At 38.6% G+C, this 63548-nt stretch overlaps 2 protein-coding genes and 1 non-coding gene across 3 annotated transcripts; all 3 read right to left on the reverse strand.

The window, feature by feature from the left end:
- Positions 1–3518: 3518 nt before the first annotated feature.
- On the reverse strand, positions 3519–3589 carry Trnat-ugu (transfer RNA threonine (anticodon UGU)). Its single transcript has one exon. It is a non-coding gene; the product is annotated as a tRNA-Thr (tRNA).
- Positions 3590–7503: 3914 nt separating this feature from the next.
- LOC128867933 (dynein axonemal assembly factor 4) lies at positions 7504–8509 on the reverse strand. The gene has a single exon (XM_054109560.1). The coding sequence runs from the start codon at positions 8338–8340 to the stop codon at positions 7576–7578; it is 765 nt and encodes a 254-aa protein (XP_053965535.1). The 5' UTR covers positions 8341–8509; the 3' UTR covers positions 7504–7575.
- A 6999-nt stretch (positions 8510–15508) lies between these two features.
- Positions 15509–16119, reverse strand: LOC128868260 (uncharacterized). Its single transcript, XM_054110130.1, has 2 exons — positions 15966–16119; positions 15509–15900 (listed from the first exon to the last, which is right to left on the reverse strand). The coding sequence occupies exons 1-2, from the start codon at positions 16033–16035 to the stop codon at positions 15599–15601; spliced, it is 372 nt and encodes a 123-aa protein (XP_053966105.1). The 5' UTR covers positions 16036–16119; the 3' UTR covers positions 15509–15598.
- Positions 16120–63548: the final 47429 nt, after the last annotated feature.

Genomic DNA, 63548 nt, shown 5'->3' on the forward strand with positions numbered 1-63548 from the left:
TGGCACAGGTCCGCTATATTGGATCAAAAAGAACATGGATGCCAAATTGTACGTAGAAATAATGGAGTCGACTATGCTACCCCACACGCAGAATGGAAGATGCCACTGAAATGGGTCTATCAACAAGACAACGACCCTAAGTATACCAGCAAGTTGGCAAAAAATTGGTTTGTTTCAAATGGAGTTGAGGTCATGGACTGGCCGGCTCAGTCCCCTGATTTTAACCCCATTGAGAATCTTTGGGCAGAGGTCGAGGAAGCAGTAGGGAGAGAAAGTCCTTAAAATACGAAGCAGTTGTGGAGTTTTGTGAAGGAAAAGAAAGCGTGGGAAGTCATTCCTCTTGAGAAATGCAAGCGTTTGGTGGATTCTATGCCGAGGGGATGCGCAGCTGTATTATCCAACAATGGTCATTCGATAAAGTATTAAAAATTTAAGCCTTTAATTGTAACATTGTAATGAATTAATTTTCTATAGTTGTAAATATCTATGTACTTAATACTGCTATTAATTATCACAGCTGAAACTTTTAATTCCATACATTTTTATTAATTTAAAGAAAACATTAATTTTATTAACAGACTTAATCATACTCTTTGCAAGCTGGAATGTGGACAAATCAAATAAAATAAAGAATTAAACTAAAAATTACCTACACTGCTTTTTTTCTTCGATTGAAATCCAGCTTGCATGCCACTGCTATTATTTCACACACAGTTGTACATACATATGTATGTAGATTTGAAGTGGTGCATGAATTTTTCAGCTAGGACAGGGGTTGGCAACTTACAGCTCACGAGCCACATGAGGTTCTTTGGATGTGAACCTGCGGCTCTTTAGCTTTAAGCGCAAATATAATTTAAAAGTTTTAAATTCATACTTTCAGACCTTGGGTGTTAAAAAGCAATAAAATTACATAACAATGCATATCAAAATCTGGCTTAATTTTCATATAAGTGTCAAATACTTCAAATAAATAAAATAATTGAATTTTTTACAGTGTTTACAGCTTTGTCTGAAATTGTGAAGTGCTCAGTATATAATCAGAACATAAATTTCAGTGAGAGTGGTTGTAGAGATGTCGGTTTTAAAATTGTTGTCACGTGTCCATGTGGTGATAGAATGATAAATTCAGGACCTTTTATCAATAACGGATAAGAAATAAATCGAAAATTAGCATTTGTCATGAGACTTTTAGGCGTTGGAGGAGAAGGAATAAATGTCTTTTGTAACCTGAAGGACTTATGCTGTGGTTTGGGTAAACATTGTTACGCTAACATCGTGGCAATTAAATCATCATTTGAATTACATCGCAGAAGGATACCCATACATACATATGTCCAAATTTTATTCCTGAAATGTTGGTATAACTGTCCTCTATAGTGTCACAGAGGTTGAACGTGATCTGTCTATTAGTTTATTTTTGACATTTAATTATATCAGTTAACTGCAGGTGTGCTCTACGATTTTCACTATGGATAAAAATATCGAACAAACAATTTGTCTTCAATTTTGTGTTTTGAACGGGATTTCGTGTGCCGAATCGTTGAAAATGTTGGCGAAAGCTTATGCCGAGTGTGCTGTATCAAAAACACGGGTCTACGAGTGGTAAAAGGCTTTTGCAGAGGGCTGAGAAGTCGAGGAGATTTGCCACGATCTGGGCGCCCATCAACGACTTCAACGGATGAAAACGTAGGTGAAGTCAAGGAAATGGGGCTGGTAAACCATAATTTAAGTTTGAGGGAGATAGCTTGTGACCTGAGCGTGGCTCACGAATCATTTTGCAACATTTTACACCATCCATACACCATTGGGCATGAGACGCGTGGCTGCTCGACTCGTTCCAAGAGAGTTGAATTTCTTTAAAAAAATTCATCGGAAGAAGGTGGCTGAAGACATGCTTGAGCAAGTGAATTCGAACCCAACGTTTATCCAGCGCATCATAACAGATGATGAGACGTGGGTATATGAGTTTGACATGCAAACCAGTCAACCAGTCAAGAGGCGGCATAATGGCGCTATCCACATGAGCCGAAACCCAAAAAACCACGTCAAAGTCGGTCAAAAGTGAAAGTCATGCTACTCGTTTTCTTTGATTATCATGATGCTGTGCACTCGGAACTCATTTCAAATGGTTCTACGGTAAATAAAAAATATTATTTGGAAGTTATACGATGTTTTTGAGAGAATGTGCGTAGGAAACGGCCCAATTTGTGGAAAGAAAACTCATGGATCTTGCACCACGATAACGCACCGTCGCACAAGGCTCATATTGTGAACACTTTTTGAGTAAGAACTCGACATATGTCATCGAACAACCACCGTATTCACCGAATTTAGCCCCCTGTTACTTTTTCTTTTTCCCAAATCTTAAATTGCCACTCCGTAGACGACGCTTTGGGTCGATAGAGGCCATTAAGGAGAATTCGCTGAAGGAGCTAAAGAAGATCTCTTCAAACGCGTTTAAAAGGTACTTTTATGACTGGACTAATCGTTGGCATATGTGTACTGCTTCGAATGGAGGCTATTTTGAAGACGACGAAATAAATTTTGATGATTAAATAATTATTTTGCGTTTTATTAAACAATTCCCGGCACTTTTTTGGCAGAATGTACAGGGCCCGCCATCTATCTTTACGGATTTGAACTAGGTATTATTTGAAGAATGGTAACACTTAGCTGTCATCTGATTTGACAGAAAATTAGTTTTATTCTTCCGCTGAACGAAAATGGTTGTGTATACGCTCAAAGGCCCGACCATCCAATGCGTTTTCGCTTCGCTTCATGGGCTTGGGATCGACTTGAAGAAGATGAAGACTTTTACCGAAAAATCATCTTTTCGGATGAAGCTCATTTCCATCTCGGCGGGTATGTTAACAAGCAAAATTGCCGCATTTGGGGCTCAGAAAACCCGCACGCACTCGAAAAAAAGCCGATGCATTCACAACGAGTCACTGTTTGGTGCGGATTTTAGTCGAGAGGCATCATTCGTCCATTTTTCTTCGAAAAATTGAAGAGGAGGATATTGGTGGCATTTGGTTCCAACAAGATGGCGCTACTTGCCACACAGCGAATGCTACGATCAATCTTTTGCGCACTGTCTTCGAAGATTGCATTATCAGCCGAAATTCTGATATCGTTTGGCCGCCTCGGAGCTGCGATTTGACGCCGTTGGATTATTATCTTTGGAATTCCGTCAAAGACCAGTGTTATGCCAATAAACCAGCAACAATTGATGTACTGAAGACCAACATACGGGATGTCATAGCTGAAATACAGCCGCATACAATCGAAAATGTGTTGAAAAATTGGTACCGATCGTATGGGATGGTGCATGGCTAGCCGAGGCAGCCATATGAATGAAGTTGTGTTCCATCATTAACCGGAAGGATTGTACTTCAAAATAAAAAAAACAGTTTGGAAAAATATTGAGTAGTTTCTTTTTTATAGCATTTTTAATTCCGTAAAGTTATATGGCGGACCCTTTATAAATATTGCCAAAAAAATGGAAGTAACAGTTATGCCTCTGTGAGGATTGAACTCACGACCCCTGGTTTACAAGACCAGTGCTCTGCCACTGAGCTAAAGAGGCGTATATATAAAAAAAGGAAACAATTTCAATAACTCGGCGAAAAAGCAAACTTAATATCTATAAGTGAGGCTTTAAATAGAATTTTAGATACTAAGCGTCTTATTTAATTATTTTAAAAGCATTTTTAAGTTACGATAACGTTTAATGAAATGTTTAAGTAGACGGGATCGATCTTCTGATGTTCGAAGTCTGAAATTCGAAGTCTGAAATTAAATACACATTTTCTCTTATCAACAGCTTCTGCTATAAAAAAATCAAAAAATTAGTTTTACGCTTTCAGTCTTTGTTTTTTGTTCGTGTGAAAACAAAAATTACTACTACCCGACATGTGTTGCAAATTCTCAAAAAATAAAATAGATTAGATTAGATTCTGTATGAGGTTTGCACTTTGACCTTGGTATTTTGTGCCCTCTACTTCTCACAGTACCTCATACAGACCCAGTTCCCTTATAAACTCAGGATAGAGCTGCTTTGGATTGGTACACTCACTGCCTTTCTTCTGACTGCAGTTGGCCAAGATTTCTCAACCTTCTCGGCGCTAAAGTGCTACATTCCAGAAGAAGGTGCAAAAAATAAAGAAACAACAACCTGTTAGAACAACATGCTGGACATTTCTTTTTATTACTTTCTTATATCTAAACCCTGCGGATAAACAAAACTTGTGCCTTTTCGGATACATTTTTCTTATACGTTTTTCATATATATTAAGCTACAGGGTGGGCCATGCAAAATTTGCTTTTTGAATCGGCTATAAAAAAAACAATCAATATTTTTTCACGCCATTTACTGTAACCGCGGCTCCTCGCTCATTTTCGAAAAAAAAAAATGGCCCGATGATGCCGCCAGACCAAAAACCGCACCAAACAGTGACCCGTTGTAGATGCATTTGCTTATCTACAGTAACGAGTGGATTTTCTGAGCCCCAAATACGACAATTTTGCTTATTGACGTAGCCACCGATGTGAAAATGAGCTTCATCAGAAAAGAAGAAGAAGACTCACCACTTTGGAAATAGGTTTTCAATATTTCCCCATTTTGTTCAAGCGTATAGCGTCCCATTTCGTAAATGTCAAACCTTTAAGTAAATTATGAACACATTTGACATGTCATTTGTGTTACCATTCTCAAAAAAATAGGTGGTTCAAAAAGCAAACGCTATATGGCCCACCCTGTATAAATACTTGGCCATAGCAAAAACAAAGATTTTATAAGTTCTACCCAAATTTATTCAAAGACTGTTCTTAAACTTTATTTTTCATAGGTAGTTATAATTGATATACGCGAAATCGGTCCATTTTCTCTATTCCAAAGAGTTAAAAAAATCGTGGTTAAGTTACTTAGGAAGCTAGTTTTGTGTTTCTCTGCTCATAATTCTGAATACAAATTATATAGGAAACTGTGTTCTGCATTCCATTAAATTAATGTATGTTAGAACATCTTAACCACCGGTTATCGTAATTTAAGGGTTAAACTTAGTAATACTAACCTTACGGTCAATTCTTCACTTCTACTTTCCTTCGTAGCTCTCTCTCTCTCTTTTAGCTGTTTTCAACAAATTAGATTTTCGTCTTCCTCGCATAATTAAAATTAAAAACAACCGAAACGGACGCGAATAGTAAAAAAAAAGTTTTGTAAAGACACATAACCGCACAACACAGCTATTTTTTTCTATTAAAGCAGTAACACAAATGTCAATAACACAAATTTAAAAAATCGTGCCACTGGATGCTTAGATTTTATTCAATTTCATTAGCCTCCAGAAAATTTTTTCCCGAAAATCTTTTTTCTAATAGTTGATATGACTCATATATTTATAAAATTCATACATTTTAAACAAATTTCAAAATAAGCCAAGAACCGAAACGAAAGATGCAAAGTCGTCCCAACGATAGTCGGTTCTACGTTACCGGAACGACTCGGACGCAAATATGGATTGAGGACCATGGCCTAGAACTCGCCAAACATAAAACCGAAGTCATCCTTATGACACTCGAGGTCAGCATGCAAATAGGCGACTCGTCCTTAGTGACCCAAAAAGTAGTGAAATACTTAGGTATTCAACTTGACCGCAGGCTTACTTTCTGCGCTCAGATACGGCTTGCAGCTACCAAAGCAGCAAATGTCACGGGTATGCTAAGTAGTGGCAAATATCGGTGGGATAACACGGAGCAATTTCGGATTTATATCCGGCCAAGGATATCAGTCCGGTCGGATTTCCCCTGTACATATCCGCAGAATGTTTTTGCTGTCACAACAATAAAAAACAGCAAAAACGTAAAGTATATTTTTACCTTCAAAAGACGTCTCATGTAAATGAGTTCTGAATACTTTGGAGGCCTGAAGTTTTAGGAAAATGTAAAAAAAAGTAAGAGAAAAAAGGTTAGTTTCACGCAAATGTCTATTAAGAAACATGAGAACTTAATAATTGCTCTATATATGTACATTATTAAAATGGTTTTTTCATGTCATACATGAACAGCTTCAATAGTTTTGGGGTCCTCCGAATAGCACTCATTACTAAGCTCATTTTACCGAATTTAGTTCTTTAACGCAAAAGAAAAAAATATACAACTTTTTCATAATTTTGTTATATGTCTTATTGACAATTAAATGAAGGTATTTCCATCGTGAAAACCAGCATTAACACCGATAATAATGTCAGCCTGGAAATCCAACGTAGAATATCTCTTGCCAATAAGTGCTACTTTGGACTAAGGTGGCAACCCTCTTGAAAGTATTTGAGAAATTAAGTTCCCTTAAGCTGTTAATCATGATTTGACCTCCGCATTGTTACATTTTATTAATTTTATTATATTCACTTCAACTTAATTTTTTAAATAGGTGGCAACCCTATTGAAGATATTTGCGTAATTAAGTGCTCTTAAACTGTTAATCATGAATCGACGTCCGTATTATTATATTTTATTTATTTTATTATTTTTACTTGAACTTAATTTTTCAAATAGGTGGCAACCCTCTTGAAAATATTTGCGAGATTCAGTTCTCTTAAACTGTTTGTCATGATTTGACGCCCGTTGTTTCGAATAGGTGGCAACCCTCTTAAGAATATTTGCGAAATTAAGTGCTCTTAAACTGCTAATCATGAATCGACGTCTGTATCCTTATATTTTATTTATTTTACTATTTTTACTTGATCTTCATGTTTTAAATAGGTGGCAACCCTCTTGAGAATATTTGCAAAATTAAGTTCTCTTATACTGTTTATCATGTTTACCAATTCACGTCCATATTGTTATATGTTATTTATTTTATTATTTTTACTTGAGGTTAACTTTTCAAATAGGTGGTAACCCTCTTCAGAATAATTTCGAAAATAAGATCTCTACTCATGATTTGGCGTGCGTATTGTTATATTTTATTTATTTTATCATATTTACTTGAAGTTAACTTTTCAATTAGGTGGCAACCCTCTGGGAAATATTTGCGAAATCAAGTTCTCTCAAACTGTTTATAATGATTTAACATCCGTATTGTTATATTTTATTTATTTTATTATTTTTACTTGAATTTACTTTTTCAAATAGGTGGCAACCCTCTTGAAAATATTTGCAAAATTACTTTTTATCATTCGGTTCGCGTGTTGTAATACAAGATTGGTCTTATTAATTTAATTTAACTTGTTTAGCAGGTGGCAACTATCTAAAATAAGTTCCCCATATTTCACTTTACATAGATCACAAGCTACTGTGCACAAAATTCCAGATAAATCTGTTCAGCCGTTTTCGCGTCATTGAGTCACAAACATCCAAACTCACGACCCCACAATCATACGAACTTTCACATTTGAAATATTAGTAGGATACTGCATCATCCGATAAGAATTAATTATAAAGTTTCAAATGTTATACACACTTTTGTTTAAGTATTCATTTATTTAAAAATCACAAGCCTACAGTCCAATCAGTTTTTTCTCCTTTCTACATATAAACAAATTTCATTCCAAACTCAAATTTGCTTTGCCCGCATTAATCTGTTGCATTCAAGTCGTTCACATCGCGCTGCTCATGACTTTCCAATGGTGCATCGTAGTTGTCGTTGTTGCTGTTGTGCATGGTAAATGGCCGTTGTATGCCTTCCTGTGACTCTCGCCTCGGTGTACTCCATGTATATTTCGAAAAGCTCACATTTATTTTACCCCCACTCCTAATGCTCGCCCTCGGTCGCACTACCGGCGTACCAATACGTTGGCCCGTCACGTTCGTGTTGTTGATTGCCGCCATTGGTGCTGAAATTTGAGGTGTGACCTGTGATTTTGTATGTGTCTCCTTGCGAACACCTACCATCAACGCTTCGCGACGCGCATTCTCTTGAAATTGTTTGACCCGCTCTCTCATTGCCGTCTCACGTTTTATCTCCTTGTCGATTTCGGAGCGTCGCTTTTGCTCAAAGCGCTCAATTGCATGCTTATCACGCTCTTTATTACGCTCGACTATTAATTCGGAAATCTCTAAACGTTTTTGCTTTAACTCGTCTTTGGAAAGCTTCTGAAATACTTCTGGCCAGATGCCCTTTTGCTTCTTCACAAGTACAAGACGCGCTTCATTCTTGAAAATGCGACAAAAACTGGACAACTCGTCAATTTCATTGACAAGATGACGTTCGAAGAATATTGGCGGATTATTGAATTTTATGTATTGCGGTAAGAGAATGACATCCGGTTTGCGCGTTATTAGGCGATTCAATTCAATGATGATTTTGATATCTTCTTCTGTTTGTGTTACTTGCACCATGGCTGATTGAAGAATGAAGACTGCAAAGTTATTATTATTTGTCTGGCCAATGGTTGACCTCTGTCTTATTTTCTCTTGTCTTGTCTAGTCCTGTCTTGTCTAGGCAACGTGAATTAGTATTGTGTTTCGTATGCTTTTCATTGATTGCTTTCGCCCGATTCGATTTGTTTTTGACTTCCGTGTTTATTTTATACATCAAGAAATATTGTAACAATATTTATTTACATTTCTTTCAATACCTGCCTACTGGTTTCGATAGATTTATCGACCAAACAATTCGGTTGAAAGCATTGCGCCCTGTCTGGCCGTTTGAGCAGTGAAATGGCGGCCACCTCTTTGCATAGAAGTTTATGCATAAGCAAGAGGGTGGTTCAACAAAACACTAGTCTAAATAAAAGGGTTAGTTTGTAGCTTAGCAATGGAGAAAATGAGTATTGTTAGTTTTAAGGCTTAATGAGAGAACGGTCCGTGATTTATGAATCATGGGAATAACCTGAATTGTTTTTAAGTTACTATAGTACAGCTCTTTATTACTCCTCTTCACAGTGGCGCACGTCAGTCATACTTGACACTTGTTGACAACTGTTGTATACAAACAGGCAAACAATAGTGAGCGTAAAATTTAAAATAAAGATTTCCATCACTCAAAATCATTTTTTTATTTAGTAAAACAATAATTCAATAACAAAATTGAGTGACTAATTTCGCATAGTAATACAATTGTACACGGTGGAGGCAATGGTTGCAGCTATATTCCGTTCGGGACTAGGGCTGGTTGATTGGGTTCCTGAGCGAAGGCTCAAATTAGTTACTCTCCCAATCCACATCAGTAACTTACATTTATGAGAATTATGAAGGTATGTATATTGAGATGCACTCCTCAATCAGTTGGTCTGCCCACGCATATTTCATAATTATCGTGAATCGATAAAAAATCTTTTGAAAATTTTGCTTTATGGAACACTGAATCATGCATGAATTCTTTGTGTATTTAGCTACGAATTTCTACATACAACTTCCAAATTTTATTTTTATAAAACAGTATTTCTGCATACCGAACAGATCCGAGTTAACTTCCGCTTGAGACCCGTCTTAAAGGCTTCGCTTTTGCACTTTGTTTGTTCTTGGATTTACGCAAATAACACAAGACGAAATAACTAGCAGCCTATGAGCTAACCAGCCCCGTGAGGTAATTCCTTTTTGGACAGTTCCGCGGTGAGAGTGGAGAGGTGTTAGTACGTAGGCGTAGCTGTGAGACTACAAGTCGTGCATACTACGTGTATAGCAGTACTCATGAGAGTTTCCTCTTCACGGGCGTCATTCCGAAAAAAAGTACCTCCCGTCCATGGGAGGGAAATCAATTGTCTTTGTGCTCTCCTAAATATGTCTTAAATCTAAGCGATTTACATATACACCAGTATTCATTTTTGATTGTTCAGCAGCTGAGATGTTTGCCCTACAAAACATACTTATTTCCAAAAAACCGCATAGCTACTTCCATCAAAGCTGGGATAGATGCACAGAACATTTTCCATCTTCTCGTTGTCTCACTGATATTTGGTCTCCATTTCACAGAACGCAGTGATCGTCCAAATGAGGCGGTAACACCAGAAAACATCAAAAAAATCCACAAAATCATTTTGAGAAATTTCGCCGGTAAGACATTTCGCTCAAATGAAAAAGTTATCGCTGAAATTGAGGCCTTTTTTGAGGCAAAAGATAAATCGTTATTCAAAAAAGATATTGATTGATTTAGTGGAATGGTTGCGTTGTTCTTAATGGAAATTACGTTGATGAATATAGCGAAGTTTGAACAAAAAAACGTGTTTTCTTTGTTAGGCCGGAGACTTTTCAGCATGTGTGTTACACTATATCAATTTCTTTCTTCAACAACATGGAAAACTAAATAATTTGTGTACACATACATACATATTTATTCACTTTCATTTATTTGAGCAACTAACAACGCTTTGCTTTTACAACTTCGTTCTTGTGAAGTGTTTTTCGCGCCACCCTTGATGCGAAAGGAAAGTACACAAATCTTCATCGATGCACGGATAACTCATCAATGGTAATTGTGATATTGTGCCAGAATTGACATTTGCATAACTATGCTAAAAAAAGCATTAATATCTTGCACATTTTTTTGTCTTTTACCTCATTTGCAAACCCTGCAGGAAAAACGAGACAGGTGTAAACGGATTTGATGGATATTATTTCAAAAGTATTGGCACCAACATTTATTAATATCAGTAATAATAATAGGCTTATATATAACTGGCACTTACACCCATTTTTTAGGTTTTTGGTCGAGCTTCTTTTCCTATTTGTGGCGAGCGTCTTGATGTTGTTCCCCAAATGGAGGGACCTACAGTTTTAAGCCGGTTCCGAGCGACACATATTTTTTATAAAGAGTGATGGCTAAAGAATTGTTCTTTGGAATAAACTATTGTGATTTGGCGAATACTCTTTTGTGATTGAAATGATTTCTAGGAATCTAGGTCTAGCCTTGCACTTTTAGGCTGTCTTCGAAGAGGGACGGTTTTTTATGGGATGAATTTTTTATAGTGGAAATCCACTGAGAGATTTTCGTTTGCCTGTTGGTGGACTATCGCCTTTAGAAAAAACGAATTCTATCATTTAAATGCTTTACCCACGACTAAACTCCATGAAAATCAATTATATTGAAGGACGAAAATTTCAATTTTCAAACCATTTTTCACATTATTTGGATCGTTACGAAAAAATAAACGAAATTTTAAATTCTCTTGATACTCTTTCATTTTGATACACATAAGTCTATGTCAAATAAGTTTATGGGGTGTAAAGGGGTTTAAGGGGTCTAAGGAAGTAGCTTTCAACTCCAATTCCTGCTCTCATCTCCACGTAGTATACCCTGGTAACCTGAGCAACCATAGGTGAAGATGAGGCATCCAACATTCCCACGGCAGTCGGTTCTACGTGACCGGCTAAGGACTGTCACCCCAGCTGTTCAACAAAAAAAACGAGGTATCCAATCCTCCTGGGAGGTATGATCAGGGCTAAGGAAAGAGAAAGCTTTGGGGGTCTACTGTTACATATACAGGGTGGGCCAAATAAGACCTATAATGACTAAAGACTACTGCCTAGCAGTACGCGCAGTTGCTCCATCATTTTGAGTTACAACAAAAAAAACGAGGTATCCAATCCTCCTGGGAGGTATGATCAGGGCTAAGGAAAGAGAAAGCTTTGGGGGTCTACTGTTACATATACAGAGTGGGCCAAATAAGACCTATAATGACTAAAGACTACTGCCTAGCAGTACGCGCAGTTGCTCCATCATTTTGAAACCACAACTTAGGATACTGCTCCGCCATTGGCCGCAAAAAGTTTTCAATCAATGTTCTGTAAGAAGCTCCTTTTCGAAGAAATATGGACCGATAACTCTAGTGGCCATAACACCGCACGAAACAGTACATTTAGATGGGTGCAACTGATTTTGGTGTGTTGGTGTTGGTTAATTGGTACCCGCAGAAATGTGGAAAATCCAACCTCTTTCTGAGGTGCATAGATTTGGAGGTGCAGAATTTATGTTTATACGGAAATAGTTCTACAATTGAAACCCCAACAAATTGTTCAAATCGTTATGATATTTCCGCCAGGGAAACCCTCGGGACAAAAGGAATTGATGATGATATGGTTTTATAGAATTAGAATATTTTTTTAATGCTGAGTTCAAATAAAACTTTGAGGGCCGTTAAAATAAATAAAAAAGAAAAATCTTAACGTATCACAGGTATCCTCTCTAGTATGAGTTCCAGGCTATAAGAACATCGAGGGTAACGAGAAGGCGGATGAGTTCGCTCGACGAGAATCCTCATTAAGCTCGACCGAAGCGGAGCCAGTAGAAGCTCTCTGCAGCCAGATTCAGGCAGTGCTAGAGTCCCACTGTTACAGCATTTCAAGTAGACGATGAAAGGGTTTACCAACCTGTGCAATGTCCAGGAAGGCATGACCTGACTATAACGCATCGCTTCAAAGACCATACAACTGCTTGGGTATGGTCGAGCCGACATTTCAAGACCAACCGCGGTTCTCACAGAACTCTGGAATACATGCTAGCCGCATGAGACTAGACTACGAACTTTTGGCAAACCATTTCTCAACAAAATGTCAGGATTTGAATTTAGGTTTCTTCTTTTTTTTCTATGTAAATATATACAACGAAGTGGCTATAGGAAGCAGTACTCTTGAGAACTCCATCGCCAAAACAGCACAGCCACTCAAACAACAATGACGCAGAAATCGATTTTCTATGTGTGAGATGTATTATTGCGCGGTGTAAATCTAAGTTATATTGGAAGTTTTAATAATATTTCCTTGTTTCAGCAAATGACATTTTTCCAGCTGTGTGTATTTAGCCATAAATACACAGGCAAATTAATTGTCTTGGATTGGACTTGTATCAGAAATAAAATTCGATGAATCGAAAGGGTATAGAAAAAGCTATTAAATATTCGGCGCGTGCGGCTTTTCTGCAACACAAATTCTAAAAAAATATTTACCAATGTTTAAATGTGGGTTTGTTATTAGCTGCCAAGGAAAGTATAAATACGACAAACTTTGAGAAATGAGGGAACAAAATCATTTAGTGAATTTTCGTTAGTAAGACATTTCAAAGTCTCTGCTACATGGAATTGCACGCTTTTTAACTGTGCGGCCTGGCGTAACGAATTCGTGTGCATAATTTTCACATTTGACTTTTTCGGACGACTATTTTTGGATAATCTTTCTCTGGTGGACACCAATCCACAATTTGATGCTTAGTCTCGGGCTCGTATTCAAAATACCACGTCTCGTCACCATTTTTTTTTTTTTTCAATTATTTTCATGCAAAGCAGAGGAGAAGCGTCAAAATAAAATATTAATAGGTCGATTTTAAAGAGAGTTTAAATAAAAGAATTAAGTTGCGGGTATTTTGGATAAAATAGTTAATGAGCAGTTATCATTTCCTTCAGATACCTGGCAGCTGCTGACTACTGGAGCACTTCCAAGATGTCTAATGATCCAAGTATTTTGAGCATTACCGTAAATTTTTCTGGCATTGGTTTATTTGTAGGCGTAAGAATAATAAGAGGAAAGCTACACCAATTTTGAGATTAGTTCAATGTTGAAAATGTTTGCCAATTAATTTTTTCTTTTTAAGCAAAAATATACTTTTTGAAAATTTTTTGTTGAGAAAAATTAAAAATTTTTTTTCAAAGTTTTGACTAAATTTTTTGAAATTTTGAAAATTTTTGCCAATTAATTTTTGTTTTAAAGCACAAAATATACTTTTTGAAAAATTTTTCTTGTGAAAAATTCAAATTTTTTTTCAAAGTTTTGAGTAAATTTTTTGAAATGTTGAAAATCTTTGCAAATTAATTAACTTTTTTTAAGCACAAACACACTTTTTCAAGGTTTTTTGTTCAAAAATTAAAATTTTTTTTTTTCAAAGTTTTGACTAAATTTTTTTCCAAAATTTTGAGTAAGTTTTTCATTTCAAAATTTTGCATATTTTTTTTTTTGTTATTTTGGGTAAATTTTGTTCTTTATTCTTTAATTTAGAGCAAGTTTTTTTTTAATTTTTAGTAAATTTTTGATTTCGAAATTTTTTTAATTTTTTTTCCTTCCATTTGTTTAATAGCCTAGACAGACGGCGGCGTTAATCGGGATTACCGGCGCAGTTAATTCTGATTAAAATTGTAGTGTGACAGACGGTTGTTACGCGCGTTAATGAACAGCTGATTTGTGTATTGTATAGTTTTGTCAGTAAAAGATGGACCGCAGGCAGCCGTCCATTTTATTAAAAAAAAACCTAAAATTGCAATTTCTCAAATTGCTCGGAAATATGATATTAAAACATTTAACGTAATTTCGAACGTTACCTCCAGTACTAAAGTATTGGAGCAAGACGTGATCAGAGTCTTCTTCCCTCTCCGTGCAGATTGGGCAGTTTGGGAAAGTGTCATGGCCGAATCTATGGAGGTATTTTAGAAATACTCCGTGGCCTGAAAGGAATTGGGTTAGGTGGAAGTTTGTTTCCCAATGGTTCCTTTCTAGCTAATGCCCATGCGTCCATCTACCTTTCGGTGATCTATTCCACCGGTCTTGCCAGTGGGCGATCGAACGACGACTTTCTTCTTCTGCAATATTTTTACGACTTGCTCTACCGTCGAGTTCAGATAGCCTTATATACACTCTCTGCATTTCCTTCACCAAAATGTCTACGGGGACTAGACCGGCTATAACGAAGGAAGCATCGTTCTAAATTGTACGGAAGACGCAGGTAGTCTGCAAAGCGCTTAGTCGATAAGTTCAGTGCATCAGCCCAGATCGGTGCGGCATACAAAAGAACCGTGCTGACTACCCTGCTATATAGTATTCTTTTGCTGTGTGTAGGTCGCCCATTGTTTTGGCATTATTCACGACAGACAGAACTGCACACTCGATGCCTTCTCCACAGCGTATTCCAGGTGCATTTTGAAGTTTAAACGGCTGTCAACCATCACTCCTAGGTATTTAATAGCGGGTTTTGAACTAATGGTTACAGTCCCAACATTTACATTTATAGTTTCTACTATCTTCCTGCTGCTTATTAAGACTACATCGGTCTTATGCACAGCTAATTCCAGCTTCATTGACCTTAGCCAAATATATGTAGGTGATAGAAATAGATGTAGGTGAGAAGAGATGGGCTAGCTTGATATCTTGTAAAATTTATGCTGTAGACACGGTGGAGGTAAAACTTGGCAACGCCTCTTTTTATATCTTATAGCAAGAGTGTTTGATTGCTTTTTAGAAAGCTATGTATTGACATTTTTTGTTCAACTGATATATTAATAATTTATTTATTCTTCTCAACAGCGAGCAGAAAGCTAAATAATGTAAGTATTGTTATTATTATTATTATCTATACCCTACAAGTTGAAAGGTAACGATTGTCATAGAGTGAGTAAGAGCATCACATGCACATTGGGCGGGAAATCAGATTATTTTCCCCCACTACCATAACAAAGGTAACTTGCAAAATACCATTCAAACTCAGCAAATTGCCTACTTCAGCGCACGTTTACTTACGGGTACCTGTCTTGCTGGGCTCATATGCGCTTAAAGAAAAATCACAGCTTTTATTAATCATTAATTTAATGTTATATAGTCATGTAATTAACACTTCCAAGTTTTGAACATATGAATTTGTACAAAAAACATACACATACGCATGCAAATACACCAAAATTTAACCGAACTGCTCCGTTTGTTCTTGCACGGGACGCGTTATGGTATAACGTTTCTTAAAATCCTTGGTTATATCGCCATTATTATTCCATAGAGTTATCGCACTGGTGCTATACAAGGGATAAATGTTAATCAAACGCTCTTTTTTGGCGATGTCCTCCTTCGGTACTTTCTTGCAAAACTCCTCAAAGTATTCGGAGTTAGCCTTGTCCGGTTTTATGTTCACTAAACGATCATTGTAGCGGATATATTCATCGTAGAGCTCCTGCCAAAGGAACTGTTCATAGCAGCGAGCTCGGGTAGCTGGAAGCAATAACAAGCACTGACATATCACAAATGCTTTTCAGAATTTTAATGCGATATCTTACTTTTTGGCGTTTTTAATTTGGGTGATTTAAATTTATCTTTCATTTCACTGTACTGATCTTTTGAACACATTTTTAAAGAAGTTTTACAGCAGATATAATGCAGAACTATGAAATAGTGAGCGATGTATACGGAATTGCTTCAAAAATTGATTTTGTTGAGAATAAACAATTAGTATAGAAACCGGTTGTCAAAAGCACTCACTGAACAAATTTAAGTTGCTATGGAAGTTGAAAATATATTGCCAACCAAGGCGCATTTATTGAAAGTGGTGGCACTAGACCAACAACAATGTTATTGACAAGGTATTGGCGAGGTAGTAAACAAAAAATTAATTACAAAAAATTATTTAATAACATGGACACAGCGAAAGAAAAAAAAAACAAATCAGCTGACTTACCAACACCACCATTAATAAGGTAAAGGGTCTTTAAAAAGTGACACCCAATCTCAGTAGTGAATAATTCAGTGAATATTCGGTACAATGCCGCACGCTTTGAAAAAAATGATGTAACGGTGGGATAAAGGAGCGTGTCCTCATCCTTAAACTGAAAACCGCACTCTTCGGAGACTTATAGTTTTTAAGTAATTTATTGTTAAAATTGTGTAATTTAGCGAAAGGTAAATTTACAAGCAATTGTAAAACTATTATTTCCAGAAGGTTAGGTTAGGTTAGGTCAGAAAAACTCGCAAATTTTTTTTTGAAGTGAAACTTCTTAGGCGTCGACGGACGAGCGAGAATGGAGAGTAAAATTTCAAGGTCATGCAACGTTTTGGGCACTTTCGTTCCGCGAGAGAGAAAAAGGATATAACGTAGAGGAAAAGGAGAGCGAGAGCTATACCTTATATTATATATATCTTAGATACACTTTAGGCTATTTTTCCTGAGTTTTTCCTTGTGGTTGCTAATTTCTAGTGAGAAATAACATTGCCAATTTTTTGGTGCTTGTTTGTTGGTGCAAACTTGTAGGAAATATATTGTTGGTGCCTACTTTTTGGCGTTATATTTCCTTGGTGCCAACTGTTTGGGACGTTTTTTGGTACCACTATTTTTGGCGTATTTTTTGTGCCTATGTTTTGGCGCTTATTTCCATTTCCTGGCTATAAAGTGCTATCCATTCCGGCGTCGGATTTATTGATATTGCCTTTGGTAATTTGTGCCGTCGCAGCGTTTGTGTAGGTGATAAACGCTCGGAGTAGTGCGCGTTGTTGCCACGGGTTGTGTCCGGCGTTTGCCTACACCGGTTAACCCTTCTCCGTTTTTTGTAAATTTTGCCTATTTGTATTCTCTGCAAATGTTGCGAATTTATTTAGATATATATTCTTTCTCTCTCTCTCTCTCTCATTCTCTTTCGGGTCTCTCCCTCTTTCTTTGTCTGCCTCGAAAGTTTCACTTCTGTTATATGTCCTACGCTACACGCACTTTTTTTTTTGTTTTTTAAATAATCATCAATGAGTCGACATTTCAAATGTTGGATTTCAAGAAATTGGTTCTGTTGAGGATGGAAAAAGGGCTGGCAGACCAAAAACTGTTCATTCTGTTCAAAATATTGCTGCTGTAGCGCAAATTGTTGCTGAATAACATTTAACATCGATATCTCGACTGTTCTCAACAATTAGGCAATCATGAATCGACTATTTGGCGGATTTTACCTGTAGAGGAGCTCATGGTGGACATTAAAATTATGCAATTTTCCGCACATAATTGCTAAGAGCCATATATTGAATAAAAATATTGAAACTAGGAAGAATCTACAATAAATTCCAACGTGCTTTATTTTAAAGCAACATCTAGGCGCGTCTTTTGAAAGACCCTCGACTTGTGCGTGTTTGCTGAAGGAACTACATGTTCCATTGTGTGAGCAAGAACAACATTTGCATGCTTTTTATTAGTGATTATTAACGTGGAAGTTTCCATGAAAATTTTAAAAAACAAACAAGACACAAAATCGTAAAATAACCTGCTCTAGTGGAATTGCCTTGAATGAACCCGCACAGTTCTGTATTAGCATTTTGTCTACTTTTTTATATTTTCCTAATAAAATTATCCACTATTTTAATTTTACATTTCTGTCCTTATATTTGTCTTTTGAACAAATCTACGAGGTCCTCAATAAATGTTTTGCTTAATGTTGCCATTTATCCGCTCAAGTGCGCACTAAAATGTTTGCCTCCATAAGCATTAATAAATGCATACCCTATGATCAAAAAGTACCGGGCTGACCGGAAAGACTGTTTTCTTCGATTGCCAAGGCGTAGTGCACCATGAGTACCTTCCATCGGACCAAACAGTTAATGAAGAATATTATTTATCCGTTTTGAAGCGTTTGAGGGATGCTGTACGTCGCAAACGGCCGGAAATGTGGGCAAACAATTCTTCGATTTTGCATGAGGAGAATGTGACGAAGGAGCTGAAGGCCATCCCTTCGTTGGCCGAGCAGGGGTGCATGGAGGACTTGGTTAAACGTTGGCACATGCGTGTTGCCTCAGGCGGGTCATATTTTGAAGGAGATAAAATAAATTTTCCCGAAATGTATCAAATACACAGAGCAAGCCAGTGAAAAATCAGTGTTACATACTGCCGAATCGAAGCACTAGGATATATCATATTATAAGTGCATACAATACATACTCGTATATTACGTCCATTTGAAAATCGATCGATGCATCGCTACTTACATTGTTTTCCAAAACAAATGTTATGAAAAAAAAATTTATAAAAAAAAAAACAATATAAAAAATAAAATTTTTATGAAAACAAATATATTTTCTTCAAATGTCAGAAAAACTCGAATATATATTTACATATTTAATTTAAAAAAAATATTATAAAAAAAAATTATGAAAAAAAAAATTTATAAAAAACAAATAAAATATTTATGGGAAAAAATGTATGAAAAAAAAATAAAATTTTCTGACATTTCCTAAAAAATTTTATTCATAATATATATATATTGTACTTATTTTTATACGAATATTACAAAAATAATAAAATAAATACAAAAAATCTTTTATACATATATAAAAATGAATGTTTGTCTGTATGCCATCGATGAACTCAAAAACTACTGAACCGATTATTATAAAAATTGGTATATATATGTATTTTTCCACGGAAAAGGTTTGTAGAATATGCTCATTGATGCCACTCGCCACCAGGTGGCGCTGCAGAGTAGCAACTTCCGCCCCGTTCAACCGATTGATTGAAGACATATGTTTAACAATCGCTAGCAAGGCATTGGTGCAACTGGGAATGCCTGCTTCAAACCGACCTGCAAACAACCTTTTCGATCGTGATTTGCAACGAGAAACACACTATGATTCTGACGAACTGGGGACATTCGTTAGAACAAATCTTCCGCAGTTGATTCCAGAACAACGCATTGCGTTTGACAGAATTATGCGTGCACAGAACAAAGCGGTGGACTGTTTTTCATAGATGCGCCCGGTAATACAGGCAAGACTTTTCTTCTTTCTCTAATTTTGGCAACCATACGATCACAAAATAATATGGCACTGGCTATTGCATCATCTGGAAATGCGGCAACTCTTTTGGATGGTGGACGAACAGCGCATTCAGCATTGAAACTTTCGTTGAATTTGCAAAACGCTGAGGCACCAAAATGCAATATCAGCAAAAACTCTGCAATGGGAAAAGTACTCCAAACGTGTCAAATTATCATATGGGACGAATGTACGATGCCTCACAAGAAAGCATTGGAAGCGCTTGATCGTACACTGCGAGATTTGAGAGGAAACAGACGGATCTTCGGTGGTGCACTCAATTTATTGTCTGGGGATTTTCGACAAACACTGCCCATTATACTACGTTCAATACGCGCTGATGAACTTAATGCATTCTTAAATCATCAGTTCTATAGCGTCATTTACAGAAATTGGCTTTGAAAACTAACATGCGTGTACAACTACAACGCGATGCATCGGCTGGAAATTTTGCGAAACAATTATTGGATATTGGAAATGGGCGAATGGAAATTGATGAATCTACACAATGTATCACCCTGCCACCAAACTTCTGTAAGATCACAGAGCGGTGCATCGACGAATTGACGCAAAAAGTTCTCCCAAACATTGCACAAAACTACAAAAACCATCAGTGGCTCAGTACGCGTACTATATTGTAGTAGCAGCCAAAAACATCGATGTCAGTACCATCAATTTCACCATTCAGCATGGGATACCCAGTGAAACGGCTACATATATGTCCATCGATACTGTGGAGAATCAAGACGAGGTTGTCAACTATCCAATATAATTCTTGAATTCGCTTATTTGCCAGGCATGCCGCGGCACGCTCTTACATTGAAAATTGGCGTACCCATCATTCGAAACATAAATCCACCACGACTTTGCAACGGAACCAGATTCGCAGTCAAGGAAATGATGAACAATGTTATCGAGGCAACAATAAAGACGTACTGTTGCCACGTATCCCAATGATACTGACAGATATGCCATTCGAATTCAAACGTTTACAGTTTCCGGTGCGACTCGCTTTCGCAATGACTACTAAAAAAGCACAAGGACAATCGTTACAAGAGTGTGGATTAAATTTGGAGAATCCATGCTTCTCACATGGACAGCTCTATGTGGCTTGCTCACGTGTCGGAGAACCTTCTGAGTTATTCGTCTACGCACCAGATGGAAAAACAAGAAATATTTCATACATACATTTCAATAAACATCGAATTGAAACTAAACTTTGTAATGTCACAATTTTTTCGAAATAAACAAAATCAATAAAATGGCTTGGAATGAAATGCATATTTGTGTACTGATTTTTCTTTAAAGTTATTTTTCTTAAATTTATTTTAGTTGTTGGGTACAGGTAGTTATTAAATAAAAATTAAATTCAAAGTGAAATCTTTGAGATACATCGCGCTTCTATTATTGGGAGCACAGGTGTATCTATGTTCGATACTGATTAAAAAACGTTTAATTTTTCGTACATTTTTACACACACACATCATTCATACTCACACATTGTTTGCTTGAATGCGCTTGCTATCTCTTTCTTGTCATTGAGCCCATAAAAAAGCATCAACTCGTCACTGTAGAGTATGTAACTGTCATAAAACTGTAACTACATATAAGTCAATTTCGATATTATCAGAACAATTACCTCACTGTTACTCGATGTAAAACTGAGTGCAACAAAAGAACAATAGACATGCAATCAGGCAATCACGTAAGGGATGCAGAGGCTCGAAACTGCAGTAGAACAGTAGGCGCCTCGGTAAATACAACTCAGCATGCGATAAATGTTGCAACACCAACAAATACTCGTAGATAAAGTAGCATAATTGAGAATTTGTGCGCGGCGGTAATCGCATGTCCATAGCCAATTGTGTGTTGCACCCGAAGGTGGAAAGGTTGCGCAACATAAAGATGACGATAATGACGGTCGACAAAGAACTGCCGGCGGTGGCGCACCCCTACTTGCGGCATACGCAATCAATTTGCCTGCAGGGAAAACCGAATTTCGCTCTCAAAAGTAAATAAAATCCTAAATGCAGCTGATCATTATTGAAATTGGAAATTTTCGTATCTTAACCTATTAATTATTTATGCAGATCGTAAATTGAGCGGCAATAGAAGCGCTCAAGCGCATAACCACCAATGTGCGGCTACAAGTGTCCAACGGGGAGGTTGGACATTGTGAGTTAAAGCAGAAGAACTGCACAAAGAAATGGTAAAAAAGGAGGATTGTAACAATGTGACTGCCCTCTATGGTTGGACAAACAGTTAGACAAACAGAGGGACAGACAGGCAGACAGACAAGCGACTAGGCAGATAGACAAATACTCGTAATGTATGGCTAAGGAGGCAGACAGCTGTGCCATTAATTTTATCGCGCTGTTCCATTGTTGTCGTTGTTGTCTGTCACTGGCCGGCATGTGACTTCAACGCGCTTAGTTCACCACTCGCCTGCTTTTCATTGAAATTTCGTCTATTGTTTGCTGGCGCGCTATATATACATATAAAGCATATACAGGTATATGTGTGAGTGTGTGTATGTAAATTTGTTCATATATATGTACATGTGTTTGTGTGCCGACTTTTAACCACTGCATTGCTTAGTTATTGTGGCACGCATGCTTGTGTTTCCATCTCTCTTTCCATCTGCGCCTCTCTCCGCCCGTGTGCCACCAGATGACTTTGATTGACGGCTGACATGATCATCAACATGACCATGACCGTCGCAGACACATACGCACCCGTGAGCATGATGAGACGTTTGTTTGATGGAAGAGTGCATGCGCGCATGCGTGACGTTTTACAAGCGTAAAGTGTCAGAGTTTTGCAGAATTGCGCGTGCTTGTAGCCATACATGACATACAAACACATCCATGCATACTCATACATACATCGCTTATGACAAATGCTCTGGGGATTCACTTTACATGCTTATTCACTTATCTACGTTTACACTTTTCAACTTCGTATGCATCATAACATGACATAAATTTATGGCCGGTATGTGTGTCTGTGTGCGATTGAAGCAGGACACGTGTCTTATTCGAGAGAGGGGTCTCCATTTGGCTGACTGGCTGAAAAGTCACCCCTTTGCTTGTTGTGATAAAAAGTTAGAGCAGAATAAATGCAACATTTATAAATCTTAAGCTATCCGATAAATCACAAAACCGGTTGTTTGTCAAAAGTGTTATGCAATTAATCATCATCTTTTGGCTGAAGGTTTTGATTAATCCGTTTTGATGCCGGAATCAACATCGATTTATCATAACTTTTGATCCTTCGGGCACCAAATTTTCAAAATTTGGATTGTGTGTTAGAATATGTGGAAGTGTTGTTTATGAAAAAAGTTTGGTTTTATGTTTTTTTTTTTTCGATGAGCTGCATTTTTCAAAATATTTGTTATTACGCAGAGCTGTCATACTCACTAACACCTTATTTGATACAGATACGATTTTTTGTAAAGAAAAGACAAAGAACAAATTTGTTCGTTTGAAACTTCTGCAAGAAAATTTGGTTCAAAGCGCTAGAAAATTACAAATTGAAGATGACTTTCGCTTTTATCAAGATAACGACCCTAAGCACAATTCACAAACAACACATATATGGTTAATATAATATATCAATTCCCCCTATTGTTGAAACTCCTGCACAAATCGGCGAATTTGAACGTCATCGAAAATGTATGGCCGGCACACATAAAGGCAAATAGTTATAAGAAAATTTGACATCCATAACAAATTTGATCATAAAAAGGCGTTACTTGAAGAGTGGAACCAAATTAGTTAAGAACACACAAAAAGCTGGTTGACTCCGTGCCACGTAGACTTCAAACTATAATTGAGGCTCTTATGAAGCGCAGGATTAGTCTAATCCCCGCGCCAGTTCTGTAAGAGAATTGAAAAAGTGTTGACGTAGGCAACCTGCTCTGATTTTAGCTAAGGCTGGACAATTCCAAAGGAAGTGCTCTACTGTTTCTTCCTCTTCCTCATCTCTACAACTTTTACAATATTCGTGGGAGAAAACTCCTTGTCTCAAGGAATGCCTGCCAAATAGCCAATGACCGGTGACACAAGCCACGACCTTCGAGTTATCATCTCTTGAGAGACTAAGCAATTTCTTGGTATTTTTATTGTTGATTTGTGGCCATAATAGCCTAGCTGTTACGCATGTATCTTCATCTTCCCATGACCTATTGGCCTCTTGGGTAGTGTTGTTTTTTATTTACTCGTGCCATAGATATCTCAATGATACTTTTATCACTGAACAGTTGGCTAGTTCACCAGCTCTACAGTGGCCCTCAATATCTCTGTGCCCCGGAACCCAAATAAGGCTGACCTTGAATACGAAGCTAATATCATTTAGGGCTGCCCGGCATTCCTGTGCAACGGTTGATCTTAGTATAGCCGCATTCATTGATTTAATGGCCGTTACGGTGTGCGTATTTAGATATCTAGCCACTTCTATCATAGCTAGAATCTCTGCCTGATAGACGCTGCAGTAGTCTGGTAGATGAACCGATAGTTTCACTCCTAATTTCTTCGAGAAAACTCCATAGTCAACTTTATCGTCTAGCTTGGAACGATCTGTATAAAAACTGAATTTAATTCCAGCCAGCCTTCTTCATGGCTTGGTGCCTGCCACTCCCTTCATGACGGTATACTTGTCTTAAAGAGCTTCTCGAAGGTAAATCTAGGAATAGAATAGTCTATTTCTTGTTCGTGACTATTCAGAGTGTGCAAAATACAGGCGTGGCCAAACCGCCGTTCTTTCCATAGCGCCATACTTTTGAATCTAAGCGCCGAGGCGGCGGCCACGTTTTTTCCCTATGAAATTTAGTGCAGGCAAATTGATTAGCATTTCTAGCGCTTTGTTTGGGGTAGTCCTTAAAGCACCAGAGATGCATAAAAGAGCTGTTCTTTGGACCTTACTCATGATTTTAGCGTAACTCGCCTTTAGAGCAGATGGCCACCATACAAGTTTTCCATATATTACGATTGGTCTAACTACCGAAGTATATAGCCAATGAATAACGCGAGGTGTTAACCCCCATTTAATACCGACCGCTCTTTTGCAAGTATATAATGCAACGTTGGCCTTTTTTACTCTTTCCTCAATAATAGGTTTCCATGTGAGTTTCCTATCTAATATGAGTCCTAAGTACTTGACATTCTCTCTCAAAGGAATCTCCACACCCTTAAAAACCAGCGAGGAGATTATAGGAAGCCTATGTTTTCTTGTGAAAAGAATTATTTCAGTTTTTGCTGGGTTTATAGCGAGTCCCCTACTATCAGTACAGCTCCTAAGCGTGGCCATGTTAAAGCGCAGACTGTCCAAAAAAATTCGAAATAAATAGTTGCTCTTTTTCAACTGCATCATTTAAGCTGCGGCGTGAATTCTCTGTATACATTTTCTTTCTCTTTTGCATTACAATGCATTAAGTGGACCCTTTTTTGTATTTTATGTTGAGACATTAAATAAAATAAAACAAAATAAAAAACATATCTGCATACTCTGCTTTTCTATTTTCGCAAAGTATTATGAAATATAGAACACTTTATAAAAAAAATCGAGTCTGTATCAAATAAGGGCTGTTGTTGTTGAAGTGGTTGAGTATTTCTACTGAAATAATCCTACTTAGTGACCAAGACCGTTTCACTACCACTGTCCTCGTATGATGATGTCTTTTTTTTCCTTCCAAGTCAGATCCATTTAGTGAGATCCAAGTATAGCAGGAAATTATTTATCTCGATGTCTGAGATTAATTTGCTGTAAGAAAGGCTTATTCAACGAGCCAAGTCGTGCCCAGGACATTCATATAAGTAGTGCAAAAGACTTTCCTTCACCTCTTCCGCTTGACAGCTTCTACAGATGGGATTGAAGGGAGGTTGAGTCTGGCTGCAAGATTCCCTACCCTCCAATAATCTGTAAAGGTTGCAGTGATGCGTGAAATGTTTGATCGAAAGCATCCTAACAGGTGATTCGTCCTTTGGATTTTGTACGACGGCCATTTTTTTTTATTGTAATACATGTAAAATTCAATTATTTGCTTCCACCTTCTTTCGGCTAATAGTGTGAAGCAATGGATGCTTTTATTGTGTTGAGTGAGGTGAAGACTTCTTCTATCGGACTTCTTTACCAAGCTTACAGTAAGAAAGAGTTGGGATAGAGAAAATGTTTCTGACTGTAAAAATAGCTCATTTATATTCAAGACTAATTATTTTTAACGTTTCCGGGGCTATCGGGGCAATACTTGAGCTCAGTGAAACCTGCACTGCTTGTAACGAAGGTGGTGCAGGCACTTCGGAGTAACTTGTGTTTCATTGCACAACATTTCGCAGTTTGCGACTTAACTTCCTTGGCGCTGTATTCTTTCGGTCACCGCTCTCATAATTTCACTAGAAACCAGTTATGGCCTTCGTGAAATCGCAGTTTATCGGACAATTTAACCTAAACTTAATTGTGTCTACAATTACTACAACAATTTCGCTAATAAATAACGCCCCATTCTACTCTTTTTCATAGCAGTACCAATTCTATTTATGAAGATTAACTGTGGCTTTGTTTAGCTCTCTTTCTAATGAGCACAGCATTGTATGTTCAACTTTAGATCGTCTTTTGCGCGATATTCACCAAAATGAGACGCCTTTTGGTGGGAAAATTATTATTCTGGGTGGAGACTTTAGGCAAGTTTTGCCTGTGGTACCGAGAAGTACGCGAACTGGCATAGTTGGTAATTGTTTAAAGCGTTGCTCTTTGTGGAATTTTTTTAAATCATTTAAGCTCACAACCAATATGCGTTGTCAAGAACCCGACTATTGAAATTTTCTTTTGCGCATAGGACACGGCGAAGGGCAAGACAATGCATCAAGAGTAAAAATTCCTGATCTAATTCTTTTAAAAAACGGAAACCTCATTGACTGGGTTTTCCAACCAAATAATGGAATAATAGAAATCGATAATTTAAAAGACCGAGCCATATTATGTCCAAAAAATGATCAATGTGCCATGATAAACTCGAGTATAGTCGATATGCTACCTGGTCAAGAGCGCATATATCTCAGCGCTGATACGATTGCTTCACAAGTTCAGGTAAGATTCCCTGTGGAATTTTTACACTCCCTCAATTTTAGTGGAACCCCGCCGCAAAAGCTTCAATTGAAAATTGGAACAGTGATAATGTTGATTCGCAATTTAAGCCCAGCAGAAGGATTGGTGAATGGCACACGACTTATCATAAAACAAATGCATCCGAATTGTTTGCACGCAAAAGTGTTATGCGGAGAGGCTCAGGGAAGGCGATTTCTATTGCCTCGTATAAATTTGCAGCCGAGCGAAACCACACTTCCTTTTATGTTGAAGCGCCGCCAATTTCCCATTATAATAGCCTTCGCCATAACAATAAATAAGGCCCAGGGGCAAACATTATCAAGGGTGGGGCTTCATTTAAAGGAGGATTGCTTTGCTCACGGCCAACTTTATGTTGCGTTAAGCCGGGTAAGATACTGAGAAAATATACGAGTTCGAATGGGCAATAACGAGAACTTGACGTTGAATGTAGTTTATAATGAAGTAATTAAAAAAAAAATTACTGATTTAACTGAAAAATATTTTAAAAATGTTATATGCATAAGTTCTTACATATTACATATGAATAAAAATATACTCTTTTCTTATCATCATAACTTTTAATATATAAAAGTGTCACATATGCTGTTTACTTTCCGTGGAAAAAAGCCCACCCGATTTTCGGGGGTTACATACTAGTTATTATTAATTAAAAATTGTATCCACTAATTTGCTGCAGTTGAAAAATTTATTTTGGAAGCGCTCTATTGGGAGATTAAGTCTACTCAATCTCTCCTAGCCATAAACTGCGAACTTAGCAAGCATTCCATATATCCACAAATATGCATTCGCCTTGCATTCTGCTTACAATTTCCATTTTTCAAGTTTATTACACACACAGCGACATATGTGGCTATGGAAATGGAGAATAAGTAGACAACTTTGGATTGTCGATATTTGACGTATTGCCAATTTTCATTTTATTGTGTGGGTGCTGAATGCGAATGCAATTGAATTCCAAAGCAGATAATTTCTTGCATGTAGCATATTAAATTTGCATAATTATAAATGTGAAATATGTCTGTGTGCATTTAAATTTAAAAAAAACATAATCGCCAATTACAAATCTCGCTTGATTAATAAACGACTGGGGCGCGTCCACATGGGCGTCATTATAGATACCTCTCCTAGCGTACGGTTGCGCACATATGTATAACTGCCCTGCAGGAAAAACATGAGCTAGTGAAACAAACTTCTGGCTCAGAACTATTCCAGTTAGTTACGTCAGTTGGAAACCCTTTCTCCACTCACGCTTCAAGTAGCGGCATCTATCCTCAGAACTTAGCAATAGCGGCTTTCGATTCATTACTTCTATGCTCGTTAAAGAATTCTGCAGGTTGCTTAAAAAAAAACTTGTATGTGAAAACAAAAATTTAGGGATTTTGGGCGATTTTGTTTTTAACCGTTTCGCTTACAAGCGACGTGCTTTGGCCAGCACTTCCAAGTATTAATAAGTGGAGATATTTTTTTAAATACTTTTATTCGCATTCATTAATATTATTTTTAATATTTTCTGGCAAGACACTTTGAAAAGCAATGTAATTATTTTATTTCTTATTTTTATTCTATTTTTTATTGAAATATAAATTTAGCCTTAGTTTGTAACAATCGAAAAAGCATTCAGCGCAAGAAAACTGACAGCTCCTATAAAGATTCTGCGGAAGATTTTTACACGTTGGTGATGGCGAGTAGACGATGGAACAATGAGCTGTATGAGCTTCACGATGACATAGACATAGCGCAGCGAATGTAAATCCAGCAGCTACGCTGGCTGGGTCATGTCGTCCGAATGGATACAAACGCTCCGGCTCTAAAAGTATTCGATGCGGTACCAGCTGGTGGTAGCAGAGGAAGAGGAAGTCCTCCTTTGCGTTAGAAATATCAGATGGAGAAGGACTTGGCTTTCGAACTGGTGTTTCCAACTGGCACGAGAAAGAAACGACTTTGTTAAACTCGGCCAAAATCGCATAATCGCGAAGAAGATATTCGAATATCTAAGAAACATTTACAACTATAAAAATCAGATATTTATTTCTAATTTTTATTATTGAAATGAACATCTTCTTTCCACGTTTTGTTAGAGTTTTACAAACAGAATTGCAGAAAAAATTGAATTTTTACATTTAGCGTAAAATATAAAGCAAAAAATTCATCCACACTAACTGACGCCAGTCACTGTCGGATGCCAGCCACTTCAATTGGTTACAATTTCTACTTGTTGTTACTATCTCCGTTTCTAAGGCTCTTGTCCAGGTTAAAGATGGTCTGCCCTTGCTTTGGGTGCCTGCCGTGCTCCGATCGATTGAATTCTTGGTGATGTCGTTCGGATCTCTTCTTAAAATCTCGTAAACTGTGGAGGCAACGGTGAACAAACTAGTCGCTGCCACAGAGGCGGCAAAATTTCATCTTTCGCAGCCATATACTAAGGTAGACGTAACGTTCGAGTTGAAGCTTTTAATTTTAGTGTTGCGAGTGATCATAAAAGATTTCCAGACCTCTTTATGAGAGCTAAAAAACTATTTTGTTTTATTTATGCGACTTGTTATAACTTCTTTTAAGCCTTGCGTCGCTTGAAAATATAATGCTACCCAAGTAGCAAATGGAGCTGACTTCCTCAAGCTTCATTCATCATCAGAAATTCCTAGAGTTCCAGTGTGGAACATAGGGCCGCAACGAATTGCTTCCACTCGGGTCTGTTTTGCGCCAATCTCTTAACTTCATTCTACCTTCCTGCATGGCGCGGGTTTCTGACTTCAGCAGCCGCCTCCAGGTATTCGCTCGCCTTCCGCGTCTGCGGCTTCCTTAGCGGTTCAAGTCAATGGCAGCACTTGTTGAGTCACCATTTCCTTAGCGTAGAACATGGCCAATCAAACACCATTTTCTCTTTCGGGTCTCTAATTGTAAATCTTCGAGATCGATACCATGGGTTGAACATTTTTTCGTACTTTTTACGTTTATACGCATGACTTTGGTTTTTTGGATATTGATCTTCAGTCTTGGTTTCTTAACCTTAGTACCATCGATTCAAAATTCTTATCGATTTTTCGCTTACAGGCCGACATTTATTTCGAAGTGTACTTTCGCTGTTCTCTCTTTTACCAGCGTTAATTTTTGATGATGAACTCTTAAGCGATTTTGGCCGAGTTTAACCAAGCCATAATAAAGCGTTACCATAAACGTGTAGCAAATACTGCAAAAAAATATCGATCCCGAGTACCAAACTCGAAAAATGTAGTGCGTACAGAACGACTTGCTTTCAGAAAAAAAGTATCGACTATTTACTCGGGGGCGAGTAAAGAGGAGTAGGAGTTCGTCCAAAGGTCCAAATGTTGAAAGCGCCAATTATTTATTGTTATTATTTCTATTATTATAAAGGTGTCGAGAAATCACTAGCCATGGTGCGAAATTCACTACATGGGAACCACTTTGGTACTCGAGGTTTTCCCGGCAGGGTATATAAATATATGAATACGTCGGTATAAACTAAGAGAATTTTGCGTTCAACTATTTTTATGTGCTTTTTTTCCTTTTTTTTCTTTTTTTAGTCACGTTGTGCAAATTCACTTAGTTGAAACTGACGACACCCATAATCATAGCCATGGGCACAGTGCCCAATAATATATGCTTGTTCAAGTACAAAATACATTAAAGATATTTATAATAAAGCAATCATAAACTATTTTGTATTTGCCCACCCACAAATTGCTTGCTTTGACAATTAAAAATCGTGTTCGATATTTTGAGTAATCGAACAAAGTTTTGATCGATTGACGAAAATGGGTCATCACCGAAATTTGTGTAGAGTGCAGAGTCTGGTAGAGTTCAGTGAGGTGTTTGATGTTAATCAATCGACTGAATGGAGGTGAAGAAAGCTTTGCTGCTACCAGTGGAAAAAACGATAAAAAGTTTGGAAAAAAGGGCGAGAATTTGTTTACATTTTATGCGGTGACCTACTAAAGTGATTGATTGGGCTTTGGGTTTTTGAGGTTTTGTGGATTTCATTTAATTGCTTTTGTTTGCTATTGGTAATTTTACATGCATTTATTTACGTATCTTATATGAAAGTATAATAATTTTATACATTGTATGTATAGAGTAACGAGATGAGAATGATAGGAAACGAGATTTTCAATAAAACAGCAATGGTGTGAGACAACAATGGTCATGAGAAATCATTTTGAAATCAAATTACTGCCATTGTGTATTAAATACATACATTAAAAAAGTTGCTTCTGCTTTGCAATAGTGCTTCAAAGGCTCAACAAATTTTGATAAATGCGGTGCAATATGTGCGGCCTTATAACGACGATAGCATCTCGAATGTTGTCCTATAGCCCGCCCAAAGTATTGGGGCCTTTACCCTCGTAAAAGAGGTGTCGCTGCTGATACTATTTTTGTGTTCGCTCTAGTAATATACAGGTGATTTGAAGGTGTATATGTGAAGTCTCGATCGCAGTAGTGGACATTCGTTTGAAGCGTAAAGATCCTTTTTTATTTGACGTCAAAAATGTCTAAGTACGTCCCGAAAAAGCAACATTTGCAGGAGGTCATGCTTCGTTATTACCTTTTAAAGAAAATTACAGCTGAAACGTGTCGTATATTTACGGCAATCACGCGCTATCAAATACAACTTGTAAAGAGTGGTCGGGCTTCCAAAGAGGTGGCTGGCAATTTCAACATAAGTGATAAAGATCACAAAGGGGCACCGAAAAAACCGAAAATTCGAAGATACTCAACTACAACAATTATTGGATGTAGACGCAGGGCAGACTTCGAACCCTTGCTGATATGTCTAAAGAGTTGGATGTTGACAAATCAACCGTCGGTAAACGTTTGCACGCTATGGAAATGGTCCAGAAAGCAGGTAACTGGGTGCCACATCAATTGAAGGAGAGGGATATCGAGATATGTTTGGTGACGTGTGAGATGCTACTTGAACGGCAGAATGAAATTTGAAAAGGTCGAGCCAAGGAGCACCTGGAGATTTGGCGGCCCTTATACACTTAGGCTAAAAAGCCCATTGTATTTAAAGCTCTGGAAAGGGGGTAGATAGTCAAGGAGGGAAGGAGAAAAGTAGCAGAGAAAGAGATAGGAAAGCATAGAGACAGAGATAGAGGTAGTTAGTCCTGTGATCATTTTCCAGATTCTTTGGCAAATCTGTAAATATCCTCCAGTTTTAGAGAACGAATATTACTCATTCTCACGACATCAGAATCCAAAACTCGTAGCCGTGCTCTAGCAAAGGCAGGACACTCATAGATAAAGTGCTCAGTGCTATCCGCCTCCTCCAAGCATGACAGGCACATTGGGACCTCAATGATTCCAATGGTGGTCATATGCTGACCCCATTGGTTGTGTACTGTAATGATACCGACCACCAACCGAACGTCTTTCCTTCCAAGTTTTAGTAGAAAGTTTGACAGTTTTCTGTTCGGACTAGTCACAAAACACTTTGCAGTTCTGCAGCGTTCTAGACCGGACCATCGCTTTTAATGTAGATTGCCTACATAATCGCTGATCCAATTCATTATTCCTGCGGAACTGATTCCGATTATTGGCTCTGGCCCCTGTGGGGGCACCGCTGATCGACGGTTGGCCAATTCGTCGGCAATTTCGTTTCCTTGTACACCGGAGTGTCCTGGAACCCATATAAGTACAAGCCTATTTTGTCTTGCAACAGAATTGAGCTTCTTCTTACATTCTTGAACAATCTTTGAGATTTGCTTCGCTTTCTCCAAGGCCTTCAGTGCAGCCTGACTGTCACTGAAAACTCCAATCTATTTCCCGCTCCATCTTCGCTCGATTATCCATTCGGCTACTTTCAGGATGGCAAAAACTTCTGTTTGGAAGGCAGTTGCCAGTTCCCCCATAGCATAGTGATACTTATTACTATCGTTTAAGTACCATCCGGCTCCAGACCCTATTTCATTCTTGGACCCATCGGTAAAGAAAATATCCGTCAAACCTCCCTGCATGCATTTTGGATTACTCCATTGCCCACGGAATGGAAATCTGACATCAAATTTCTTTCCAAATGAAACTGTGGGTATCAGGTCGTCTTTGGGTGCCAAAAACAATGGATATTGCTCAGATAGCAACTTAAAGATTTCTCTGTGTCCCGTCTTCGTTTTCTGCATCGCATCGTCGCTGGCGATGATAAATGGATCTATTATGATAACCCTAAGCGTCGAAAATGTTGAAGTCTGCCAGTCTGAACCAGGTTTATCGACAGCGAAAAAAATTATTCATACTTCAAAGGTTATGTTGTGTATCTGGTGCGATCAGAAGAGTGCCATCTATTATGAACTACTTAAACCATCTGAAACAATCACTGGCGATCGTTACCAACTACAGCTAATGCGTTTGAATCAAGCTCTCAAAGAAAAGCGACCGGAATGGGATGGTGGACATGAAAAACTGTTTTTTCTGCATGACAACGCCAGGCCACACGTTACTAAATCGGTCCAGAGATATTTAGAGGGATTGAATAGGGGAATCTTGCTCCACGCGTCGTATTCACCAGAGATTGCATCTTAAGATTACCATCTATTTCGATCAGTGTAGTCAGCCCTTATTGGAGAGCGGTTCACTTCCTACGCGAGCATTGCAAATTGGCTCAATGAATGGATCAAGTCAAAAGAACTCGAATTTTTCGTCAGAGGAATCCGTATGCTGCCTGAAAGTTGGAGTAAAAATGTAGCTTCCAATGGCACGTACTTCACATAATATCTGGTATTACTTAATTGTTTAAATATTTCGTAACTTTTTCTGAGAAAAAACGGAAACTTATTCCCATACCAAATACTATTATAGTTGATTTGTTAGCTTAGACTAAGAACTTTACATACAGGGTTTGATTGAAAAGTAATGAGCCGTTTTATTAAACCTTTTGGCTTAAACAACTAATATTCTTCAAAATAGAACCCTTGAGCATCAATACACCGCGGGTAGCGATTCTTCCACTGCAGGAAACATTTTTTAAACTCATCCGCCGGAATCGCGTTCAATTCGGCTGTCACAGTTTTTTGGATTGCCTCGATGGGGTCGAAACGCCTCCCCTTCAGCTTTCTTTTCAGGCGCGGGAACAAGAAGAAGTCCGGAGGGGACAGGTCTGGGCTATAGGGAGGGTGGGGAAGCACCGGAATACCCATATTGGCCAATGCAGAGGTGCAGAGGAAGGCGGTGTGCGCTGGCGCATTGTCGTGATGAAGAGTCCAATTGTTGACGAAGTCGGGCCGAACCCGGGCGACGCGGTTTTTCAGCCGAAGGAGCACTTCTTTGTAAAATGCCGCGTTTACAGTGCTTCCTGGAGGTACAAACTGTTTAGCTGTACGCAAAATTTGATCGAGTAACGTTGATCCAACGATCGCTGCATTTTCACCACGGCAAATCCTAACACACTGCACCGCTGTTGCCAGTGAACTGGGACCGGTTTCTAGTGGAAAGGGAAGGTCCAACGATCATTTTAACCCATCAGCCGATTCGGTTGATCGCTGTATGCCTGAATAAAATAATCGAGCGTGCCAAGTAATATAATCACGGCGGCTAATTGATAACCGCTTGCCGTCATTTAGTCGTCAAATCTCTCTATCAACTTAGAGCGTTGCGTTGCTTGTGTTGGGTACAGCGCCTCCTTACAGCGTACCCTTTCGGAAGATAAATATTCAATTAATTATAATTTATAAATTTTTCCTCCAATATTCAAGTGTGTTTAATTTCTTCTCATACTGGTTTTTTACACAGCTTTCTCGCTCTTTTCCCACAACGCAACGTTAGTTCTCCAAATAGATTTCGCGAAAATTTGGAAGCTAAATTTTTTTTGTTTTGTTGTGCCACCTTAGAAGCAGACGAGGATAACTGTGAGGCATTTTTTTTTTTTTTTTTTTGGTTTGTCGGGACAACTAGCAAGTGCAGCACTCAGACATTAATTAAATCCATTGTACACTTGGATTCCCTTTTAATTTTCTTTAAATCTATCCGATCTCCGAAGAAATCTGAGTAGATCTTGTGGTGCCAAGGAGCCAAGATGGTCGCTTCTTAACACATCAGTGCCAAAGACCTCAAACCTGATTCGTGCGAAGGCGTGGCAGACGCACACGAAGTGGTCCGTCGTCTCATCCTCCTCTTCATAAGCTGGGCGGAGTACACTGTTTGAGATGCCCAACCTTTCCATGTGCTTCGCCCACAAGTGGCCGGTCATTAGTCCATTTAGCCGTCTGCATTCCCCTCTGCTTAATGACAGAAGGGTTTACGACAGTCGATCGGACATGACAGGTAACATCAGTTTTGTCCATCTGCAGCCTCTCTCAGCCTGCCAAGCTCGCTTACCCATTACCCATAGTTACCCATTTGCTAACCGTGGCCGTGATGGCCGCAGAGAGGCATAATTGGTTTGTGCGTTTGAGAGAGGACAGTACCGACCATTCAGTAGGCCAATATACTTTAAATTTACAGAAACTGATTGTTTTTCAGTTTTGGTCGCCCCTTAGCAGGCAATAATCGAGCCCCGAGCTCCAATACTGGCATAAAAATACGATCAAAAGCCCCGGCAATCTTGGGGGACGAAAAGCTTTAAGGCCACTGTTTTTAGAGAAAATTGAAGATGCAAGCACAAATCGATGCATATGGTATGCTTGGCCTAAGAACGACAACATTTCAGAATCAAAATCTGGAGAAAATTGTATTAAATGTGCTTCTACATCACGTAACGACTGCATAGTCATGTTTGACTTTGTGATTTACATTCATTTCATTAGGACAGCTAAAACATGCCACCATGTAATTTAAATTACTACATAACTCATGCCGAATAAAACATTTTCAAGAATTTAAATTTAATTCGTTCTATTACACTTTATTTTATTTGTTTATATTAAAATTCATTAACACTCCGCATTAAATTACAATGAAGAAACGGTTATTTTCCTCTTAAAATAACACGATTTACAAGTAATTCGAGAAATTTATGGTCTGCTCTCTGCTATCAAACATCGACATTTCTTTGCCGATACAAAGGTTCCACTCTATTACCCACAAGCTTCTTTAAGTTGTTAATGTTGTTGTCAAATATCCAAACATTCTGTCCGCAGCGATTCGCACGTCACAAGTGGTCGATGTGCTTTGCATTCATAATCACTTGGGTGGAATGGTGAACCTTCGTGTAGAAATTTGAAGGCACCAATAAAATTTGGTGAATGCCATGGATTGCCAGTACAATTGAAATTATTTCAATTCAAATCCTTTAAGTGGCATAATGATTGGCTTTGCAAGTGTAGAAGCGAATGCAAGAAAATGAAGGTAGAAACAGATATAAAATAAATAATTAAAGGGCCTGACTATTAGCATTCCCAGCAATGCAAAGGCGTTGGTAAATATATTCACTCTAATGCATGGGCGTATTTTGAGTTACATCAAGACAGAATTTGTATGCAGAACAGTGTCTGCGTGATAGTAAGTTAAATATTTATTTTACTTGAATTTTTGAAATAGAATTATGGAATTGCCTGGTGAAAAGCCAGTGCCAGGGTTGGTTGAACTGAAAATAAAAATTTAATTTAAATCAAATCGAGACAATCGTAAAAGTCGCTCCTCACGTAAGATGGCAACTTGACTCGTGAAATGTTCCAGTGGTTCCACTAAACTCGACTAGGCTACTTACTGCCTCTTTATTTAAATACGCTTCATGTTTGGCTGAAAATAATAAATTCAAATAGATTTCATTTAGGAGTCAATTAGCGCATAAAGGCGCATTGTGTTGGACAACACATGGATAATACCTCGAAAGTCTGTCGTACGTCAAGCCTTGGTTTTTTTATAAAATTATTCACATAAATAAAATTAAATAATTGGCGTAAGGTGTTTGGCCGAACTCCTCCTCCTTTTATTGCGACCTGCGTCCTGATGTTGTTCCGCAAATAGAGGGACCTACAGTTTTAAACCAAATCCGAACGGCAAATGGTTTTTTATGATAAGCTTTTTCATTTAAGAAATACACTCGTGGGTTTGCCGTTGCCTGCCGAGGGGCGACCGTTATAGAAAAACCTTTTTTTTTTTGTTATGCTTTTTCTCACAGTCGTCTATTGAAAAATCCCAGAAGTGTTTTATTTATCGTACCACAGACATCACGAGCATCGTTTCCGCGCTATCAAGTAGAGGACAGTTGCGGCAGGTTTACTGAAAATTAAGCTGAACAGAGTATTGCCTTCATCCGATCTCTCATTTACCTTTAGCCCTAGTTCCTATACAAGAGATGACCATCGGCAGAGGCGCTGACAGTAATTCTATTTTGCATTTCCATAACCAACTTATAGTACCGTCTAACTAGGACGCATCCATCAAAGGTGGATCCATGGATATTGACGTCGCTGCTCGAAGCAAAGATTGTTTGAGACTCTCTAAGTTTGTGAAAGGCCTTCGACAGGCCATGTTCTCTAATTCCCACCACAAACTGTAGTCCAATGGATTCAGATCTGGACTTACAGACGGCGAATCTTCTGCGGCTATGAACCCAGAACTATTGTTTTCTAGTCACTGTCGGGTGGTTTTTACCTTGGGGCTGGAGCGGAATCTTGCTGGCAGATCCAACGCCCACATTGCAGAGAGTACTGCTTTACTACGTATTCTAAGACATCCTCCTCATACACTTTTGTTCCGGTCTCAACCGCTTTTTCGCAGAAATGAAGAGATGTAACGTTCCTGTAAGAACAAAAACGGCGAACTGGTGACTGACGTACAGAGCAATCTTAAATTATGGAGGGAACACTTCTCGAACTTATTAAACAGTGACAGCTGCGCATGCCACCGAGAAAGTGAAGATCCCGATACCCCAATCGTTGACGACGGAATTGACGTTCCGCTACCCGACCATGACGAGGTGAGAATAGCGATAACGCGACTAAAGAACAACAAAGCCGCGGGCGCCGACGGACTGCCGGGTGAGCTATTCAAACATGGCGGCGAGGAGCTGGTAAGGTGCATGCATCAGCTCCTATGCAAAATATGGTCGGATGAAAGCATGCCTGCCGATTGGAATTTAAGTGTGCTCTGCCCAATCCATAAGAAGGGCGATCCTGCAATTTGTGCCAATTACCGCGGGATTAGTCTTCTAAATATCGCCTATAAGGTTCTAGCGAGCGTATTGTGTGAAAGGCTGAAGCCCACCGTCAACCAACTGATTGGACCTTATCAGTGTGGCTTCAGACCTGGAAAGTCTACCATCGACCAAATATTCTCAATACGCCAAATCTTGGAAAAGACCCATGAAAGGAGAATCGACACACACCATCTTTTCGTCGACTTCAAAGCTGCATTCGACAGTACGGAAAGGAGTTACCTGTATGCCGCGATGTCTGAATTTGGTATCCCCGCAAAACTAATACGGCTATGTAAGATGACGTTGCTCAACACCAGCAGCGCCGTCAGAATTGGGAAGGACCTCTCCGAGCCGTTTGATACCAAACGAGGTTTCAGACAGGGTGACTCGCTGTCGTGTGACTTCTTTAACCTGATGTTGGAGAGCATCGTACGAGCCGCAGAACTTAATCGCTCAGGCACAATATTTTATAAGAGCGTACAATTGTTGGCGTATGCCGATGATATTGACATCATCGGCCTTAACAACCGCGCTGTTAGTTCTGCCTCCTCCAAACTGGACAAAGAGGCAAAGCGAATGGGTCTGGTGGTGAACGAGGACAAAACGAAGTACCTCCTGTCTTCAAACAAACAGTCGCCGCACTCGCGTATCGGCACCCACGTCACTGTAGACAGTTATAATTTCGAGGTTGTAAAAGACTTCGTCTATTTAGGAACCAGCATTAACACCGATAACAATGTCAGCCTTGAAATCCAACGTAGAATCTCTCTTGCCAACAAGTGCTACTTTGGACTAAGTAGGCAACTGAGCAGTAAAGTCCTCTCTCGACGAACAAAACTAACGCTCTACAAGACTCTCATCATGCCCGTCCTAACGTATGGCGCAGAAGCTTGGACGATGACAACATCCGATGAAGCGACGCTGGGAGTGTTCGAGAGAAAGATTCTGCGTAAGATTTTTGGACCTTTGCACGTTGGCAATGGCGAATATCGCAGACGATGGAACGATGAGCTGTATGAGCTTTACGACGACATAGACATAGCGCAGCGAATAAAGATCCAGCGGCTACGTTGGCTGGGTCATGTCGTCCGAATGGATACAAACGCTCCGGCTTTGAAAGTATTCGATGCGGTACCAGCTGGTGGTAGCAGAGGAAGAGGGCGGCCTCCTCTGCGTTGGAAAGATCAGGTGGAGAAGGACTTGGCTTCACTTGGTGTGTCCAACTGGCGCCGGTTAGCACGAGAAAGAAACGACTGGCGCGCTTTGCTAAACTCGGCCAAAATCGCGTAAGCGGTTGTAGCGCCAATTAAGAAGAAGAAGAAGAGATGTAACGACTTTAAAAGACACTCCACACCAAACAATTACGGAGGCTGGATGGTGGCCAAGCTGAACCATTGGAGCAACATTTTTCACGTCTTTAGAAGTTTTAGCGTACATTTTGTCGTTTTGCTTATTAAAAACTTCTTCAGCAGTGAAAATTTTCTCATCTGTGAAAATAATATTACATTGGCCGTTGATCCCGTGCCACCGAAGAAGCGGCTTGCATCTGTCGAGTCTAATTTTCTTCAAGTGCGTTGTCAAAAGATGAGCAACTGAGCGACAGAGATCGCCTCTAATTAGTCTTGACATGGAGCTAGTCGATACATTCATTTCCCTGGTCATGATTTTCTGCTTTCTAAGGGGATTTCTGCGAATTCTTTCCCGAATGCAATCACTGCAATGCGATTTTCCTTAGCTCCCCACTCCATTGTTAATAAGCGAAATTTGCCACGAAACTCAGTATAATTTATGAGTAGATGATGCATACGAAGAAAAGCAAAAATAACGGACATTTTTTCTGCGAATTCGTTCTCGTCGTATGCCTTGTAAAATTTGTTATAGAATTTATGGCAAGACTGAGTAAATATATAAAAAAATGTATAAAATTAATTAAAAAAAATATAATTTACACCCTAAACAAAAATGTGTAAACCAATTTAATTAATTGCTTGTGGGTGTTCGATATTCTTACAACTTGATATTCAAACTTTGCAATACATATGTATGTATGTATGAATGTATGTATGTATCAATATTAATTACTTACATACACTTGTATGTTAAGAACTTTTATGGAATGCGCAGCTAATGAATCCAACCACATTTTTTTTTAATTATTCACTCGAAGATGCGACACACCTGGCGCTGCGATCATCAATAACGCCCGCGAAACAGAGGAGATTGTAGAAAGAATATTGTGAATGCCGTATATAAGATCATCAATGGTGTACGTAAGTAAAAACTGTAGTTAGCAAATTCTTAACATTTGTACAAAAAATACCAAAATGAGTTAATTTATGAGAATCTAAGTGCAATGTTTGTACTTAAATATTTTAGCAACTAAATTCTAGAAAAAACTCTTAGGAAATATTTAATTAATTATTGCCATCGATCTTCGGCTCATACCATAAGGGAAGGTGTGTTTAGAAGTGCATGGAGCCGCTATTGGTACAGATCTTAAAACAAAAAAAAAAAAAAAAAAAAATATGAGAAACGATAATAGATCGTCTTACATAATTGAAATGCGATCCACATGTAGGCGCAGAATGATCGTGTGGGCTTAGTGTAGGGGAGAATCACTCGCATTCACTAGGTTACTACAAGCTCAGCTATTCGGAGCTTATGTGCATATTAACATGACCATTTGAGGTATCAAATCAGGAACAAAAGAACTTATATTTCCTATTTTGACTGTAAAAGTTTTAAGAATAAAATATGTACTTGTATATGATGATGGCATAATATTTTGCTTGCCCTAACCGCTTTTTTATTTATTAATTATTTATTCGCATCCTTACGATTTATATTTTTTTAATAAAAACATAACAACCAAAAACCATATAACATATAATTTGAAACTTTGTAAAAAATTGTTCAAATATTTCCAAAATCTCAACTTTTTAACTAGAATTTCTATAACATTTCTGAGTACGCAGTTTTACAGCCAGTTTAATTTTAGTACAACAGAGTATAAGGCTTCACTGAATACAAAATACTGTTGATTTTTGAAAAAAAATTTTAGCTGAGTTGTCACGCCATTTCTCTCATACAAAGTAGATGATTGAAGGTTTTATATGGAGGAAAAACCCTGGCAACGTAAACAAAGAAAAAAATTGCCAAAAATCAAATGTGTTTTGTAATTCCTATAAAATTGTATACTCAGAAAAATTCTAGAAATTCTTGCTAAAAGTTTAAGATTCTGATGAAATTTTGAACATTTTTTTTTACAGAGTTTGGAACTTTGGGTTGTCTGGTTTTTGTTGTTGTATGAAAAATATCATTTCCATATCCGACGTGCCTTCTGCCGTTGCGGCGGATTTTCCACATTTCTGATTACATCCATAAGTTACAAGCCTAACAAAGATCTGATGGGCTCCTCGGATAAGAAGACCAGATACTCATTGGCATGAGAAGTCTGAAGAACAGATGCCTTTTGCTGCCACACGAACCAAGGCCGAAAAAAGCGCGTCAAGTTCGGTCGAATGTAAAAGTTCTGCTTACCGTTTTTTCGATTGCAGGGGCGTTGTGCATCATGAGTTCTTGCCACAGGGTAAACTGGTCAATAAGGAATATTACCTACCAGTTATGCGCAATTTGCGAGAAGCAATCCGCCAGAAACGCCCGGATTTGTGGAAGAACAAAAATTGGCTCTTGCATCACGATAACGCCCCTGCTCACACATCGTTGCTTGTGCGCGACTTTTTGACCAAAAACAGTACACTAATGATGCCATAGTCACCGTATTCCCCGGATCTGGCCCTCTGTGACTTTTTCTTGTTGCCGAAACAAAAGAAGCCCATGAAAGGACGACGCTACATTCCGATTGACGAGATAAAGACGGCGTTGAAGGAGGAGCTGAACAAGACAAAAAAATGATATTTTGAAGTGCTTCGAAGATTGAAAAAAACGTTGGCCAAAGTCTCATGGGGATTATTTTGAAGGGGACAAAATAGATATTAATGAATAAATAAATAATTTTTGAAAAAAACACAAAATTCGCGATACTTTTTGAACACACCTCGTATGTGAGTTAAAGTTACGTGGATCTCACGAGGCAGCTAAAGGTCTGCAGTAGGTGGTGGTTGGACTCCGATAACGGCATTCGGTGCTGGTCGGCATTCGGTGCTTGGTCGGGAGCTTAGGAAAGTGGTAAGAGTCTCCCGATGAATATCGTTTAATGTTTGCAGTTGCGGTTGGTCTAAGATTTCGCCAGTGTTGGTTGGTTGATTTAAGTGGTGATTCTTCCAGAATCCAACTAGCGCTTCCGCATCATTTTATTGCCACATCCTCGTTACCAACTTGTTTACCAGTTATTTTCCGCATGACTATATCCAGTCTGTGCGGGTTAAGAAACTTATTAGGTTGTTGACATCTAAGCCATACAGTTGTTCGAGACTCTCGAACAGCGAACTGTCCAGGGTTAACATTCTGTCCTTCAATAGAGAGGAAGTGGAAGATTGTTTCCTTTTTCTTCGGTTGTTTGCAATAGTGTGTGTTGTGAGGGATGTTCATTTTGGCTGCTTGTTCTCCCACAGACCAAAAGCCAGTTATGACTGCCGTTAGTCTCCTAGCGTTCCGTCGTTTCATGTTTATCAATATCGACGATTGCTTGAGGTTGTAGGTGGGCCATAACCTTCTGCTGATTTTGCATTGCGTCTGGTCTCTCCATCTACAATCTGCGATTCGGAGGTATTTTAGGGAAATTGCACTCTTGACTGTACCTAGTGGTGTGAATATCGATTCTGCAAGAGCGTTATTCATGGCAGATCTCCTTCTTGCCAGTTCATCCGCTTTTTCATTGCCATCAATGCTCCGATGTACCGGGACCCAGATTAAGGTAACTTTATAATTTTCGCTCAAGGTGGTAAGGCTAGTCCTGCTTTGTTCCACTACTTTAGAGGTTGTTATTGAGGTTGCTATTACTTCCGCCTGAAAGACACAGCAAGCATTAGGGAGGCGCACAGATTTTTCAATTCCAAAACTATGAGAATATATGCCAGCTCCAACACCACAATCCATTTTACTGTCATCTGTATAGACTGTAGTGTCGAACTTGTTTAGTGAGAATCTCTTATTCCATTCTTTCCGAGATGAAAAGAGAGTAACAAAATGTCTACTGAATGTTACCGTCGGGACGATGTAGTCAGTCCTCTTCGAGGTATACTGGGTTTGTCGCAGTAATAGACTGGCATGACCATGAGCTTTTTCCTTCCAGCGACCCGCTTCATTTAACCTAAATGCGCTCATTGTTGCCATCTTTTTGATATGGTGATTCCTCACTGTACTCACTGTCCATACCTAGAAACAAATTCTGTTCCACCTACAACTTTAAGATGCTAGCAGAAATCCATTTTTCATCACTGAAAACGAGGAGCTAAAACACAACAAGATGTTGTTGTCTGCCAGTAATTATACAAGCAATGAAAGACTGTAACGCTCCAGTGAATGCGCGCTGACCCGGCAACATTTAATGACAAATTCTGACTTACAATCATTGCAGTAAAAAAAGAAAAAGTAATGGTTGCGTATTCAAGCGTTAAAATGTGCAACTCTCAACTATTCGCTGCTGAAAACTGACTGAAAATCTTTGTCTGCCGTTGAATAATAAGATTTCAGATAAGCTTCCAACAGTATAAAGACGTGGAAATAACTATAATGGTGAGCTTATATTTAATTTTTCCAATAAATGTTGTATGTTTTACTAGATAAATTTGTTAACTAGTAATTAAATTAGTCAGCATTTATGGCGCATCATTAATTACTACAAGCAAGCAACAATTTGTGTGGCATAAGCAAAAGCTGAAGTGAAGCGCAAATAAGAATACTTATGAACTTTTCTCATTTTGTATCATTAATTTTGCAATTCTTATTACCCTACTCGCATACCTAGAAATGTAGGTGTAGAAAATTTATTTTAAAGAAAACTACAATACATAATTAGAACGCGAATTATGCTTTTGCTCACAAACTTCTTAACGCGCAGTTGAAATCTTTTGGGTGCGCCAAGAGGCCACTTAGGTGACTATATCAAGCCTTGGTTTCGCCTAGCGTAAAAACAAAACAAACAACAATAATTTGTACTTTTTTAGATTTTCAGTTGTTGATCTCTGAACGCTCAACTTTTAGTGCTTTCACTAGAATTGGTCCAATGGCTGTCATTAGTTGAACTCGTGAAGCTTTTGCAAGGCGAAGAAGAAGAAGGGTTAGATGTCGACTAGTTAGAATGGAGATTTATGTTGAGATTTGGCACAAAAGACTCAAAGCATTAGCAATAAAAGACAGCTTACAAAGAGTGGACTATTAAATTATGATGCTGTCACTGGCTAAGAAGCACAAATATTTTGCTTCAATGTTTGGTTTTATCAAGCAAAGACATAATAATGAAGAGGAAAAAAATTCAAATTTAACAGCGGAACAATAAAGATTTTAACAATAGCTGGGCGATGTCATTGACTTGCCGAAAAAGCAACTATTCAAGATTAAGCGCTTTCAGTCAAATTTTTTCATTTAAAGGGCAAGGGGCACTGTAGAAATTCGAATTGTCCATTGTTTTTGCTTAGAAGTGCTATTGCGACCGCCGTAACCGAATGAGTTGGACACCATCTGATATGAAAACCGAAGTGGTAAGCAAAATGGTCGACACACTCTTCCCAACACACTGTGTCGGGGGGAAAGAACTCGTGTATGAAGCAAGGGAACCTGCCCCATTCACAGAAGAAGAACTTAAGGATGCTGCAAAAGCAATGAAATGCAAAAGGGCAAGGATCTGATGGCATAGTTGCGGAAATGTTTAATCGAAGGCCCTCTTTTGCTGCTAAACATGTACAACGCATGCCTAAAAGAAGGAATTTTTCCAGAAATATGGAGGAAACCAAAACTAATACTAATCAGTAAGGGAAAGGGAGACCCATCATTGGCGTCCGCTTATAGATCGCTATGGCGGCCGTCGTAGCCGAATGGGTTGGTGCGTAACTACCATTCGGAATTAAGAGAGAACGTTGATTCGAATCTCGGTGAAACACCAAAATTAGGAAAAACATTTTTCTAATAGCGGTCGCCCCTCGGCAGGCAGTGGCAAACTTCCGAGTGTATTTCTGCCATGGAAACGCTCATAAAAATGTCTGCCGTTCGGAGTCGACTTGAAACTGTAGGTCCCTCCATTTGTGGAACAACATCAAGACGCACACCACAAAGACGAGGAGGAGCTCGGCCAAACACCCAAAAAGGGTGAACGCGCCAATTATATAACGGGTGATTTTTTAGCTATTATCTTTTTAAACAGTTGATTTAAACAGCTGACGCACGTTTCGTGTTTTCATTCACTGTCAAACATCTTCAGTTTGGTCTAAAATTTAACCATGAATCGTCTTACAAACGAACAACGCTTGCAAATCATTGAATTTTATTATAAAAATGCATGTTCTGTTAAGAAAGTTTAAGTTGGAGTTGTTAATGGTGAGCGCTACCGTGAAATGATATCCAACATTTTTTTGCCCAAAATGCAAGAGCTTGACTTGCATGACATGTGGCTTCAGCAAGACGGCGCCACATGCCACACAACACACGTAACAATGGACTTGCTGAGAGGCGAGTTCGGTGAACATTTTATTTCACGTAGATGGTTCCAAACGAAATTTCAAAACAGGTCTCCAAAAACCTGAACTGATACAGTTAATGACGCCACCAAGATCTTTGGACTGAAAAACTTGAGGATGTCTGCAAAGGATCGAGATTCTTGGTCGAAGTTATTGAGCCAAAGTTCAACCCAGACCGTCACTCCAACAATGATGATGATGACTATCATTTTAAGTTCTCAAGTTCTTAAAAAACAACCAGTATTACTTTGATATATTTATTAACTTAGAGCATGAGCAAAAAAGGTTTTTTTTTCAGAATTTTGATTCATTGCTCAGTCCTGCTGAAAAAACTCGCAAAACTTCTCTATTTTTTCCGCCGATTTAGTAACCTAGCCCTTGAAACGACTGAATTAAATATAAAAAATATAGTATCGGGAATTCTGCTAAATTTGATAGTGAGAAAAATACTGAGTGTCATAAGTATACGCGCCTTTATGGGTTGGAGAAAAAGTAATATGAAAAAGAAACATGATGTTACCTGTCATCTCAGACCGACTTTCGCAGTTCCTCCTGTCAGCAGAGGGGACTGGGAGCTGGTTGGACTAATGGCAGGCCACTTTCTATGGGCGAGGCACATGCAAAAGGTAGGCATCTCAGACACTGCACTCTGCCCAGCATGTGGAGAGGAGGATGAGGCGGCGGATCACTTTTTGTGCGTCTGCCCGCGCTTCGCTGGAATCAGGCTTGAGGTCTTTGGCGCTGTTGTTTGAAGAAGCCACCACCTTGGCTCCATGGAACCACAAGATCGATTCAGATTTCTTCGGAGGTTGGGTAGATTTAAAGAAAATTAAAAAGGGAACCCGAGTGCAGTAATATGGACTTAATTGTGTCTGAGTGCTGTACTTGCTAGTCTGTACCGACAAAAAAAACATGAAAAAGCGTTTTTAAGGTTTAAAATACATTTTTCTAATTCAAAACTAACTTAACGACATTAAACTTATTAAATAAATAGTATAATTATTTTTTTTTTTTTAGATCACACCAATTAACAACTAACTAATAGATTTTATTTATAAATGCGCACTTCTGACGGCACTTTCTTGTTGGTCTCTTTGCGGACTCGCGGTCATTGTACTTCATTCATGAATACCACATTTAATACCATTTAAGTTTTTCCACCTCATAATTCAAAAAATTCTCAACGCATATCAGCTTATTCAAATTAAACACCTCCAGTTTCCAGACGTATCCTATTTCAAATGTGCACTTGCCAATCATTCATACTTACTCGTACTACAAGAAACACTAAATCAAAAAAATTTACGGCACACACACAAACATTCATTCTCTTGCACATTTCAACTTTTCTCATTTATGGGTTTTCGGAAAAAAGTGCATGACAATTGAATGAGTTTCTTGTAGCTGCCTCCTCTATTATTGCACACAAGCACAGACATACATTTATGCTACGTATTTATACTCCCAGCTGGCTCGTATTCAAAGAGGGGCCATGGGAGTGCTAAAACCCCTAAAATTAGGAGATTTGAAATTGTTCGTACTTCATAATGCAAGAAACGCTTCACTTAAAAAAATAATACATTTCACTTTTTTAAATTTATTGTTAATTCCAATCCTCTTAACCCTCAGAAAAAAATGCTTGCCTGCGACGCTGCCTCTCATAATTTCAGCTCTGTGACACATTCGTCTGCATGACATCAGCTATAAATACAACTTTTGCTTGATTAAGTAATGCAACATTGTTGCCAATAAGTACGGTAGCTCAAAATCCAAACAAGTTGGTGGAAAATGCACAAAATATACATTTTTGAACTGTTTCCACTCGGCATCATTTAATAATGTAGGTCGGAATTTATTCCCTATAATAAATGAATTTCTAATGAGGACGGTCGATGTTTAAAGGCTGTAGTATTTTGACTGTCAAATCTGTTGTTTAGTATTCAGTCACTGATTATGAGAGATTTAAGGGTATGATTATCCTAGGCTTTGTGATTTGGTCACATTACAATTTTGCTTGAGGGGTTTTCTAAATGGCAATGCGATTAATCGATGCTTGCATGGTCAACATATCCTAGTTCATTGCTCAAATTCAGTCGGATGTATGCGACAGCACCCCTTATTGAAAAATCCTGTTTTATCTTGAGTGTATTTTAACCTTCAAAACATGGTATAATTTTTTACTCAGGCTTGCAGATTTGGGAGCAAAGCGTCTTGCATGTCAAGTGGTCCAAGTGTTTTGAGCAGCGTCATCTTTTTTTTCTGAAAATTAGTTACTTGTTGGTTGGTTGGTTAAAGTGGTGATTCATTGAGAGTCCAACTAGCGCTTCCACACCATTTTTTTGCCACATCCTCGTTACCAACTTGTTTAACGGTTATTTACAGCATGACTATATCCAGTCTGTGCGGTTTAAGAACCTTATTAGGCTGTTGACATTTACGCCAGACAGTTCTTCGAGACTCTCGAACAGCGGTTTACTAGGGTTAACTTCTGTCTTTCCATAGGCAGGGCATTCGCAGAGGAAATGGAAGATTGTTTTCTCTTTCTCCGGTTTATTTGTAGACTTGAGTATAAAAATAAATTAACTAAACAAATTTTGAAAATTTTTTTATAGTTTCGAGATTTATCCAATGTTTAAAAATTTTGTATTTATAAAGCTTTTGAAAGTGTCTGCGAAAAATATTGTATATCCGGTTCCGTTTAACATTAAAAAAAAAAAATTTGAAACTTTTAAGAAGAAGAAATATAATATAATTAAAATTTTTTTTTAGAAAGATTTCTTTCTTATAATAGGACTATGAATAAGTTCGTGCGGTTTTTTTTCGAAATTTGAAACTTTATTGACGTAAAATGGTTACAAATTTAATATTCAAAATATTGTCCATCGCTTACTACTACTTTTTCCCATCTTTCTGGCAATTCACGGATTCCCTTTGTGAAAAATTCGGTCGGTTTTGCCGCAATCCACGAATCGATCCATTTTTTGACTTCATCGTAATTACGGAAGTGCTGGTCAGCCAGGCCATGTTGCATCGATCGGAAGAGATAGTAATCGGATGGCGCAAGGTCTGGACTATACGGCGGGTGGGGTAGGACATCCCATTTGAGCGTTTCTAAGTATGTTTTGACCACTTGTGCAACATGTGGCCGAGCATTGTCATGTTGCAAAATAACTTTGTCGTGTCTATCGGCGTATTGCGGCCGTTTTTCTCGCAGTGCTCGGCTCAAACGCATCAATTGTCGTCGGTAGACATCCCCCGTAATCGTTTCATTCGGTTTCAGTAGCTCATAATACACAACACCCAGCTGGTCCCACCAGATACACAGCATAACCTTCAGGCCATGAATATTCTGCGCCGACGTCGATGTTGAAGCATGGCCAGGGTATCCATACGTTGCCCGACGTTTTGGATTGTCGTAATGGACCCACTTTTCATCGCCAGTCACAATTCGATGCAAAAAACCCTTTCTTTTGTGCCGTTGAAGCAGTTGTTCGCATGCCATAAAACGGCGTTCAACGTCTCTTGGCTTCAATTCATACGGCACCCAATGGCCTACCTTTCGGATCATTCCCATGGCTTTTAAACGTTTGGAAATGGTTGATTGATCAACTCCCAAAGTTTTTGCAACCTCTTCTTGCGTTTGAGCCGGATCTTGATCGAGCAATTCCTCCAATTCGGTATCCATGAACTTTGGCGGCGCACCCTCGCGTTCTTCGTCTTCCAAGCCAAAATCACCACTTTTAAAGCGTGCAAACCACTTCTGGCACGTTCGCTCAGATAGAGCATGCTCACCATAAACTTCCACCAAGATACGATGACTTTCGGCTGCTTTTTTCTTCATATTAAAATAATGAAGAAGAATTCCCCGCAAAAACACATTATTTGGCACGAAATTCGACATTTTCAAGTGTGGTAAAAATATTGTTGTTTACGCTTCAAATAAAAAACTTATACTGACGTTTGTGCCTTACGACAGTAGCTCTCCAATGAATGTTTGGAAATGTGGATCGATGGAATAATAATCAAGTTACGCCATCTGTTGTAAAACCGCACGAACTTATAAATAGACCTATTAGTTTCTGAGTTCGCCGTACGTGTTTGAGTATAACTCGAAAAGTTATGTGAATGTCACTTTGAAACTTTGAATGATTACTGAGAAAAGTGTCAGCTTTTAAAGATAAATAGGAAAAAATCAGAAGGGAGCGTATTTTAAGCAAGTGATAAAAACAAATTTCTCAAAAATTTTGGAAAAAAATAATATTGTTTTTTTTTCAAAAATTTATTTTTAAACTTCATATATTTTTTATCAAAAAATAAAAAAAGTGTAATAATAAAAAAAATTAAATAAAATATCTTTACTTATTAAGAAGTTTTTTTTAGAACGAGTTTAGTTTTTTATAGTTTCTGAGTTCGCCGTACGTATGATAAAAAAATTCCCAAAAATTTCGAGGAAAAAAAATTTTCTTTTTAAACTACACATATTTAAAAATATTTAAAAAAATATCGTTTTTTCAAATTTTTTTTTTCAAAATTTAAAAATAAAAAAATTTTTTTTTTTAATTTTTTTGTTTTTAAATATATTTTTTTCAAATGTTTTTTTAAACTACATATATTTCCTATTAAAAAATAGAGAGAAATGTTTATAATAACGAAAAGTATTTCACTTTAAAAACTCAATGCCAAAGTTTTTATCTTAAAGTAAATCTCAAAATTATTAATTTTTATCAACATTTTTTCAGTTTACTTCTTCTGAAGCCAACAAATAAGCAAATTTTCACAAAAATTTACGATAGTCTTCAAAATACTAGGAACACTTGACATGGCATCGCCCACCAGTAACAGCAATAATTATTTTTGATATACAGAGTTTTAAAAAGATTGGAAAACGTTTCGTTCTACCTTTGCTAATAGTTAGTTGGATTCATGAAAACGAAATGGGTTATCGATATAAAAGGAAAATGACAAACTTCTCACAGAAAAAATATATTTATTAATACAAAAAAATCAAATTTAAATTTCGAAAATTCGAAATCAATATCGCCATCAGCGACCTTTAAAATTTAAATGTCCTGGCTTTTTAAAGATATCTATATATAAATAGTAAACCACCATTTTAAAACCCACAAATCAAATTTTCAAACTCTGATGCTCAATTTTAACAGTCAGCTTAAAAATTTATCAGGAAGCTACGAAGCTTTTCTATTTTACGTTTTAACAGTCTGATAAATTTATACAGAACACAAATATGCCGAGTTTCAAAAACGTTGAAAAGCATGTTTAGGATTACACCTTTATTTTGAAACTGTCATAGCCAATTTTGAAAATCGAAGCTCAGAGTCATAAGTAAAGTGAGTTGAGTAGTGAATTTAAAAACGATTGTTCGAGTGTTAATCGCCATTTTGAAGATCTGCACTCAACTTCGTTATAAATTACCACCCATTTACAAACTTAAAATCATGGCATTCTACCTTTCATTCTTCTTTTATATTATATCGACTACTTCTCTTCCTTGGTGAACCACTGCTTCATTCACAACCTTGCGCCATCTGTATCTGTCTAAGGCTACCTCCTTCCACCGCCGCACGTTTAGCTTTTCAAGTTCAACTTCCACGTCTGCGAGCCATCTCTTTCTGGGGCGTTTTCTACTTCGGCCTCCAACATGACGCAATTTAACTGCCTTTCGAGTTGTTCTCTCTTTGCGCATTCTAAACACGTGTCCAAGCCATCTTATCCTCGTAGGTTTTATAAATTTGATCACAGTTTCGTTTTTTGCTAATAGTTCCAGCTCATGATTTTATCTAATTCGATAGGTACCGTCTAGCAGTCTTACAGGTTCATATATTTTTCCCAATATTTTTCTTTCAAGTGCCTTTAGCTGATTAATGTCAGTAGTTTTCAGCGTCCATAGCTCGGAACCATAGGCAAGCACAGGGCGGATCAAGGGTTTGCATATCCTTAACTTTTGGTCGCAAAATAATAATTTAGACTTAAGCAGCTTCAAATTAGAAAAGTAGGACTTATTTGTTGCTAAACTCTATCATTTATTGCCAATGATGCATCCTTATTGGCTGATATTTTGATACCCATATTTTGACTACCTTTGTTGAGTATTTACTACTGTGCCGCGGCAACAAAAAACTGCCAAAAGATTTAGCAAAAAGCGGAAAGACATGTGAAAATATGGTTGCTGCTTTGCACGTAATCGCGTGGCGACGCCGTCAAAATATAATGCGACTACTTTTTCTGGGACTTCAAAACGTAGTTGCTGCACTTTGCATTTGTGGGTTTTGGGGATTATAAAGAAAAAAGTGCATAAACAAAAAAACAAATGCCTGCTTATTGGGTCGCAAATGTTGGTGTTTAAACCCAATGTGTGTATGTATATATGTATGTGTGTACATATAAATATCTGCAAATAAATATATGCCTATCAATACATACAAACATGCTTTTTTACCACGGAATATGCTCTACTTGCCATGCGAAGCAGTCAATTTGTCACACCTGGCCGGTACTCGTAATAAAATTTTGTGCGAACTCATTTGCCGATTGTCTACGTAATTAAAAGCAAAACTTGTAAAACTGCATTAAATGGCTCATTAAAAAACTAAGAATCACAATTATGAGTATTTACTAGTGCACAACGTTTTACTTGTCAAACCATTCATTATGCACAGACGAGTATTTGTATTAGTTTGTGTGTATACGTAATAACTGGTTCACTTGTGAGCGGTTGGTTCAATGTGGCTCAATATTTTGTAACTAAAGTTCGCCTGGAGATTTATAAAAAAAAATACCTTAATAAAAAAATATTTCAAAAATTGGAATTTTTATTTATGCTTCGAAAATGAGCAAGGCAAAAACTGAAATTTTCTCTGGTTCAAAGTATCTAGCTTTGCATGCATCTCCCAGCTAGAGCATCGGGCCATGGGGTTTTGGGCAAGATTTGCAAAAGATACGGCTTACAAAGGCTCTATTCCTTGGCATCGAAAAAAAAATTAAGCAATATTCATGAATATTCATGAATCTATGTTGAGCTCGGCGGCCGAATTAATGGACTTGGAGTAATTAAGAGACATATATAACTGATGTTCAAACTGACTGATTCAAAGTGGAGCAAAATACAGATTTGGCTTTATTAGGACAGCTAAAGATTAGGAGGGTAGAAGGTAGATTAGACATAGCGCAGCGAATAAAGGTCCAGCGGCTACGTTGGCTGGGCCATGTCGTCCGAATGGATGCAAATGCGCCGGCTTTGAAAGTATTCGATCCGGTACCAGGAAGAGGAAGGCCTCCTTTGTGTTGGAAAGATCAGGTGGAGAAGGACTTGACTTCACTTGGTGTGTCCAACTGGCGCCAGTTAGCACGAGAAAGAAACGACTGTCGCGCTTTGTTGAACTCGGCCAAAATCGCGTAAGCGGTTATCGCACCAATTAAGAAGAAGAAGAAAAAAGATTAGGAGGAAACAGCCGCCGTAGCCAAATGGAATGGTGCATAAGTGCCATTTGGAGTTCATTGAGAGCGCAGGTTCAAATCTCAGTGAAAGTCCAAAATGAAGAAAACAGTTTTTTTCTAAAGCGATCGCCCCTCGGCAGGCAATGGCACACCTTTGAGTGTATTTCTTCCATGAAAAAGCTCCTCATAAAAACCCATTTGCCGTTCGGAGCCGACTTAAAACTGTAGGTCCCTCCATTTGTGGAACAACATCAACACGCACGCCACAAATAGGAGGAGGAGCTCGACCAAACACCCTAAAAGGGTGTACACATAAATTATGCAAGGTGGCGCAACATTAATCACCCCAGCGGAGGATCGGATCGTTAAGCCGTCTAAATTTAAAAGGAAATTTAGGAAAATCAAATTGTGCGGAGAATTTTATAATTATTTTATGTGCCACATTTCTTTGACCGAGTAAAGAAGTGGAAACTCCAATTCATCAGGGTCAGTTAAGTGCGTTTTATGGAACACTTTCGGAAAAGTTCTTCCTAATTTTATCAAAGGTGATGGCCGTATTCAACATTACTTGCATGGACCTATGAGTTTTCCTTATGAGTTTTCTAAAATTAGCCATGGCATCGTAAAAACAGTTTTTTAAATGTCATCGCATGAAGCTTTCAAGCCCAAAAAGATGATGGAAGTCTATTTATTTGTAGCAGAGGTAGTCACAATCAAAGAAGCAGCTAATTGGCTACTCACTACGCAATAACTGTCAAGAAAGTATTGTAAATATCTATTCCGATAGCCAAGTGGCAATTAGAGCTCAATGACGCTTCATTCAATACTGGTCAGGGAATGCCTGACTTTCCTTTCTATTGTCTATCTTTGACATAAGACTCATCTGAGTACCTAGTCATAGTGGCGGTCCACTCCTGGAAAGATGGGCTTCGCGTCAATTCAGTGAGCGCTGGGCAAGTACACGAACTTGTAAGGTCACGAAATCCTTCTGGCCACGTGTGCATCGGAGGTGTTGGAGGTATCTTCTGAGGTTGACAAATTCTCAGCTCTTGTATTTCACTTAGGGGCGTCGAAATTTCGTGGCTGTCCTCACAGGACACTGTCCGTGAGGCATGCAAGCTGTGAGACATGGAATTACTTCGAGTCGTTTTTGCGTCAGCTGTATGGAGGAGGAGGTGGAATCATCTCATCACCCTCTACTTGGCAGCTCTGCTCTCGGGCGGCTAAGATCTAGGCACCGTCGTTCTCACTTCTTTGCTACGCCTGCTAATATAGAGGGCCTTAATACTAAAAATAGGATGAACTTCATCAGCAGGGTTAAGCGATTAACACAACTGTAACTTAGTCATCGTTCGTAATCGCAAACACTTTTCTCTTTCCTTTCGTCCTATCGGTTTGCTTCACCTTACCTTCTTTGCAGTTGTATCACAATGGATGGATTTGATTTCTTTGTCCAAATGTGCCCACTCTTTGGGCAATCATTTCAACCCAACCTAACTTATTTGTCTAAGGATTTCTCCAACTTCTATGTAGTGGCATAATGGAGTCCCACCGCTCATTTAATATCCTATCCAGGCCATGAAAGTTACTTGTTTAAGCGAAAACGATCGGTAGTCCGTTGGGATTGCAGCTTCTCGATATAAAGCTGAGAGCATCTTCTCCTTTCCCATAGGGGCACATTCGTAAATTGGCCAGAGCCAATAGTCGGAATCAGTTCCGCAGGAATCATGAATTCGATCAGCGATTATGTAGGCAATCTGCATAAAGAGCGATGGTTCGGTATAGAACGCTGCAGACTGCAAAGTGTTTCGTGACAAGTCCGAACAGAAAACTGTCAAACTTTCTACTAAAACTTAGAAGGAAATACATTCGGTTGATGGTTGGTATTATTACAGAACACAATCCATGGGGTCAGCATATGACCACCATCGGAATCATTGAGAACCCTGTCATGAGCATGAGTAATATTCGTTCTCTAAAATTGGAAGATATTTACAGATTCGCCAAAAAATCTAGAAAATTCTCACAGGGATAACTATCTCTATCTCTATTCATTCCTATCTCTTTCTCTGATAATTTTCTTCTTCCCTCCTTGACTATCTACCCTCTTTCCAAAGCTCTAAATAAGATGGGCTTTTTAGCACAAGTGTTGTAAGAGCCACCAAATCTCCTGGTGCTCCTTGGCTCAACCTTTTCAAATTTCAAATTTCAAGTGCTACCAGTTATTGATGCAGGCCCGCGCAACAAGCACACGCCAAACATACCTGAAGCATAACTTTTGCCTATCAGTTAAGTTATCATACCCAAAAAGTTTTGAGATGAAGAGATGCTTGTATCAGGTGCTAGGCACTTCAATCTGACGTGTCAGGGTAAAATCGCCAAGGCTCTCTTTGTTTTCAACGCTATTCCCATAAGGGCTGGTTTCCCAAACTGCTATAGAAATATGCAGCGCTGAAGGCAAGAATTCGAATCGGAATAAAGTGGAGAGAGTGCCACTTAAAAACTTACTCTAGGCGCTCACATCACCGATTTAGGTTTCATCTTTTTCTTCCCTGTAGAGGTGTTCAAACAAGCTTGGTTTATATGGTTAAATCCAGCTTTGATATGCTTTTTGATGTGTCGTTCAGGTAGATATGACCTCGAGCCTAGTTGCCGGAGTCACCTCATAACCACGAGTTCTGTTTGTTAAACGTCACATATTGCACACTTCTTAAATCCACATTCCAATGCCTCGAGACGGTTCCAAGCAAACAGCGCATAGCCTAGAATGATATTCATTTGTTAGTGTGCACTCGTTGGAGTTACTTTGGCATATTCCGCTTAAGGGCTCATCGGAGGCGTTGAAGACTCCTCGCCAAAAACTGCGACAGCTACCGAGAGTCTGTCTTGAAGCAAGCAGCTTTTTATATAATCGCGTTCTACTTAAAACCATCAGGACTGCGTTGTGTGCTGGACTTGGCAAGTTCTACATAAAAACCGGCGTAAGCATTTCCATTATTTGCATTCGAATGCAAGTTTTGTGAGTATAGAAATGGATTTTTACTAATTAAAGAAAATATTGGATGCTCAAAGCGAAAAACCCTGGTTGTGTTTTGGTCGAAAATGTTAACATTTTAGATAAGAAAGGTTCAATCCATAATTGTTCCAAAAATTAATTGAAATGCATTTGAAAAATATGTATGTTGTATCTGCGTCATATAACGGGAAAAATGTGCCCCATATGGTAGAGTGAAAAATTGAAATGTTAATGATTTTGAATGTTGAATGAATGTCGCCAGTATTCAATTTACTCGTAAAGCAAGCGCCACAGGAGATATCCGCTTGTAGAAGAGTTTCATAAAAGAAATATCACCAACAAAAGAAAACGCATTTCTCTTTCTAACAGTTGTTTTGTGGAGAAAGGACACCATGTGGCTGATGTGTTAATGTGCGCATAGGGTGAAAGGGATAATCTAAGGTTCAATGATTAGAGCGCCGAAGTAGGGCAACATAAAAGGAATCAAACATCTGTTTTCATGAAAATGCTCCCACCAGGCGAAACAATGGAGAAGGAAATAGAATGAAAAGCGACAACATTCTTTCCATGTCTTGCTATGTGACTACTGAAATGCATATGCGCATTAAGTTATGCGCATTAATTAAGTGCGTACTTTTTATGCTTCACTAAATGCTTTAAACCGCTAAATCCTAAATACGATTAGGCTAAAAATATGCCGATTTTTGCAATTATTGCCGATTAAATTCACCAAAATGCGCTTACTGACAGCTCAAATGTCGAAATCCGTAAAATAATAAATCGCTTTAATACCCTTAAAAATCGCAGTAGCCCATCAGCTTTGCTTTATTTAGTGTGAAATGGCATTAGCAAAAACACAAAAAAAAAAAAACAAAAAAAAAAAAATAGCTCACAAGCCGCAATAAGTATCTCTAAGCATGTTGCATGCAACAAACTGCGCGTGCGTGTGTGTATCTGGATATAAGCCACACCGCTTAACAAATCAAACGCTTGACAATTCGTCAAAGTGGCAATCGTGCCGTTGACATCTGTGCGGTGCGCGGCTACAAAACGGTAAGGAAGGTATGTGGCACGTATGTTTGTATGTATGTAGGTACTCCGCCGCTGGCGTCAGTTTGACAGGCAGTCATGCCAAAAAAGGGAGAATAATGAATGGAAAATCATTATAATAACGAAGTGCGACGCAAAAAATGCATGACTGAGGGAAAAAGAGTTCATTGCGTCAGCTGATGCGTAATAATTGCTGACAGTCTTCGATAATGCAGCACAAAAAGGCAGGAAAACACGAAAATGAAAGTGAAAATAGTAAAGAGCAAAAAAATGTTAATTAAAATGAGGAAAGTATTCACGTGCGCGCACGCGCCTAACAATGCTGCAATATCACACACACACACACAGACACACACACACACTTGCAAAACAGTAGCCCGGCGGCAAGAAAAACTAATTGAAGCCCATGAAAATTTCAACAACAACAGATGTTGAAAGATACGTAACATTGCTTTTGTTTTGCCTCTTAATGCAACGGAACGCAAACAATGGACAGATTTCACACGGAAGAACGCACTTAACAGCCCAGCGACTTGTCCAAAATACTTGCATAAAATGTATGTAGCGGCATATTGTAGCGGCACAGTGTTTGAGAAGTGAGCAAAAATGTATGCTAATCTAGTTAATACTATTTTTGAACATATTTCGTAACTCCTATATGAGTTAGAGTGGGGCGAGAAATCGAAGTTCCCGACTAGAAATTTTGGTAAGGCGGTGATTAGGCGCAAATAAGGCAGACCGCATCCCAAATTTGCGCCTCATAAGGCAGCCAAACTAGGCCCAAGTCCCGAAAGGTATCGCCACGCATCTGCCTCATTAGGCGCAGGTTCGAAAAACTGAACTTCGGTAATACTCCGGATGACCTTCTACAAATCAGTTAGAGATTCCAATTTATGCCTAAGTGAGACATTGCCACAGACCACAACCAAATTTGGTATTGTTCTGGAATGCCAATCTTTGCCTTGCCTAATGTGGGCCTGGTAAGGTAATAGTGAGGCGTGCCTCAGTAAGGCCTACCTAATTCGGTCCTAACTGATTCTTCGGCATGCCTCACTGTAATTCTAGTCGGGTTATTGGGTTGGGAAATAAGTTCTCAGCGTTTTTATATTTTCTTTTATTTTACAACGATTTGTTTGCTGTTTGGCGAAGGGTAAGTCTTCATTCGATATAACTCTTTCTGCTCCACAAAATTATGTTAATTGTATTTTTCAGTTTATTAGTTTTGAGGCTTAGAAATGGAATACCCAGGAGACAAAAATCAACATTTTCGACACCTGCTCTTCTTTGCTTTTCATCGAGAAAGTGATGATGGGCCACTTTCTGTGGGCGAAGCACATGGAAAGGTTGGGCATCTCAGACAGTGTACTCTGCCCAGCTTATGAAGAGGAAGATGAGACGGCGGACCACTTCCTGTGCGTCTGCCCCACCTTCGCTCGAATCAGACTTGAGGTCTTTGGCACGGATCTGTTCAGAAGCGACCACCTTAGCTCCTTGGCACCACAAGATCTACTCAGATTTCTTCGGAGATCGGGTAGATTTAAAGAAAATTAAAAGGGAATCCAAGTGTACAATGGACTTAATTAATGTCTGGGTGCTGCCCTTGCTTGCCTTGTCCAGACGAAAAAAACAAAAACAAAAAAAAAAGTGTCGAAGCCGCCCGGAAAATTTGTGACGTGTATAGAGAAAGTGTCCTAGGCAAGTGTACAGCACGGAAATGGTTTGCAAAGTTCAAAAATGGCGACTTTGACGTCAATGACTCGTCCCATAGCGGAAGGCCTTCTGAATTCGATGAAGAACGTCTCAAATGCCTTTTGAAGGAGAGCGGTCGCCAAACCAGTCGTGAATCGGTAGAAAAAATGGATTGTGATCATAAAGTGATTCTCAATCATTTCATTCAAGGGGATTACCGGAAAATTTGGAGCCTGGGTGTCTCACGAGCTCCACGAAAAAAACAAAAAAGAAATCACCTTCAAATTGCTTCTCAGCTTCTCACCCGCCATCGAGCAAGATGCGGTCATAAACAGCGCTTTTTGTACCAAATCGTCAAGGGAGTCGAGAAATGGTGCCTGTACATCAATATAAAGCAAAGAAAGTAGCGTGTGGCTCCAGGGGATACGCCAAAGTCGAGAGTCAAGCCGAATTTTCATACAAAGAAGATCCAGATATGTGTTTGGTGGTACTGGGAGCGTATGGTGCACTGGGAAATGCTCGAAAAGAATGCCACGGTGAACAGGTCAACAAGGAGCTCTACATTGCCTAGCTACACTGCGTGAATAAGGCTATTCGACCTGATCGACATGATCTAATCATACTCCTCCACGACAACGCCAGGCCCCATGTTGAACAAGTTGTCAAAGCCGCACCCAAAGAGCTCGAATGGTAGGTCCTTCAGCATCCGCCGTATTCTCTAGATCATATAAAGGGTATTACCTTTGATAGGAAAGAGGTCCTTAAAAACTGGCTCAACCACTTCTTTGACACCAGGCCAGGCAAGTTTTGGGGAAACGGCATCAACAAATTGGAGGAGAGGTAGGAAGAGGTTGTAAACAGCAACGGCGAATATAATTAATGTTTTTTGTTTAAACAAAAGTGTTCGGTAAAAACGCTATGAACTTATTCCCCAACCCAATAGTTATAATATAAATGAATTTGCTGAAATATATTATTTTTATTTTTTTAACACTTTAACAACTACGCAATTTTTTTTTTAATATTTTATAAATTCAAAAATATATAAAATACTACTTCTACTCACTTGACGACGCTAATGAGTTGCTCATGTGCATGCAATTGAAAGACGCCGGTTCTACCAAAAACGATGGCGCTAATAAGCAGCATACGGCCATGCAGCTTGGCTCCCCTAAAAAGGACAAATAAGTATGGGTCTTAAGGTTGTCCAGATCAATCTACAGCACTCCAGGACTGCAATGGACAACCTAACCGTTCTGCTATCGGAGGAGGACGCAGACATCGTACTGATACAGCAACCCAGAGTGCGGAGCACTGAGGTAAGCTTGTAAACTTGAGGTAGGCTTGTAAACTACAACTTGTACTATAAACAGACCCAGGGTAACCCTACGGCATTTATTGTACGAAAAAAACATCTAAACATATTTTTAATCCCATCCTAAAGCTTATCGGATGTGACGGTCATCGATATGGAGGCTGCTGACGGTGTCAGAATCAAAATCGCCTCCATCTCTGTGGCACACGATCAATCAGCACCGTCTGACGAGGCTCGTAGGCTTGTGCTTGACAACAAAAAGAATATCCTGCATAGGATGTGACGCCAATGCAAAGCATCGAGGTGAGTTCTCATATAAATTTATCATTAATACTAACCTAACAGTATGTAACCGGGGTAATAGCCCGACTTTCATCTTTCCAAACACGGAATGCTTTAGAGGATGGGTAGAAGTAATAGATATAACATTACTGTCTGAAAATACTTCAATGAGGGTAAAAAATTGGAGGTTTCTGCTTCAGAAAGTCTTTTTCGGACCATAGCTGGATCCTCAATCACCTATCCACATAGCTTCGTGTATTTTTTATGCGGGAATCTGGGATTGTAGACTACCAAGTTTTGAGCCTCGGTAAAGTCTATCAGGCTCGGATGTTTCATTGTGCCGGCTGAATTTTCCGACTGTGGGACCGAAAATGCCCTTCTTGCCCACTTTAGCATTGAAGTCGCCAAGTACGATTTTTATGTTCTGCCGACATAGGAACGTTCCAGGTGCTCATAGAAGGAATCTTTGGTCACATCGTCCTTCTCGTACATCGGGGCGTGGGCAAAAATGTGCGAGATGTTAAAAAATCGCGTTGGGATGCTAATTATTGCGAGGCGCTCATGCAGCGGAGTGAACGATAGTACTTGGCGACGAAATCCCTCTCCCACACCGAATTTGCGCTCCTTTACATGGCAGCTGTAGTAGACGTCACAAGCTTCAATGCGCTTCTTGCCTTCTCCCGTTCATCGCATTTTTTGAATGGCAGTGATGTCAGCTTTTGCTCTTGCGAGGATATCAACCAGCCGGGTAGTGCCACCTTCCCCACTAAGGGACGGGAAATTCCAAGCGCATGCCCCCAAATCATAATCCTTAGTTCGTTTGCAATGGTCATCATCAGTATCATCAGTGTAGAAAGTTATCATTCCCGGGTTCGTTCTTGTTTCCATTAGAGAGCATTCTTACGTGGTGGGTCCCAAACACAGCGCTCAACCAGCTACCCTGTGTTGCTCCGCCTTCTCACATTAGCTCGCTCTCAAGCGGATATTCGGGAGCTACCCAGAGGATACTTAGGTAGAGAGCGGTCCGCGCATCCTGTACCTCAAACTTTAAACTGATTTATCTTGAAGCGACTTTTTTCGGCCTGGTGTTGTCAAAAAAAAACCTATTCAACCGAACCATCTGAAATTTTAATATGTTGTCCACAACATCAATGGCTATCACCCGTACTAGAATCATATTATTATTTCAGTTATTTCGTTTTTCTTATAAAAAACTGAAAAACAAACCCGATTTTTAGAGTGTCAAATTCAAAACCGCGCCATTTTGTCAAAGTTTTTTATTTTTTTTATTCTATTACGGGACATAACTACAGTCATACTGACTAATAACTTTTTTTGGTGTTTGTGTTTCAGATAAATAGAAGAGCCAAAGACAGCATCGTCCAGGTCCACTTTTTCGGGAGAGTCAACCTCAGCGCCATTTTTTGCATTATTAAAATTAAAAAAAAAAATTATTCATTTTGGTAAGTAAAAGAAGTTAAATAAACAGCCTAAAAATTTCAATATCGTTTTGCATTTTTTTTTTATTGTAAAAAAAATTCCTACAAAATATTCTAAATTTTCGAGCTCTATACCACCGTGACCCCTTAAGCTATGGGCTGTTGTCCTGAATTAAAATAAAGTTGCTACTATAAAATCTCAATTTGTTTACGTTAGAGAAATACTCTCGCTTAAAATGTCTATGTAAGGAAAGTAGACGTTCACACGGCCTGCGATTAAAATTGAATCTTCAACATCGCATTTGAAAGAATTTTCCAAACCAAACTTTTTTCTCCTCCAAACTTGAGGGTTGGTATGGCAACGCAGCCGGTGATTTTTCTTCGTCGCTTCTTCCTAACATACTGACTCTTCTTCTTATTCTTTTTTTATAGGTTTTCACCTGTTTTTCTTCACACAAATTACAAAGAATTATTAAAATTCAAAATGACGAAATGTTAGTGTCATTCCGCTGATGTCGAAGTCCAGCTTTCGCGCCATCTCTTTGGTGGTCTTCCAGGTCCGCGCTTTGCATATGGTATATAGTCCCTCGCTATTCGGATAATTCTGTCGTCACTAGCTCTAGAAACGTGATCATTCCAAGCTCGTCTTCTTGTGCTTATAACCTTCACTACGTCATTAGCGCCAGTTTCGTCACGAATGACCTCGTTTCAGCTCGTGCTTCGGCTCCATAGGTCAGGATTGGTCTTATTACAGTCTTGTATATACGCGTCTTGCTTTCAGTGGTCATATATAATATTTGTTCTACCATACGACATCCCTAATGCAACGTGCAATACGTGCGCCCTGCTTAAATCTCTCTCTGACTTCCTTAATAATGTTGCGGTTACTGGATATTTCTATCTCCAGGTATTTAAATTTCATAACTTGCTCTATCATCGTCCTTTCTATTTCAAGTTTGCATCTGACCGCATTCTTGGCAACTACTAAACTTTTTGTGTTTTCTCTGGAGACCTCCATATTAAACTGTTTGGCTGTAACTACAAACTTATGTTCAGTTCAGGTTTTTGTTGTTCAAAACATCTTGCAGCTTGACTCGGTCGAATGATTTTGTTAAGTCAACAAAGCACATATATGCTGGTCCATTAAATTCAATGGACTTTTCTACTATCTGTTGAATGATATATATTGCATCTACAGTGGATCTATTTACTCGAAAACCTTGTTGTTCCTCCTGTGTGTCCAAGTATGAGTTTAGTTTGCCCAATAATGTCTTTGAGAATAGTTTCTGCGTTGATTGAAGCAATGATATACCTCGATAATTTTTTGGATCTTTTTTGTCACCTTTTTTAAATATGAGTATCGTAATGCTGTTTATCCATACTGACTCACAAATATTTATTCTGCTTTGAAAAGCAGAAAAAAAATTCACCCCACATTAACACTTTGGAGTACAGTTTTCATGATAATTAGCGAATTTCAACTGCAGTCCGCGATCTGTGTTAACCCTAAGCAAACCAAGTGGGTTCTCGGGAGACACCAGAGGATAATTTTAAGTGATTCTTGGTAAACAATGCTGATGATAAGAGCATAAACGCGGCTTATAACGGCTAATCAGCACACTTTTTTTTACTTTGCTTTAAGCTCTGTTTTCTTGTTTCTGCTGTTCCCTTTTTAACTTTTCATGAATATTTTTCAGCTCCCTTTATTATTTGGGTACGAGATTTTACAATTATTTCAAATAAACTCCGAGTAAAAATGCATTTCTGACACCATTTATTATATATGCGCCCACTGTGCCAACGAAAAACATAAATGGTCTAACAGCAGCAGCGGACTATCTCGAGAAGCTACATAATCGCGCGGGTGGCGTACACAAAGGCAGTCAGGTTGGCAGCTGTCAGTTATGTGAGTGCAGCAACGCAGTACAAATGAAAGTGCCACAAATGGGAAGAATCCGTGTTTTCACACAATTTATGGTGCAATATAAAT

This window comes from Anastrepha ludens, chromosome 6 (assembly GCF_028408465.1).
Source record: "Anastrepha ludens isolate Willacy chromosome 6, idAnaLude1.1, whole genome shotgun sequence".
Lineage (NCBI taxonomy): Eukaryota > Metazoa > Arthropoda > Insecta > Diptera > Tephritidae > Anastrepha > Anastrepha ludens.

Coding starts and splice junctions, on each gene's coding strand:
- LOC128867933 (XM_054109560.1), bottom strand. CDS start 8,340: ATGGTGCAAGTAACACAAACAGAAGAAGATATCAAAATCATCATTGAA.
- LOC128868260 (XM_054110130.1), bottom strand. CDS start 16,035: ATGTGTTCAAAAGATCAGTACAGTGAAATGAAAGATAAATTTAAATCA. Junction 15,901..15,965: donor CAAATTAAAAACGCCAAAAA/GTAAGATATCGC, acceptor TATTGCTTCCAG/CTACCCGAGCTCGCTGCTAT.